The sequence below is a fragment of the Thermobia domestica genome, chromosome 15 (assembly GCF_964235325.1).
Source record: "Thermobia domestica chromosome 15, izTheDome1.hap1.1, whole genome shotgun sequence".
Taxonomy (NCBI): Eukaryota; Metazoa; Arthropoda; class Insecta; order Zygentoma; family Lepismatidae; genus Thermobia; species Thermobia domestica.
In genome coordinates this window covers 115,179,882-115,251,970 of record NC_137468.1, presented here as the reverse complement: position 1 = coordinate 115,251,970, position 72,089 = coordinate 115,179,882, and positions in this window count along the sequence as shown.

Sequence of the window (72,089 nt, the reverse complement as noted above, 5' to 3'; positions counted from 1 at the left end):
TATCAATCACTTAATTGAATGTAAAAATTACGAAGAGAATCAATCCTAAAGGAAGCAATTATCCCCCCCCCCAAAAAAAAGGAGTAAAGTGAGCTGGAGAAAGAATGGGGAAGAAATGCATGCTTCTTGATGTTAGAAACGTCATCACTAAGCGTGGGGGAAAATCATGAAGTGCAGATTGCTTCCCCTTGGCTGGAAAGGAGCAAACACACACACAAAAAAAATCGAAAACGACCGATTTTACAGTAGTAGCAAAGAAATAATTTAGGGGTTCCTGAGATGAAGAGTAACACTCCAGACGCCGATTAAATTAAGGCCTTATCTTCATGGGGGGTGATGGCAGGAAGAGATGACATTACTGACTTTTATCGTTACACTTTCATTGAATTACATATAATAAGAAGGAAGAAGTTCAAATAAATCCTTAATAAATCTAGTTATTTCCATAAATCTATTCGCTCCATACGAAGAATGGGACTTTCAATTAGTTAAATCTATTTATAGAATTGTTTCCTTCTCCCCCACTAATTCTAATACTTTTCCATTCGTTCTCCGTTGGCCATAGCTAATTCTTTCCATTCTTCTCTAGACTCACATTTCGAAAGCCTCCAGTTTTTTCGTCGCTTTTATAGGTTGCACATTTTTCTTTCCCCCATCTGGCGTGCGATTTCTCCTGACTTTACCTTACAGACAACTGCTTCAAGATTCACAATTATTAATATTAATTTTGTTGCAGTAATGAGTCTCCAAAAAACTCAATACATCAAGCTGTAAGTACGAAGGAAAGAATATCTACATAATCGGTATTGTAAAAGTATGCTCCACATATATATATATATATATATATATATATATATATATATATATATATATATATATATATATATATATATTCCACATCGAAACTTTTACAACACCGATTATGTAAATATTCCTTTCATAACAATTTAGGAAATATTCTTTCCTTCGCAATCGTAGACCATCGTAATTTTTAAACTAATAACAAAAACGAAGCTTTGAAGGTAAATAAGATCAATAATCAAATAATAATATGTATTTAAGGTATGTCTTTCAACAAATTCAACACAAAGAAAGTTAGTTCACTTACCTTTTCGTAAAATATTTTAAAAACAACAAAAACATTTCTACTGCCAAAAAATATTAAATTCAAGAGAAACCAAAAGACATTCTTCCTAGTGTTAGACTTACCTTTTAGACCACCATCCCAAATAGTATCGATATATAAAAAGTACTGGTACTCACCTAAAACAAAACAAAAAATATTTTATCAGTTTACAAACATTTGCATCATTAGTTCACGATAATGTTTAAAAACTATATTAAAAATAAATAATAAAACATAAGATTTCCTTTAGATCACAATCTATCTTACAAATCAGGTTTAATATAATGAAGAAACTTTTCTTGGCGTTTTGCTAAAAGTTTTGATACTGTAAGATTTAGAAGTAGAATTAAAACAATATAAACCTTTCACACGATAGAAAATTAGGGACAAAGAGACTCCAAGAACAAACAGACAACTCCATATAAACATGGGATTAAAGCACTAACAAAGAAGAAGACTACAGTATAAAGCTAATATTCAATTTAATACTGGGGCCGCGGTGGCTCAGTGGTGGAGCGTTCACCTCTGGTGCTTGGGGTCCCGGGTTCGATCCCAGCCCCCGCCAAGTGAACTTTGTGGTGGACAAACACCGTGTGCGTGGGTTTTCTCGGGGTTCTCCCGTTTCCTCCCACTTTCTTCATTCCACCATTTCATTCATTTCTCATTATCACCATCTCCTTTAGCCTAACCGGCATAACCGTGGGACGTAAAACTCAAAGATTTTATTTCATTTTTTTTTTCAATTTAATACTTTTAAGTTCTTGAGAGGATAAAAGGCTAATAATTAGTTTGAAACTTACAAGTAGAAATTATTGAAGTTATTGATTTCATACTGTAAATTACTCTTTGAAAACTGAAGGATTAGTGCCAAGTGGTATAACTTCTCCGACACAAATAATAAGGCTTTTACACCAACTGTTACTTTGAAGTGTTCGTATATTTCTATGAAGTGATTGAATTAATATTCACATCGTAATCCACCTGTTTATAATCTTTTCGAACCTTCGACATCATGGTACAAATTTAAAATGGCGTGGAGCACAGGAATACATTTCTTAGTATGTGCATTTCGTTAAGATTCAAAAAGAAATATATGTTCCTTTTAATATATTTCGTAAATTATTCCGACCATTTAAGAAACCACTTTCAGAAACAAAAAGAAAATAAATTAGGCCCTATTACTAATAAAGCAGTTACTATGCACTCAATTTTGAACACGCCAAACGATTTTTGCATTAATCATTTGCAATATACATCACATTCAGCTAATATCGTGTTTTTTCGCAACTTACCAGTGTACCACTGTACATCTGTGAAAACTTATGCTCTACGTTTTATTACATATCCCTATTCTCAAATGAATTTTCGTTTTGTGCCAGCGATTTTTTTTAAATATGTAACTCTCAAGCACCATCATTATGTAGTAAAATTTAATATAGTCTCGTGGAAAGTGAGGTGTAAAAATATTTAAAGCAGAAATAAGTGCATAGATAAGTAATTCCATTTATTGTGAAAAAAACGTGTTTTCTTATTTTAGACTTCTAAACTATGCTATACATGTGTTGGAAGTCTTCTAGAACAGTTTTGTCAGTCCGTCCGTTCGTCTGTCGACAGAGATCAGGCGAAAAACGGAAAGAGATATCTAGATATGGTTTTTGCAATCTATTCAGCATCCAAAAGATAGATTCCATCTGCTCCGTTAACCCTCTATTCAAACCGAAATTGGTTTAAAATAGCCGTTTCCGGTTCAACGTTTATCGCCAGAAATCGGAAACGGTAACAGATAACAAGAAGGATTTTTCAGTCGATTCATTGTCTCAAGACAATATATCATGACTATCTATAACCCCATACCAAAACCGTTATGGTTCAAATTTACTACTATCTCTAGTTTCCATACTGATTTCCGTAGAACAAAACGGTAAATCGTATAAAGATACGGTTTCTTGCAATCAATTTAGCCTCCCAAGAATAGGTTTCGTCTTCTCTTTTGACGAGGATGTCATCAAAGGTCGGACGAGGATATCATCGCCCAAGCAGATATCTATTTTGATGACCTTTTGAAATCCTACTTTTTTGGACGGCTTTAAAAACTTGGAGAAACGCTGGGTAAAATGTGTCAAGCTAAGAAGAGATTATGCTGAATTTTTTTTAAAAAATCTACCCACAATGAATTAATTTTAATACTTTTAATTTTTAATTCTTTTAATTTGTTTAAAAGGACTTATTGAACGACACTCGTAGGACCCTATATTTTGTAAAAATAAACGAGATGAAATCAGATTACGACTAACGGTATCGGTGTTACTTTATCACTTCAGTCTCGTCCATGTCTGTAGCTAGGAGACTGCAAGGAGGGATAGCTCCTGCGACCAACTTTAGCCCCCTGCACTTCTCAGTTTTTTATTCAGATAAATCAGTATACTATATGTTCAGAGACAAGTGAAGAAATGTGGCTTATTTCGTACCAAGGAATCCTTATTATAAACTAAACATATATCAATCTGTTTGCAACGTTGATATGAAAACTTTAAAACATTTGAGAGTAACGGGTTGCATAAAGATCTAGGCGAAAATATTCAGGTAGTCTTAATCCTTATTAAAATGTATAACGTCTCAACCTGTCTCCTACGTTAATTTCAAACTGCTCACAATCAGGGTAATAGTTGTTGTTAGCTGCGCTGCCTCCTATCTGACGCCAAGATATGTCGCTAATGTGCAATTAGTTTGTAGAGAAGCATAAGGCTTGTAATAATAATAATTCAGTATACTAGTTCCGATTTTGTTGTGAGGAAGAATGGAAAAATATTAAAATATTTGTATTTTCAGTCCATTGTTTCTTCGAAAAAATGTGACAGTATTTTTTTGTAACTTTTCTTTTCTTTTTAACTGACAGCTTTATTGTTGTGTAGGTTTGTGTCCTTATTGACTTGACTACGATTTCTTGAACCCTTGAATGAGGAATAGACTTACAAGGAGGGTGTCCGAAGTGTAAATCTCAGATTTCAAAAATGTTTGTGCAGATCGTTAGGGGGGCTCATGGAATAAAGATCGGCACAACAAATTTTGGCGGAACCCCATATTTGGGTGGGACAGTGCCCCATTTGCGATTTTCGTCTTTCGTAGTAAAAATCGGCCTTTTGATTTGAAAATTGACTTATTGTTGTCGACAATCGTTGTCATTCGCCTTCTTTTATGTAAAGATACTTCAATTGTGGATCGGGGATCCCTGTGTGTGGGGGGTCCCCCTCACAAGTGTGATACGTGTTCCCCCTTCATTTTGACGAGCTGAATTCAAATGTCATTAAAAGTGCTTTGTAGAGGAGGCTCAGGTGTGTGTGCTCAGGTGTCTACCTAGTTTCTGGGACGCTGAATCACAAGTTGAAAGAGAACTGAGAGGCTTGAAATAGGAGTTTGGCCGTATCAGTGCTTACTGTATGGATTGTGTTTTACAGGAATGAAAGGCTCATCCGGAATTAGTAGCAACAACGATACTACAATGTAGGTGATGTCATATTCATTTTTAATTATGTAATTAACGATATTGTGTAATTAACGATTTGCAAGTATGTACCTGCAGAACCTTTTGACACGTCTACTAAAAAGCCCGTTAGTTACTTCGTGGCTAATATAAATAGTATAGGGAACATAACGAAGAAAGAAAATACGAAAGAAAACTGCAGAGACATCAGCTAATCCAATGATTTTGAATTACCCAGGGTGCAGGAGTGAGGACTTCTCTCCACTTCCTTACCCAACTACTGCTTCAACAAAGCCTCTCTGACTATAAGCAATGCATAAACTAATGTAGACGCGGAAAAACTTTCTGCATGCATTTATTTGGTAGTTGTGAGTATTTTAAAATTATAAAACTAGTATTCAGAAATAGAGAACAATCAATTCTATATTGTTGTGCAAACAAAATTAAAAAGTACCCCAGGCGGGCGCATGGTTTAAACAGCCGTTAAAACAACGAAAAGGTTGCGAGCACAACGTTAAATACACTCACAGTTCATTTGACGCTGTTTGACGCTGTTTAAACCATGCGCAAGAAACCTATTTACTCAATTCGCGAAGTGCACGCGTCCTTGTACAGACGTTGTTTCGGGTTATTGTATTATATAGAGATTGCATATTTGTCATTAGGAAGACAGTGTCTTATAGCGCGTTATGAATTGCGTTTTTGCTGGTGTTAGGTTCAATGTGTTTGCATAGTGTTAGTAAATTGGATATGTTTTTGAACACATGAAGCCTCATAATGAATCCTGTGAATATCATTTCACTTTTACAAACTGTATTTCCTGCTCAAAAATATGTAACAACAATTATTACAGATAAGGAAAATAATTGGCATCATTTTTCATTGATATTTTAGAATGTGGTATGAAAGACCCTATTTTTGTTGTCGAAAAGACGGCAGAACTCGACATCGATAAATGCTTAACAGTGTCCATAGCCGTAGACGATTCGGAATGCGAAATTGTAGAAGATGACATCCCTAAAGGCGATGCAGTACCAATAGAGTACAAGAAAAAAGTCGTCGATTTTTGGAAATCTAAATCAAGTCCTGGAGGTAAAAGAAAATTTTCTAGTTTCAAAATTTTCAAATTTTCAAGACGAATGACAACGATTGTCAACAACAATAAGTCAATTTTCAAATCAAAAGGCCGATCTTTACTACGAAAGCCGAAAATCGCAAATGGGGCACTGTCCCACCCAAACATGGGGTTCCGCCGAAATTTGTTGTGCCGATCTTTATTCCATGAGCCCCCCTAACGATCTGCACAAACATTTTTGAAATCTGAGATTTACACTTCGGACACCCTCTTTATTAGCCATGTCTTATTTTAAGAAAGGAAAGGGTTTTGTGGAAAGAATTTTCAGAAGCAATTAAAATCACTTTAACTGTACTTCAATGCATTTCAAAAGCTTTTCTTCCTACTTGAGACATTAAGAAAAATTGTACCTAATATAAAAGCATATATTATTTATAATAAAATATGAATGTAAGGTCAACTCCCAAAAAATATTCTCCCCTGTCTTACTGCTCTCGCTACTTCCGTGGCCTCGTTTTTTCGATTTCTGTGATACTTATTATAATGATAAAGGGATTTGAATTATAAATAAATGGAGTTGCCTTATATTTATGTAATATCGTTTTCATATATCTATTAACCCTCCTCCATGTTAATTAGTTTGAAACAGAGTGACAGTTTCTGATAACGTACCATGCTATTATAATCTTTGTATGCCAGTAGAAACGTTGGATTACATTGGATTACTGACTTGTATATTTCAATTTTATGATAACAGCGAAATCATACACAACATTAAATCCGGGTTAAATTCTCCTTTCGCACTTTTGAATATTACAATAATATAAATTATCGATATATAAAATATGATAAATTCACTCTAACTTAAAATTGAAATGATTGATTTCCACATCTTTTCTACGAAATTTCTACATACGGTGAGCAAAAAGAATGTCTGCAAAGCATACTTCTCCCTTATTGATTTACCAAACGATAATCAATAAATAATATATAATCTATATTTTACTCTTCAATTGTCACCACATATTAATAATTGCAATTGTCGAACTGCGTGAAAGGTACCCCCTTCTATATGTATTTACCTGCAATTTCCGTTACGAAATACTGGTTAATTCATTCTAAATTACAAATAATCATTTTAAAATATACATAGCAATTGCATTTTAGTGTTTCAAGATGCAGCAAAAGAAATCAGGATGCCTCAAATGCAACAAGTATAAATATACAGGGATGTGTGTGCAAAAGCAAGCATATAGTTATAAGTTATTTTCTTTACTAATAGTTATGTATTATATAATGAGTTCTTGATTATGAAAAAGCAATAACTTTATAGTATCGTAATCAAGATATTATAGGAATTACAATTAGTTACAAATTCTGAGGTTCTCAAAGAGCCGGCCTTCAGCATTTACACATGCCTGCAGTCTAGTTTCTATATTCAAGCACACTTTGGCACAGAACTTTTTATTTTATTAATTTCTTGGCTCACTTCTCTTATGAAATTAGTCATGTCTTCACTAGTGTGTGGTTTCCTCGAAAATATTTTATTTTTGACAACACCCAAAAGGAAAAGCCCATTAAGGTGAGGTCTGTTGATCGAATGACTTATCACTTTCTCCTTATGTGTTCAACATCACCTCGCAGAATTGCAATTGGCGATCTCGATCAATCTCTAATAACCAATGAAGTAATCATGGCCGATACAATTTCAAACCTAAACGTTGCATCAGACGACCCAAAGATCTCTTTGATTTTTTTCCCCTTTGAATAAATCCCTACGCAACTAACATTTCCTTGTTCCGGGTAGTAACACTGATCAGTCGAGCATTCTTTGGCGCATTACAGATGGAACCAGTTTCACCAAATTTATTGCGTAATCTGTAAACTGTTAGTCTACTTGGTGGAAGTATATCAAATTCTGAAGCCCATTTCCGTCAAACCTTTTCAGCATTCTCTGTCTTCCAGCATTGTTTGATTATCCACTTTCGTTGGTCGGTGGTTAAATTACCACCTATGAAAATCTAAAAAAAAAATAAAAAATGAACATAATAAATATTATAAGAAATATAATTACCAGCCATGACTATCTGAAAATAATAAAAAAAGAATAATATACTGTGTACCTACTTTTGCACTCCCCTGTATTTTATCAGAATTCAGGGCAAAATAATTTTCCTTTTTAGAGAATGACTTAAGCGACTTAAGAAAAACAATTTTGTTCTACTTAAATATCAATATTTTTTCATGTAAGAATTTCAAGTATTTAGATCCCAAGTAGACCTTTGATTTCTGAATAAAACCTCTACAGCACATCATATCGAGATTCTGAATGTCATGCAATTCTGAGATTAACAAACCATAAGGCAATAAAACCAAATACTTCTGTAATACGCATACTAATTCACCATGTAAAACTACAGCTTTTCTTTTTCAAGAAAAAGAAAATTTATTTCAATATGATTACCAGTGACTGCTATCAATCAGCAGTATTTTTCGCCTCTTCCCATTTTTTTTAAAGAGCTTTTTTGTTTGAATTCTATATATATGTTACGAGATCAACTAATTCTACTTTATTTTTTCGTGAATTCTTGCGCTTGAAAAAGAAAGCATAATTTCTGGGGAAGGCGGCAATAACGTTTTCCTTTAATTTGATATTTCATTAAATATCTGAATATTATTTATTTCTTAGTCCAGCTACGATAATCACGGAGTCTTAAAATGTGTAATAGAAAACAGCTTGGTTGGTTGGAGATTGGAATTTAGCGTCCCTTTGCAGCAACGATGCTACGTACAGGATTTGTCCGGAAAGAAATAAGGCTGTTTATCGCATGACGCAATAGTTGTCAACAGTGCATCCGACACGAGCGGAATTAGTGAAGGTAGGTCTTAACTAACCGACGCTACCCGCACCAGTCACTTCTGAGCTTTGGTAAAGTAAAGGTTGCTTATCGTGGGAATCGTGTTTGGAAACGACGTCGAAAAACGGTATTTAGAAAGTCAAAATGCTGCATACTCTTGGGCAACGATGCACCAATAAATTTTGCTTCAAACTTGGAAAAATCGCTTCAGAGACGTTTAGCATGATTAAGAAGGCTTACAAATGTCAAGTCTTGTCAAGAGCCCAGGGTTTCCGTTGGCATGGAGATTTCAAGACCAGATAGGAAACGTCGAGGGCGAACACTCTGCGCGCCCTTCGACGGGTCGTATGGACGAAAATTTCGTTAAGGTGAAGGAAGTCTTGGAGCAAAACCATCGTTTGACTATGAAAATGACAGCTGAAGAACTTAATCTACCCAAAACAGTGGTGCACGAAATCGTTAGTGAAAAGTTAAACATGGGCAAGATTTGTTTGAAGTTGGTATCAAAATTGCTGGATGACTGATAAATGAAAAACAACTTTACATTTCTCGTCAAATGTTGCAGTAATTGTAGACTGAACCGAACTTTTTAGACAACATAGTAACAGATGACGAATCATGGGTGTTCCAATACAAGCCTGAAAACAAGCACAAAAGTTCGAAGTGGTACATCAAGGAGTCCACGCGCCCCAAAAAGGCAAGGATGTCCTAATCCAGGATCACGGATGATATACAAGAATTTCTGCCTCCGAACACGGCTTACTATGTGGTAGTTCACAATCGCGCAAAAGTCAATCGGGTCCGACCGGAGATTGCTAAATGCTGGAATCTCCAACATGATAACGCGCCGAGTCACACCACGTTCATTGTGACGTCATTACTGGACAGAATCAGTGTTGCCGCAGACACCATACAGTCTCCACATAAACCCAGTGATCTTTCCTTCATTCGCCGAGCACGATGTTTTGGCCATCCAAGCAGCTACGACGGGTATTCTGAGTTGTTAGAAGCTCACTTCCAAGCGACTTAAGAGGACAATGAACATTGTCTTGAACCTGGACTTGGATATCCTTTTTTCGTATGCGTGTAAATCGCGCTGGCAGCGGTGTGTTGGTAACCAAGGCGAGTACTTCGAAAAATTTTAACAAGTTGCACCATTCGAATTTATAAATTTTAATTCTTGGAGCCAGCCTTATTACTTTCCGATCAAATCCTGTATATGAAACGTGGACCTAGAATTTGAGGTAGAATCCGAACCGCCATAATTCATTCAAATTTCAAGGCTTACACACTGGGATCGAATCTAGGTTCCCGTCCACCAAAGACCCGCGCGCTAGCAACTATACCAACAGGAAAGGCATTCGAAAATAGCATAAGAAACATGTATCAATAGTTAATAGGGGAATATTTTAAAAGCTTGATTTATGCAGGTGAAAATTAGCTGACAAAGCAACGCTGAAGGTATGGTAAAATAAAGATTTTAGTGAATTTACTTAAATAAATCGTTTTCAAGTTTTGTAGGTCGTAGGACTCATTTTTTCTTACTGACGGTATGTTTTTTTTTTTTTTTTTTTTTTTCAGAAAACACACTGAAAAGCTCCGATACTCTATCAATGACATTGTTTCTTCACTCGCCTAGTACAACAAAGATAAACTCTGAACAAATAAACTAATTTAGTTGACTGGTACATAAAATTTGATTAGTGAATCTCAAATCCTCACATGGATACACTATTCTCTGCTTGTTAATACTTAGTGATAACTAGCTTGTAACAGTAATGAAAATGGTTAACGCTAAGTTATTCAAGTTTTCAGTATCTAATTAATTATTTTAATTCATGATTTCTTGTCATAGATCTTGATCATATGTATAGGCTTATAAGTGTATATTATTTCTTCACCTATTCTTAAACGTCTTATACACTTCATCGTTACCAAAGTGTTCTAATTACATCTAGTAAGTATGGACCCCATTTCCTTTAATTACGGATTAACGATGGAAGAATGAAGTAAATTACAACTTTTACGATTCACCCTGGACAAAGTAACGTAACAGGAGATGATGAAGAACGAGAGGAACATGGGAGTAGAACAGGGAATGGAATACATTTGATAGCTTGGAAGAATTCTTTCAGGAAATCCCAACGGCTCCTCAACTTCCAGCCTAACTCATTAATGAATCCCGAATGAAGGTTGCGTCGAGGATTTACACTTTTGCGCTCTTTCAGTGTCCCTAGACGACACAGAATAAAGGGACTTAGAATTCTTTCCTTCATAGTATATAGTCGACTTTTGATTAGTGTGGCTATGAATAGTACCTCTCTTCGCTATCTTTCATCAAATTACTGTGAAATGCAACACACTCACGTGTACAGTTAAGAAAGATATAGAGGAAGACGACTTTCAATGTATTTTATTACATATTCGCCAAAGTATTCAGAAGCTTGATACCTGGATAGTATACGTTCATACAAATTCATATACATATACACAGATGAAACTACAATTACTATTAAATTCTGTATTACCGGTAATGAGAGAGATTCTAAAGTAATCCCTCTTCCCCTTCTTTCTGTCATCGTCATATGAGTCAACTTCAGTCTATCTAAGTTCTCTTCGAATTTCCTCTACCCCCTCCAACCTCCTTATATATCTTGCTTGGACTAGCACCTACTTATTCCCACCCCATTCCCCTTTACACTGGAACTCCAAAGCTCTCGTCTCTATACCTACCTTCCTTTAGATTTGAGATGTGAGGAAAACCGAAGTTCTCTAGAAACCTTATCGACATTTTGTTCAATCCTCGAAACTGTCAGCTACAAACATTTTTCTCCTTTATTTTTTTTGTCCTTGTATTTTCTTTTCCATTTCAGTTTCCACTTACATCATTATGTCAACTCCTTCGCGGATGATGGTATGTAAAATTTAAGAAGTAACAAAGAAACTTTTTTCCGTCACCATTTCTGCTCTTCATCAAGTTAGAGTGCTTTCTGCTTGGTTTGCTGTCGAACAGAACAAACTCTCTTCGAAATGAACCACGCTTATCTGTATGACCATCGTAACAAACTAGAAGCAGAAACGATTTGTTTGAATCCTTTGTGGACTTTGATTATTACAAACAAAAGGAAGTTAATGCAAGGCTTCTCCATACACACTATCTTTGCCTCTCTCTCTCTCTCTTTCTCTTTCTCTCTATGTTCGAAAAGGCAGATACTCTGTTGCAAATATCTAGCTTTCTCTTATTCCTAGTCGTCTGTGTAGAAGAAAAAAGTGTCCAAACAATATAAACTGATGATGTGACTATATCAATTCTTCACTTCTGTTGATTAAACTCACTTTCTAAGTTAAGCAGAACGCAAATTAAGACAAAAATGTTTTCTACACACTAATCAAAAGTTTTAAGTGACATATGCATGTATACCAATTTCATACTATAGTTTCATATACTATGATAATGACAGTGCATAGAATCAACATAATAACAAAAGTAACAGTTAATAATAATAATAGTAATAATAACTTGCATTTCTAGATACACAGAAAAACTATGTGTAGTCTAAAGTACTATAAGAATATATTAATTGGGTATGTGGTCTGTGGTTGTATGGTAAGAAAGGTAAGGAACGAAAAATAAAATAAAATAAACTTTTAGCATTAGCTTATAAAGTTTAGTAAAGACTCATACTTACTGATTCATCGAAGAAGTTTCTACTTAAATTATAGTTTCAAGATTCATGGGCAACAATAACTTTTTTTCTTTTTTTAAGCAGTGAGTTATTTTAGAACACAAAGATTGAAAATCTACAGTGACTATTCGAGGTAGTCACAAAATACAATTAGTTGCAAAATTACATTTCCATGACAACAAAACAATCTACGAAGAGATATCATATATTCTATAGATAAAATAATATATATAAACAATTAGTAAGAAAAGAAATTGTGATCAATTTTTCTTTTATTGTTGACAGTAGAATTGACAATATCCATTAAAACATTGAATCGGATCGTACACACACACACACACACACACACACATATATATATATATATATATATATATATATATATATATATATATATATATATATATAATTCATTTTAAAATAATATCTATTCATATATTTCAGATTAGTTATATATATGGTTAAATGTTTTAAAAAGCAGCAACTAGACTTAGGAGAAGGATAAAACAGCAGATCAGATGTGAGCTAAAACTTGATAAGTCACATCAGTTGTTTTCTATATGTCAACTCAAGAAATGCAGTCAGTCTTTAAATATTAAATTACAACTTCAACCAGAAAAAAAAGTTCTTCCTGTTAGTATGCCTGTTTAAGATCTTGAAATTCGACAGCTAAAGAATGCCTTCGAATTTCAGAAGTTGAAAAGAAAGGGGAATTGAATCATTGTATTTTTAAATTAGATCAAATAACCACTTCACCTAATTAATATATTTGATGAATTTACATTAACTTCTGCGCTCCGCCACCTAATGCATTACACTACAAGGAACTACATTCATTTAATATTGCCAGAATGCTGTCAACTCAGAACATCTATTTACGTGCTTTCCATAGGTGCAAAACCTACTCTATATGCAACCTGAACGAATATAAGGAAAAGTGGGTTGCATACGCAGTAGGATAAAATGGCCTGTCTTTCTTTTTAAATGTATTCAGTCGAAGAAGCGTATCTTATCCCATTTATTTTAAAGAGTGTAAGATGGCGAAAGTTTCCAGTAATAATCAGCAATAATCAAGAGCAATGTTGTAATAAAAATAGAAATTATTAATATTTTTCTTGCGTGGTCATTAATCTACTAAAATTTCTTCAAAAGTAAATGAAACCACCTTTATTATTTTACGTGTATTTATTTGTGTATAAGCCCTTAAAGGACTCCGCAAAGTCTTACATGCGTTTGTTTGCCTTCTTACGTTCCCATATTTCTTTCATTTTTTCCTGTTGGGTTCTTTCCTTTCTTCAGACAAAGATTTTTGGGTTTTTTTTTCTTTCGTTTTGCCTCTTGATCCACCTACCATCCTGTTTCTGATGTATTCTTGTGAGATTTCTGCTAATCTTAGATCATTTCTGGTTTCTTCAATCCATTTCATGGTGTCTATTTGTGCCTTTTTCCTATTTTCGTAGAATTCAACTATTCGTTTTGTGAGCCGATTCAGATCCATTCTTTTGGAGTACGTAGGACTAATCTACTTCTCCTAATGCCACCACGGATGCCTGTGTAGTATTTGTTCAAGTTGGAATTTTGAGCCTAATATTTTTCTTGTGATTTTGCATTCCTTTTTCTCAATGTTCTTACGTTTGCTTTTATATTTAATATTAATTCTTCTGAACTATAGAGATTCTAGTTAAATGACTGTTTTGTAATATTTTACTTTACGTGTTTCAAGATGCACTTCTTATTGTATAAATTTTGGGTGAGTCGGTATGGAGTTTCCATTTTTCTTTTCATTCCTTTTTTTTCTTTTCTTACTTTATTTTTTCTTTCTTTCTTTTTTCATTTTTCTTTGTTTTTGCATTTGATTTGATTAGTTTCGATTCCATTTTGCTGGATTGTGCCACTGAAATATTTGAGTTGTAGTAATTACTGATTTTATCGTATTTTTCTCATGTATTTTGTCGTTGTTTATATTAAATCACGTGTTGTTTTCTCGAAATATATTTGGAGGTAGTCTTCCTTTCTTGATTCTTTCACAATCTCGATCTGTTTCCTGGCTCTTGAAATATCGCAAGTTTTAAGATCGCTAGTTCATCTGCATGCTAGTGAATAATAATAATAATAATAATAATAATAATAATAATAATAATAATAATAATAATAATAATAATAATAATAATAATAATAATAATAATAATAATAATATACAATGATTCAAAACCAACTAATCAAACAGCACACTACTGATTATATAGCACAAATCCTCTTTTACGGTTGTTTCGAGAACTTTCCAACTTACATGTCGTCTCATGAGAAGCAAAGGAACGTAACTCCATTTTCATCAGTTTACAGACGAGAGGACAAAAATATTATTTTCCTAGAAAGATGTATTTTTATAAGATGGTAATTGAGCTACATTTGAACAGATCGACAAGGAGAACAGATGGCGTTACGTTCCATTTACACCAAGTGGAGCTTTCAAAATTATGTCTAACCATGAAGAACACGAAAACCGCATTTTTGGAGTTAATTTCCTCTGGTTCTCATGCGACGATATGGCCCAAGATAAAGGTTTGTGTGCTTCTTGCTTACGTTTCTCTTCGATTACAGAAAAAAGGTGTTCAAAATAAAGATACAGCCGAGATAAAGGGATGTTCAACTTCAGACGTTAGCATACACGTGTATAGTGTTCTGTTGGTGTACTTAATTTTCAATGGTACATCGTTTATAATTTATATCGCATTATGCTAGTTTAACGTTTTGAGGATTATCAAAGTGTTCCTTCCGATGACAATTACCTACGCTAAGAAAATTATTCCAAGTTACAGATAAAGCACAAATACAAATCTTAACTATGAGTAGCCCTAATCTACGTATTTATTGTAGACCAATAAAATGACAGAAGCACATTGTATTCTATAGAAATCACGAATAATTGTTGTTTTCTGGTAATCGTTATACTATTCCCTCTTTCGTGTTTGAACGAAGTATCGGTACAGTGTTTAGAAATACATTCAAATATTTAAATTTTGTGGAATAGAATCCACTACGATTGAGTGCTATCATTCGCAACGGACTAAATACAATTGCAATTTGTTTAATTCTGCGATCTGTGGTTATTCCATAGACCTTCATCTTAATAGCTACAACCACTCTCTAAATGCATGAAGTGACTGTAGCGTTGAAGTTACAACCCGAATAATCCGGTAATTGCATTTAAAGTATGCAAATACTCTCTCGTATGTACACGATGATCTCCCTGTTCTTTCCCGCTCTCTACCTTTCTCATTCTCACGCTCTTCTATTTCAGCGTTCCTTCTTTCTCTCCCTCTTATCCCTTTATCTTTATCCCCATTTCTTGGTAGTTTCCCTATACGTGCGTTTCTATTTCTACATTACATGTATAAAGTGGTTTTCTGTTAAAGCAGTAAATATATACTAAACCTTCCAGGTTCATGAAATACATAACACAAATTTTCAATTTTTAGGAAGTAAATATATATTCGATGGAACATCAAAAACTGTCTCAAAGAATTGATAGAATTTTTTGCATCACTTTTACTGTTCTCGATATATTGGCCAAAACAGTTCCGATTTCGGGAGATTTAAAGAGCAATCGCACACAATCGTACGCAATCCTACACAATCTCGCGAACTGTAAGTCATAGGGAGATGATACTGGTGTTGATCAATACCAATATTGATTCAATAATTATTGCTTCATTAGTTATTGTTTCAATAAGTATTGTGTCATTAGTTAATCAAATAAATTTAATATACAATTTCATATAAATTTCCAAAAAAGTTAATTATTTTTAAGTTCATTCTGGTAATGCTCTTGGAACATTTTCAACTGGTTTTCATTGTAAACTATCTTGTCTGGAAATTTCAATAACAAATTGAAAGGATCATATTGTGGGAATATTAGTAATATATTGATTTCATTTATAAAGTATGCTGACAAATATCGATATTGGAGAAAATAAGATTACTTTCTAAACTTTGCTTCCGATACATTAAGCGGTTCATCAGTCACATTCTTCTTGCAAACAGCTGAAAGAAAAAGGAATGCGAGAATGTCGAGAAGCTGTACCAAGAACTCAGAAAGAGGAGTAAAATAATTCTATTGGAATAGGTAAACAAAATCTTCTTCACTGGTGTACTTCTACTTCTTCAGTGTTTAGTGGAAGTGTATTTAATAAGAATCGCATTTATGTCTATACATATGTAAGTTTTCTTTCTTACTACCGCAAAGGAAGTATTAGGTCATGATGAAGAAAAAGCAAGTAAAGAATTCATCACCAACGAAATTCTAGATTTAATGTATGATAAAAGGAAGTTGAAACATGTCAACAGCAATCAAGCTAAGACACAATATGAAAATATAAGAAACCAGATCACTTTAAATGCAGACTTGCCAAGCAGGAATAGACAAGACAACAATGTGAACAAATAAAAAGGAAATGAACAGAGGAAGAATAGATTTGACGTATAAGAAGGTTAATAGGAACTTCAAACCACAAAGACCAAAAACCAGTATATTAAAATATAAAGAAGGAAGACATATTACTGAAACTAAAGATAGCGTGAAAACATGGAAGAAATTTTTAGGAAACCTCTACGGAAGCGAAAGCAATAAAAAGAACAAGAAAACATGGAGGAAGCAGAGGAAACAAGAAGAGACTTGATACTGAGATCCGAGTATAACAAAACATAACAAGATCTAAAACATAGAAAAGCTTCAGGTATAGATGAGATACGAGCCAAAGTCATGCAAAGTGCGGAACTGGATGTTCAGGACAGCTCATATAAATTAATTAAAAACATTTAAGAAGAATGGCAGGTGCCTCCACACTTCCAGGCGTGGAAGTAAGTGGTAATACCAAACGTAGTAGGTGCTGAAAAATGTGAGAGTCGCCTGCTTACTTATGTTTACGATACGCATGCTTACTTATGCTTCAAAAATCTTTAAAAATAATATAGATTGGAATGCTAGAAAGGAGAAGTACTAGCAGATGATTAGTTTGGTTGCAGAAAGAAAACCGGCAATAGGGAAGCAATATTTGCATTAAAAAGATTGCTAGAAAAAAAGAATTCCAGTGGAAAGAGCAATTTACGTAGCATTAGTGTACCTGGAACCTAGCATTAGTGTACCCAACTACTCCAGATAGCTTACTGGCAACGCATTTGTTACTCAGTTAACATTCATCTAAACGATGAAGATCTTTGTCTTCCAAACATCAATATTTAAATCTTCAACATGTTAACACAAAATTGTCCTCAGTTCCCTTGAGGGTATATAGTCAGCGTACGTGTCTTCGACGCAGGAATCACAAGTCCGATTCTCGGTAGGAGTTCATGTGATTCGGATCACATGTTACGTTGTACGTTGACGTCTCATATGCCTTCGGTGCTGAAAGGGATGCTAAACTCCAAATTAACCAACAAAATTGTGTCATTTGATCTTCTTTTTCTTACTTGTACATTTTTATTTTTTTTAACATTTTGACAAACATCTACACATTACATACTGTTTCTTAACTCTTTAGCATAATAGCACATATATACAATTCGCATACACAAATCCAACATGGCAGAATAGTATTTTTAAGCAGCTGAAAGAACAGATAAAGAACTTGATATATCACAGAATACGAACATGTTTAGCATGAACTTTGAAAATTTGATCCTAAAGTGGTTGGAGAGAGGGAGAAAATTAACTATTATTACAATTTTCTTCTGAACTTTTGAGAAAAAAGGTATGAAATTTGAACGGTGAATTTCGATAAACAGAATACGAACATATTCAGTTGCACGAGTTTTAGAAAATTTCAACACGAAATTTTAGGGAAAATGAAGTATATTCAATATGGCCGATACAGGAGGGGAACGAATGTTTTAGGGCAGCAGATGTATAATATGGCAACTTATTCAGTACACAAAATACGAATACATAATATGTATGCACAAATTGAACGCAGTAGATGTAAGAAAGAGAGAAGAGCGATGTGTTATTAACTGCTTGATGAAGGTTTTCGTATGATCTGCGGTAAAGTTCAGGAATTCCAGTGAATATAAACACGTCAATGAACATCCAGATTGGGAAAACAAAGCTTGGGTCATGTTTTCAATACTTTCAATTACTCTCCAATCTTAACGGGGAAAGAAACCCACTCCTCCATAAGAGAGTTCATTTGTTAACTTTAAAAGATCATATTTCACATGAATAAGGAATTAGCACATGAAACACTAGAGAAAAATAAAACAAATTGGAAGTTTATCATACCACATCTGTAAACCAATATGTCACTGCCCCAAAAATAGAACCGTTGGTTAATAATTTTATTTATGCTTATCCTATATACCAGGGAAGCAAGAAAGTTCGTGCGCTTTTGAACCACTCCCGCTTCCATTTGGCTGCTGCGGCGACATCTGTCCCCGTAGCATGAAAGTTTTGACTGTTTGGGAAAGCTTATTCATTGGCGCATCAGCCACGGTGAATATAACAACGCATTTGTCAGTGTATGGTTTAAAAATCGCTCGTGATCATGTCAGTGTCAAATGAAGTTTTTAGAGCTTGTTTGCTTTACGAGTTTAAATTGGGGACAAATGGTGCAGAAGCAGCTAGAAAAATATGTGTTGCGCTCGGAGAGGGTGTAATAAGTAAATGTACAGCACAAAAATGGTTCCAGACCTTTTCAACTGGTGACGAGACCTTTCAAGATAAGCCTCGCTCTGGAAGGCCTAAATCAGTGGATATGGACCACCTGAAGGCCTCTATTGAAGATTATTCCAGTCAAACATGTGAGGAACTTGCTCACCGATTCGAGGTAAGCAGGAAAATTATTCGGGTAAGTCTGCATCAGTTGGGGAAGGCCTGAAAACTGGGTCAGTGGGTCTCTCACGAGCTGACCGCTATGAGCCAAGTTCTAAGACTGAATATCTGTTCATTTTTGTTGACGAGACATAAAATCTGTCCAATTTTGGACCGTATAATAACTTGTGACGAGAAGTGGGTCATGTATGACAATAAAAAATGGTCATACCATTGGCTATTACCGAATGATCCGAAGCCTTTGACTGCAAAACCGAACATCCATCAACACAAGGTTTTGCTCTGTGTTTGGTGGACTACAAACGGTATCGTGCACTACAAATTCTTGGAACGTGGTAAGACAATTACCAAAGATGTGTACTCATCACAACTGAGAGCGGTAGCCACCAAACTGACCCAGAAACAGCCAGCACTAGTGAACAAAAGAGGTGTGCTCTATAACCAGGACAACGCGCGCCCTCACATCGCAAAACAGGCGCTGGAAGTAATCTCAGAACTTGATTGGGAGTTTGTATCTCATCCTCCCTACTCCCCAGATGTCGCCCCTTCGGATTGCCATTTATTCTTGGCCATAGACAAATTTATGCGTGGCAGGCAGTTCAAGACTGAACAAGACGTCAAAAATGCAGTTGCTGAGTTTTCCGAGTCCCGGGAACAAATATTCTACAAAACTGGCATTTACAAGCTTGTTGAGCGCTGGGAGAAGGTTGTAGAAGCAAATGGAGGCTATTTTGCCGAACAAACAAACCGTTAAAACCCTGTAATTGACAGTTTTCTTCCATAGTATAAAAGCGCACGAACTTTCTTGCTTCCCTGGTATATATATTACCGGTTCAAATAAATCGTTTGTCCCTTATGCATGCGTTTCGTAGGTGAACAATTGTTACTTACTAAATGAAAATGCAGAGTTATATGTGTACTATATTTTCTGTGCAAAACTACTGAAAAACCCATAGATACAAAATGCATCAAACCATACTCACACATACCAACCTATATCATATGATGCATTTTGCAGTTAAAAATACACAGATTTAGTCCCATAACTTTAAGTCAAGTGGTATGGTTGAACTTGACAAAACGAGGACACGGTACTAGTCCTAAGCGGCATAAGTCCTAAAATGCATTGAATTTCACATGCAGTAGTTCAAAACGGCAGAAGTTCTAAAAATCAACTAGTTACACATGTCCTAAACGGTCAAATCCTCTTTTGCAGCACTACCATCCCGTCCATGCCAAGAATGCTGTAGAAGCAGTACTAATAAAGAACAAATACCGCCACATTTTATCGAATATTTAAGTTTCTAGTTTGTATCAGGAGGGTTATAACCCACAGTGTCATTGACCCACAGTCACAGTCAGGGAATCTTTGAGAACCAACGTAATTGAAATTTATGAGAAACTTAAAAGTATATTTTAAATGCGTATAATTAATACATATCTCATCCACGGTTGAGGGGAGGGGTATATTGAAGTATGAGCCATTGGATCATTTTAGAAGCAATAGCTGAGTTTCTTTTTTTATATATATATAGTTTCTGTGTTTTTCATCCTTATGCAATGTCGTGATTACCAAGAACGAGATCTACTATTAATGTGGGCTTAAATCTGTTAGAGGTGGGGGAGTACTGACTATCTGCAAGTTCGACCCTCATAGTATAGACCGTACAAAACTATGTTATCTCAACTTCAAGAGAGTTGGATTATAGAACCATGCCACCGATCCCAGCAGCAATAGTTACTGTTTTCGTGAAACATGAGAGGTAAATTTACGGGGGTTCGACATGTGCAAAATCGAAGAAATGAAATTAATTCTTTGAGTTTAACGTCCAATGATTATGCCGACTAGGCTAAAGAAGACGATGAGATGATGAAAAATGAATGAAAAAGTGGGAAGAAAGGGGAGAATCCCGAGGAAACCCACGCACACAGTGTTTATCCACCACAAAGTTCACTTGACGCGAGCTGCGATCGAACCAGGGGCTCCATGCACCAGAGGTGAACGCTCTACCACTGAGCCAGCGCGGCCCCGTGTAAGTACACATTCAAATAGATACTCCTGGTTTCTAGTGTAGTAAAGTGAACCTAAATCGAATTTTAGGGGGGGGAGAAGCATACATATTTTTAAGTTTCGAAAGACGTTTTACCAACTTCAATCACAATTGGTAGGAGTATCCTTAAACTTCTACGGAAATATATGCCTTGTTTCAAGACATATTTGAACCACTCGGTTGACAAGTCGTGTAACTCAAAAATGAAAATTTTCCAAGAGAGAAATTTGAAAGTTTTATATCTCATGATATATTCATATTAATTTTGTGGTTGCAAACAAAAACATAATTACGAAGTTCATTTTCTAACGTTGATAGTGAATAACTTTCTCTTCATACAATTTAAATGAGATTCTGAAGTTCAAAGTCCTCTGCTGGAAAACTTCAATTTTGGAGCTACGCACTCGGAATTCAAGAAGTCTACTTATTTATCATTATTATTACTACTAACGAAAGCCACCGTAAAATATGATCTTAAAACGAGGTGAAATTGTCTGTTGCCTTTAAGTGATTTTGATCAATAGGAATAGGCCTTGTTGGAAAACTTGAAAGAAAACATACGCAATACTTAAGGAAAAAAGGGGTAAATTTTTTAGAAAAGTCGTTATTAGTCTGCTTCATGAGATGTGAATCAATCCTCTTCCCCCTGACTAAATTCAACCATAAGCAACAGCAAAACTTCTCTAATCTCAAAGAAAACATCGTCTATGTTTCACAAAATCGCAGGAATTTTGCGAAATTTTCACGAAGCCTTTTTTTTTTTTTTTTTAACATCGATACAGGTAGGGTTAAATCCACTTTCTCATTACTGATCAATTTCAACTTGTCTGGTAAATATATTATACTGTAGCAAAATTCACTACTTATTAACGAAACTTATCGACGATTATATCGAAGAGAGGTGGTTAAATCACTTCTCATAGTTACCTACTTTCAATCTCATGTCAGGGGATTGTGAGGAAGCCTGAAACACCATACAATATTTTGAACAAAATTGAATATTTTTTATGGAAATCATAGCTAAACAATTTTATAAATTGTGGAAAAATTACTAAAAATCTCACTGGGGTCAATTCAACCATCATTCTTGATTTTAATCCTAAGCAATGGGAATTGTGGGAAAGCCTCAAAGAAAATGCACATCATATAGTCTGATTCAAATAACTTTTAATAAAATAATCATGAAACATTCTTCTCAAATCGTGGAAGAAGAAAGTGAGGTAAATTAATATTTTCATTCTAGGCAAATTTCAATTTCAAGCAATAGGAATGACTGGAAAGTCTTAAAAGAAACTGTATACTACGTTGAGTAAAAGTTGAATAATTTTGAAGTCTGTTTAATGGATTATCGTTTAATTGATTTGAGTTGATTTTGAGTTTAACGTCCCTTTCAGCAGCAAGGCTATTGAAACGGGACCTACTGATCACCATGGAATCCGAACCGCATGAGCTGATCGCAGGGAATCGAACCCGGGTCTCCCACGCCAAAGACGCGTACGCTAACCAGGATTATCGTTTAGTTATCACATTAAGTATATATGGCGTTGATTTTATCCACTTCTTTTTCTGGTAAATAAATGTAGATTTCTGATGGCACAGTCAATTGACAAATAAATCAGACTTACAAAAATCTTTCTTCCCTTGGTGAAGCTTTGACTATTTCTTTATGAGGTCAATTTTAATTTCACTGACTGAATTTATATTTGAAAAGAACATATGTGCAGGAAAAGTCTCCATTCATTGATACAAGGAAGTAAGTTATTGTGTATGATTCATGTGTACCTGCAGAATAGATTAATAATAATAATAATAAATAATAATAATAATAATAATAATAATAATAATAATAATAATAATAATAATAATAATAATAATAATAATAATAATAAAATTTGTTACCGAACTATTCGCTATGAGATAGCGAACTTCAGAAATAATGCAAGTGAATGGAAAACTCCGAACCACAGAAATTTAGGACTTGTGTCCTATTTTTAGTACTTCTGTTGTTTAAAACTTACGAACGTTTCCCAATAAAACTAAAAAAATACTTCAATAAATCATGTAAGTTTCAGTGAAAAAAATTTAACAAATTACCATACATGATGTACGAAACAGTTTACTGCGGAGTTGGTTTCGCCCGAAGTCAAATAGTTGATATGCACTGTAAATGCTTCTCATTCTCGTTGTCATAGATTCAATTAATAAAAAGGCATAGAAATATCGGTATTACTCCAGTATTGTGACAGGGAATTTGGAATCTACCATAATTAAGATGTGATAAAATAACGCCCAATGTGTGCATTACCAAAATGCAACGCAGAATCATTAAAGATATGTTCAATTGTCACGAATATTTTAATACATTTCGAATGTGCAGCTCAAAGCGTCGTCACTACATACATACGTCTTTTTCACATATTTTCAGTATTTCATAAAATTTTGAAGACAAACATACATTTTATCTTTCAAACACGCTTTGGTATTATTTCTCCGAATTATAAAAGGATTTTGTTTGTTTTGAATCAACGTCACTTTCCAGCACAGAGGCTACATGAGACGTGGGCCTGCAGCTTAATGTAGGATCTGAACTAAATGAGCTCCTAAAGAACTATAGCTGAGATCTTAATTATTATCAAATCTATCAGAAATCAAATTTTTAATTAGCTACTCAACGTAGTTGCTGAAGCTGGTAACCTTCTTAGTTTAAATTTTCTTGCAGGTTACAATAAAAGAAGAACAATAAAAAACTTAAGTTCCCTTCTAACCTTCAGACTAAACTTTGTTTTTAAGATTGGTGTTCCTATGGAAACAAATGATCAGTTAGTAGTTTTGATACGCTTAGCCATGGATTCGATTACCGGGCATAAATACTTTGTTATCAATACAGCATTTGTGAGGGAATTAGGGAAATAAAATTAAATGAAGTCTCAGTTTAACGTCCCATGATTTTCCCTGTTAAGCTAAGGAAGACGGATGATTAAGGCAAGTGAATTATGATGAAAGAATTGGTGGAATGACAATGTGTGAGGAAATGAGAGTACCCGAGAAAACCTACGGACGTGATATTGTCCACACAAAGTTGCTTGGCTGGGAATCGAACCTGAGACCCCACGCACCATATGTAAGAACTCTACCACTGAGCCACCGTGCCCTCCCTCAAGGAAATTTAGTATCTACTACAGTTAAGAAGTAGTACATTCTAGCCTAAATTATGAGAACTACAAACAATGTCAATCAAAGCGAAAGCCGTTTAGCATGACATAAGCCATATTAATTTCTAACGCCAAGGAACTTATTGTTAAGAATAAATCACTTTGTAATAGGTGGTAAGCACTTTGAAAAGAAAGAAAATGAAGGAACACTGTTTAATTATATCTGCAAGATTGTTATTATGGGCTAGTAAATGAGATGATGTTATACGACTCGCTCTGATCTCGTTTATTTCACCGTGGGAGGTAAAACTCAAAGATTTCAAAGATGTTCGTTTATTTAATTTGTTTTCTTATAAAGAAGTAAATTTGAAAATCTGTCCGTATTGATGAGGCGTGATAGCGACCTAAAAGTGGTTGATTCTATATGTGACTGAATTAAGTTAAGGAAAATAACTGAATTATTTTCACCTCACATATCTTCATGCAATTCAATGTACTTGTTTTTATTTATATTTGTTAATGTACTATCTCCGGATTGACATTTTGAAATAATCCGATTCAGAAATAATGGGGAATATAACTTAATTGTGACGAAATTACTTGCCGGTATCTTTTGGAAAGGTAATTTTTAGTACTCTTCCCCAATGTTTCCATGACTCTATGAACTTAAATTCTACATATTGATATTGATACAAATATCTCACAAAAGGATCTCCTTAGGTGTAATTGGAATTTATTTGGTTTCTGACAATTTTGTTTAAGAACTTATTAACAGAATTACAGATTGTAGCATACGTAATAGCAGCATCACTTGAAAACAATGAAAATTGAATTGTTCTTTTAATGTCAAAAGTTAATTTTAAAACGTTAAGCTATTATCCAAACTTAATTTTTATCCGTCTGCGATGAAGTTGAAAGGAGAATAAGGTAATGTTTTTCTCGTGAATACTCTTAAGTATGTTTGTATATGCATTTTTCCACCTAGAATCTTTATGATTTGAAAGAATATAATGAGTGAGTGGTCGTAATTTTGTCATAATGTCGAAGTGGTGAAGAATAGATTAAATCACTTAACACTAAACGCCTAAACGATACATTGTTAAAACATACATTAAACTAAATATTAGTGAAACATTTTGAGCGAAGACTCAAATTTAACTGAGTGAGAGTAGACTAGTGGTCAGCATTCTTGCTTCGCGATCGAGAGGTTTCGGGACCGAATCTTGTGGCTAGCCACCCTATGAAGATTTTTCAAGAGCGTTTCTTCAGTTCCATCAAGTCAATGTCAGGATGGTATTTTTAAATATCAGTTCATTTGACTTTCTTTTGAATTGTTAGTTGTTGATTATTTACAAATTTCAGGGCAAACTGGCCTCGTAGGCAGTAATTGAAAGTTTGTTAAATAAATAAAATAAATGGGCTTGGCAAGTATTTCCAAAAATGCATATGAATTTATAAACATTTTTATAAATAACAGAATAATAAAACAAGTAATCATCCCGTTAGAAAATAATACGATTTTTGGGTAAATATTACGATTTTTACAAATTCGATTTATTGACACAATTTCATGGTTTATGACAAATATATTGAATATATGTTAGCTAAATAAAAGATGTTTCGGTAGAAGTATCGAAATATTAAAAATGTCAGCAAAATCAAATTTCAATATTGCTAACACTACAAGTAACGGAGTTTTACACAAATGATTATAACAGAAACGTTACGTAATATTTATAGAAAAACGAATACTTTTCATACATTTGTGTATGAATGTATATATTAATAAGAAATATGTACCGTCGGAAAATGTGCAATATACATCTTCCATTTTTCTGTTTATTCAGAATCTGATTATTAGAAGCACCTAAACACAGTTGTTACAGACAGGTGAGCTCACAAAAGGAACAAGGAGAATACACTTGCTTCGAGAATAAGCATATACTTGTATGTAACGAAACTGCGTCACAACATTAAAGTTTATCTTTCAGCAAAGTGTATATTGCCGTAAATGAGTTAGCTGAGGAGAGGTTTTCAGAGGATACAAACGATGAGGAAAGAAACGTTGTATCATAACTAAAGGGAAGTAGAAAGTATTTTAACATTTGCTTTATATTAGCATGTCGTTATTTCGTTATACTATGCTTAAAACTGTTTCCTCAACAAACTTAGTTATTTAATGCAAAATAAAAGCTCAATTTTTCTTGAGAAGTATTTCACACACTATTAAAAGAAATTTTGATCATGATTTTTAAATTAATAAAGTGAGTTTCAGAAACAATATTTAGATGTTTTATATTTAATTTTTGTTTGAAGTTCTTTGTTTTCTTTTGTTTTCTCTCTTTTTGATAATGAATATTCATGTTCTTACATTGGAACATTTGTAAACATATATTGTTACTTTTCTCACTTATTGACGAAAGCTATTCATGAAAATATTTTAAGGGAGATTTTCAAAGAATAACTGTTTTTTTTATGTAACTTCAGCAAATATGAATATACAACAATGGTTTCCTGTAATATTTAGATTGATACTTCTTAAGTTTAAAATCATAATTTACAGAACACATTTCTGCTTCGTTATTTTGCGTCTTCAAAGTCAGAACTAAGTTACTTTTATCTTGAAAATATCTTTTTCCTGTTGCTGAAAAGCGTTTTTACCATTTTCTACATGTTTTATTTATATACACACTTTGGTATATATAGATGCATCAGATATACGCAATAACCAACCGGAAAACAGACATGTAAGTGATAACTAAAACAGTGATTTTCCAGTTATCAAATCAAGTTCTTGTACCTCACTGTATTCAGGTGAAAGGCCGCGTCACTACAGATTGAAGCGTAGCCATGTCAAGGTATTTTTAAACCTCCGAAGATGGATGGTTCTCCTTATCGTTAGAGCAAAGTAGTTTCATACTGCTAGAGCATGTATAGGTTTATCAGAAGTAAACACCTGTGTACATGATGGATGAGAGCGTGTCATTTAAATTTGCACCAAAACACGCCGTAAAACCATAATTGTATCCTCAAAGTTACATTTTCTTAGTAACGCTTTGTTAACACATTGAAAAGCCATTCAACAAAGAGGAGGAGGGAGAGAACCCCTTATCTTATTACAAACCTTCAGAAAACATTTTCTTATTGGTTGAAAGTTTATAACATAGCTTTCATACTTCAGCCATAACCAATTACAGCAAATTTTAAGCTCAGTAAGAAGTAAGAGCTTTTCGTATAGATAATATTGTGAAACTATATTGATAAGAAGAAAAACTGGACGACTATGTGAAAATAAGATTAGAAATTTAAACGGGTAATAAGTAGTTGTTTAACAGATACCTCCAGAGAATGCTCATCTTATTCATCATTGGTTACACTTTCTGAAATCAGGGAGGATCTACGTAAGGATCTTTTGTTTGATTGGTAGTAAAGATTTAACAGAGTTGCCACCCTAAACGTACGAAGAATGTTCTCTCATCACGGATGAGTTCCCCTTGTTTTTGTATTGAAGAGAAGTCCTTGAATGTGAATATATACGTTATGAAACTGTCTCTCGCACCAAACACTTCTACATGCGTCTCTCCTATATACGCAGAGACTTTAATTACAAATTGAAGTGAACTTCTACAAAGCACTCGAAGAATATATTAGGAAACTTTCAGTAAAGTTATCAACCACTTTGTAATTTGCTGTTTCCCAAAGTAACATTCATACAATTCATTCATTTTTCTACAAAAATTCGACTTGAATTCACAAAATAAAGACTTTATCAGACAACGGAAATGAATTTTCGAACATATTAAATTTTAAAAGACTAGTATTTATTAGGATTTTCTTATTAACTATTATACTACTATTGATGACACTATTTGTGTATAAATTACTTTGATGAAAAAATTACTGAAATAAATTCAAGCGTGCTATTACGTACATTTCTTAACATTTGAAAGCATTTATTTCGTCTAGTCATTAACAGATACACTTTGAAAATATCTCACAGGAATCAGCAATAGCTTATTACCAAAACATATAAGTTTAAATTTATAACTTCATTTATATTTACATAAATCCAATAATTCTAGCAGTTTATAGGCGACTGAAAGTGAATAAATTAGCCATAAAATCTTTAGTAACAGTAAGTCCCAGCAGATTAATCGATAAAGTGGATTCTAAACTAACAACTAACTAAATTGTCATACAAAATGTATTCAACGATTATAATAACCATATAAATCATTATATGAATATCATATTAGTTGCATGCTGAGCATGGGCACTCGAAGAAATTTTTTAGGGGGGCATCTCCTTGGTTGCTATATTACGTTTGGTATTTTTATTTGTATTAAGAAAAATCTTAAGAAATTTAAGTTGTTTTCCTGAGCCAGGGGGGCAGGCTCTCCTTCGGGCGCCCATGACAAATAATTTAAACTCAATGTATTAAAATATAATAATGATTAAATAAATCATCTTATAAAATACTGTAAAATAAAAATAATCTAATAAAATATTTTACAAGGTGCATTCAAAGATAACAACACAACAATACTAGAAAAAATCCTGTACAAGTTTATTCTCAAGTAATAATAATAATTAAGTAATATTTTAAAAGTATAGCACCTCTATACTGTACTCTAAAATAATCTAACTGCTATTAGATTTGTAAATTATAATCCAATAAACTGTAAAGAAAATGTATTCTGAAGTAATAATTATCTGATAAATTATTGTACAAAATTCTTTAAAATAAAATCCAACTTTTCGGACGGCTACAACAAATAATAACAAAGGGCGTAAAACTCGAAATGAAAATAAACACTCATCTAGTCACCTTAAAAGGCATGAACTCCGACACTTCCCTTCAATTTTTTCTAACTTTTCCAATACATAGATTAGAGACATTTTGAAATTCAAGTTGATAGCATTTTTAGTTCACGTAACTTCCTTTAAGCACAGAATTAATTGTTACATTTCTAGGAAAGAATATGAAACTATTAATTATTTAGAGAACTTCAAAACTTTAAGTAAGACCGTAAGCGAACTTCAATATATTTATCGGCTTTGATTTGGATTGTTTGGCAGTTAATTAACAATATAGCAGATATTGGATACTTGCATGGATTATGTTCATAATTACAATATAATTGGTTATTTCTAGCAAACGCTTTATCAAATGTATTGTTGGTGTAATGTTAAATGCAAAAAACATAGAGCTTTTAATTCGGCATGATTTTAACCTGAAGTGTACGATAGGTCGTGGACTCTGAGCAACAACAGATTATGGGTAGTTTCTGACGTTATCAGTACAATTTCTTTTACACAAAAATATCTCTTCACAATTCATATCAAATTCGTTACCGTCATATGCTAAATTATAATTTCAAAAGATATCCTTAGCATCTTCTTTTAGCTCCCTGCGAAATATCTTTTAATGTAAATTAATTTCTTTAGCATGTTTTCTGATTCAGTTTCCTTAGCTACATACGCGTGTACATACTCAAAAATAAAACCAAAACCTGTGAGAACCATTTAATACTTAAGACAATTTGTGCAATCAGGAAACATGCTAAAGAAGTTTCATGATGAAATTTCCCGGGAATAAATTAGTTTTCAATTACAAACAGAAGGAAGGTATTAAGAATGTCTTTTCGAGGGTCCGCCTATCACCTGAAAACTAAAATTAACATTGCAGCTCATCTTTGCCTTCCTCATTCTACTTCCTACACACTCGCACCACGACGCCCGCCCCTGTCATATACAGACTATGTCATGGGCATACCGCCTCATCCAACTTCTGGTTAATACGGACAACAAAACAGCTCTTTTCAACAACAACTAAAGGCACAACAATAGGCAACTAAGTACCAGAATTCCTCTGGTTATGCACGGTCGCATGACTTTCTCGTAAGCAGGGAGAATATTCTCAGAGAGCTTCCGTAAGTGTATATCATAGTGATCGCTTGGGTGGTTTCTGATTCACTATGGTCAGTCACTTCATTGCTGAAAGCCGGTGGCGGCTATATAGTGGCAGCGGGTGAGAGGCGTAAGATACGAGACATACAGGGGATGAGGTAGCTCAAGGAAGGTAACGAGAGAAACTGCAGGGTAGCAGCAGACACGTCCACGCATACGAAATGTAATTATTTCTTGTTGTGGCATTATTGAAGTGCTTGACAGAAACTGGAAAGCGAGAGAAACTCGGATTATGTGCGACTTAATAGAAAGCCATTTTCCAAGAGGTTGAAAAATTTCCCCGTCCACTTAGCTACCGTCTCTTTCTCTCTTCGTCACTAGCAGCTCTTTAGTCTTTTCCAGAAAACGACGTTAAATTCTTCTTCATTAACATTTCTACAACAAACTTGAAATGCAATTAATCACGATTCACGTGTGTGTGATCAACAGCCTTCATATTATACAGTATTATAACTACTAACAACACAAAACTTTCTTAGCAAGTACATATTTAGTATGTTGCAAATCAGAAACGTAAAAACTGTCAAAGCGAAAATTGATTTCAACATTTCTAAAACTTGTTCTAAAGAGGAAGGAAAAATACTTAACAACAAACTTTCTCTCTCTGTTTCTGTCTTTCTGTGTCTCTCAGTCTCTCTCTTTCTCTTTTTTCTCTTTCTCCTCTCTCTCTCTCTCTCTCTCTCAAACTAAAACCACTACGTACCGTCTTTACCTCGTATATATATTTTTTACCCAAAAAACCTACGAAAAACTATGTATGTATTAGTTAATATAATATATTTCGTGCGAACTTCTATAACATTAACTTTTATGTAGACATTTTAAGTCAATTAAGCGAGATGCATTTGAAAGCCCACTAAAGCATTACTTCTATAGGCTGTGAAATGTCGGACGACTATAAAATAGTCTCTGTCTTCGTTCTACGGCCAATCTCCAGTAACATGGTGTCTAGTCCATAGTGGATTACTTAGTACCGTATGTATTACTGGGAATTAAAGAGAGATTGAAAAGGAAACACCGCGTTATCGAAGAGAAATTTATCTGAACAATATTAGGTTAAAACAAAAGCCTTCTATCATGAGGAAAAAAGAATATTTTATGCTGTTTTCTTATAAAAATTATTTTGGTAATAAATTAAGACCATACAGGGTGTCCAATATACAATGCAATCCGGAGTTAGGGATAATAAAACTTTTGAACCTGAAGTGATACACAAATAATGGTTATACCAAAATGAAGCCTTTTTCATGCATATATTTTTAAACTAAGAAGCAACGATTGAAGAACACTAGGAACCACACAGTGTTGCCAGATTTAACCGAAGATGTAAATCTTTTTTTTTTTTTTTTTTTTTTTTTGCAAAACGTAAACTGACTCATATCTCATACGTATGGATGTTCTGTCGTTAATTTTCAGTTTGTTGGAGTAGCTTGGAAATTATGGAGCAGAAAAAAATTTCATTTGCACCGATAACTAATTGGATGGGGCCTCTGTAAAGGAGAACTAGGGAAATCGTAGTTTTCATAAATTAACACTCTGAATTGGCAACCCTGCTGATGTTTCAGTGCATCAAAGGCGTGTTAAGGATCTGTCTACATTATGCAATTCCTGAAAACAATGAAAAATAAACCTTCAAATTATCATGATAAAAGTTTTACCTACATGCACCCAGCAACACTGTTATTCATTTCTATGGGACTACTTAAAGCAAAAGGTATACAAGAACAATTCTCGATCTATTCAAAACCTGGAAATTAGATTAGAAGTGTTAATGTTCGATTCGCATTGCCATTGAGAACATTAACACTTCTAATTTTCGTAAAGTTGCTGTCAACCTGGTGAAACGTGTGCACCAGTGCTCGAATCAAAACAGGGCACACTCCCAGCATCCGCTGTAGAGCTGGTAACTCATATCTGATAGTAGCAGTATTGCTGGGTGCATATAAGTAAATTTTTATCATGATAATTTCAAAGTTTGTTTTTCATTGTTTTCAGGAATTGCATAATGTAGACAGATCCTTAACACATCTTTTTAGGCACTGAAACACCAGTAAAGTTGCCAATTCAGAGTGTTAATTTATGAAAACTACGATTTCCCTAGTTACCCCTTACAGAGACCTCATCCGATTAGCTATCGGTGGAAATGAAAAATTCTTTTTTCATCTACATAGTTTCGAAGCTACTCCAACTAAACAAACTGAAAATTAACGACAGAACATCCATACGTATGAGTTATGAGTCAATTTACGTGTTTTGCAAAAACAAAAAAATTTACACCTTCGGTTACATCTGACAACACTGTATGGTTCCTAGCGTACTTCAATCGTTGCTTCCTAGTTTAAAAATATATGCATGAACAAGGCTTCATTTTGTCATAACCATTATTCGTATATCACTTCAGGTTCAAAAGTTCTACTATCCCAAACTCCGTGTTGCATTGTAAATTGGACACCCTGTATATGCATCGTAATTTGCGATGTAATTTTTCGCTTGCATGTAGCAAACTGCGTTGCAACATCGCTATCAAAAAACCCCGGTATACAGGTATATATATATATATATATATATATATATATATATATATATATATATATATATATATATATATATATATATATATATATATATATATATATACCGGGATTTTTTGTTGAGCGGCTTGTGCAGACGTAATGGTGTATATTAGACTTTCGAGAAAACTGGTAAAAAGGTTCAACATTCCCATGCAATTCAATTCAATGCAATGATACATACCAAATCAACTTCCACTGCCATCTGCAGATACATTTTCAAAATTAAACTACCTACATACTGATATATGGTTCAATCTTAATCTATTCTACCCAATAACTCAATTTCACTCGAAGCGGCGTTATTATTATGTTCGTCCGAACCGCTCATATATAAAGTTCATGAAAAGCTAGATTGACAGAGCTGAAGTTAAGATAACATCGTAACTATGCACATACGAGAAAAATTACACATAGACCTAAATTTTAAAAAAAAAAACTTGTATAGAAAGTCCATTTTTTTTTTACTATTCTCTTCGGATTAAACATTATTTCGTTCAAAAAATAAAAGGCTAAATGGCGCTAATTTCGTAGCACACACCTGCTAAATACGCATCTGGTATGTGGTCACGCATTTATTGTAGAAGATACGTCCAGCATAGCCATTAATACTTCAACACTCTACACATATACATATCTAAAAGACTCTATCTTGAATTTTAGTATATATTGTATGTGTATGTCCTATAAGATGACAGCTGTTATAAGGAAACGTGATCAACTCCGCCCTCGAAAGACCATCCCATGTTCGTGTTTAGGACAAGGTATCAAAAGCTTCTATCAAAGAAAATAGCATCTTTGCCCCTTTCTTTCTCTCTCTTTGGAAACACCTGCACCGAACGAAGCATAATATATATTAAGTGTTCAGTAATACCGTGCGAAACAAGAGGAAACCATTCTCTTTCCAATTGGCTATTATCAAAAAAAAAAAAGGTATCAATTGCATTTGTAGCTATCTGAATATAATGGTACACTTCTCTTAATATAAAAAAAATCTTTCGACCTATTTTTAAAATCAATTTTTAACTGACATTTAAAGTAAAAGAACTTTAAAAGGTCCATTATACGTATGCCTAACCAAAAGCATACGCAAATTCCATGAAAATCAAAGAAATTTATTTTAGTCTAAAAAAAAGTTACATGTACGAAGAAAAAAATTAACAGGTGACCTGCTCACAAATATGTATATAAATTGACATTTGTATGCGCCACATGCTTTACTTTCAGCTGTGGCATAGTTCTAGATACTGCTGTAACACTATTTTACACTGCAAGATAATTACTTATAGTCAAACCTAAGAAGGCACTTTAGAATGAAGTCGCCGAAGGTCATATTTTATAATAGTACCTCAGCATTTGTCTGGTAGAACTGACGAAAGAACTTCGTAAAATCTCAGTTATGATACCGATCATGGGATCCGAAATCCAGAGTTTCCCAATTAAAATCAAGAAACAGTTTGCTCACGTTCAATTGATATAAATGAGCTCTACGCTCCGTCGCTTTCCACAATAGATTCCCATAATGCCAACAGAAATATGCATAACTTAACAGCTATCAATAATTACCACCTCCACCATGGTCAAATATGAGAACATAAGACTATAGATTAGAAACCAACAAATGAATTACGTACATGCTACTACAGTTTATAGTAAAGTGCTTCATTCGGCAGACGGTTTGATAATTTGGGATGTGAAGTGGTAGTGACTGTTTCTGACTTTCGAGACAGAAGTAAAAAAAAAAAAATTGTCTCAGTATCGGACAGTGCCGTAAAACCTTGCACTCAACCAAGATTCGAACAAAAGACAATGCACTAAAGAGGAGTGTATCAGTCATTCAGTTCAATGATTAATACATTGCATATTAAAGATATTATTATTATTATTGGTTAATTAGTTGGTCAGATTTAGGTTTAGCTTCCCTTTCAGCACCGAGGCTACATGAAACATTAATTATTAGTATTTTCATTAGTAGTAGTATCTTATGAAATGTTGTATTGCCAAGTGCATTTTGAGCAGAATGATATATTTTGAGGATATCCTCAATCAAAAGAAAAATATTCTGTCATTTCCAGTAGAAGAAAGCAAATTACCAGCATCGAAACCAGCAACATAAAAATATATTATTATAAAATTTTTTTCTTTCGTTTTGTTATATTTTGGAATAGAGTAGTAGGGTGCTCTCCTCTGGCGCTTAGGGTTAATAGTTTGATTTCAGCTCCCGCCAATTGGGCTTTGTATGCACGAAGAAAGACCTATGCCTGCGTTTTCCCTGAGTTCTCCCGTTTTCTCACACACTCTTCATTCCGCCATTTCCTTCTTTACCATCAGTGCGTCCCTTAGCATAGGAGCATATTTGTGGACTGTTAAACTAAAACAAGAAAGAAAAACTCATCGCAATAACTTATATACAAAATATTTTTGTTTTGGGCAGGAACGCAGCACGCCACATGCGGTGTCTTGAATCTGTCACTCAAGAACTTTCGAACTTCTGTTTCTCTTATTTTTATCATTCCGAGCCTCCGTTTCAAACAAATGAGAGGAGGGGGAAAAAGACAATTTTGTTGGAAAGAAAAGAGGAGTCGTGTATATTTGATCATATAAAGAGATTCTGTCACTTTCATTTTTAATTTTTGAAATCGCCTCTTCGTAACGAAGAGTTCCGTTTCGCAATAACTTGGCTATTTACCAACAGTGCGTGTGCCACTTTAGGTGTCTTCTTGCCAGTAATGGTACATGTACCTTGGGATAGCCACCCTTGATTTAAAACATAGTTGAAGAAAAATAGAATCATTAACACCAAATAAATCGGAGTATCGCTAATCACAAATAATTTACTCACAAAACTTAAGACTTTTAATTTTTGAATATTTATGCAAAAGGGCTCCTTCAAGTTACAGGATTAAATTTTAACATATTTTCAACTTCAAAAGAATAGTTGTCAATATTATCGCATTTAAATAATGTGTTTCAATACTTAGTAACGTCATTAATATCACTTAATTTATTTTGTCTATTCTTTATTTTGATATTAGTGTTAAACAATCTTTATCGTATTACCGATTTCGACTAGCTTATCGAATCTTAAGAAAAGGGCGTGTCTAAAATTACGACTCTTGTCAAATTAAAGCCGTTTGCTGGGATGGGTGGACTCTAATCTGTCAGTGGAACCTAAAATGTGTCCAATCCGCAAAACCTTGAAACACCCTAAACATACAAATCCCCTCCTTATTTTCCCACCCTATTAACCAACCCCAGAAAAGCAACGTTTTCCTTATAATTCGGGGACACGACAGTACTGGAACCTCTCATCAACCCCTCCTTCCCTTATCCCCACCCCCTTCTTTATCCTATGCCTTCTCCCTTATATCTTCATCTCAGCGGTTGGTTCCACATTGGTGGATTTTAGCAACATGTTTCAATGCTTTTAAATACTCAAGAAACTTGTCTCTTTCAGCAATCTATTACGCTCTTGTACATCATAAAAGACAAACTGGCAGTTGAAGTGTAACGCCGAAATGAAGACTTAATTGGCAATGTCTGTTTATTGATGCTAATTCTCCAGAAAGTTAAGGAATTTTCCTCTTCTCGAAAAGCAAAATGGCTGAAATAAGGAGGAGGAAAATGGTGGTGACTGCTTTATATTCGTGTTCACATACCTCTTTCTCTATTACTGTTCAGTTTTCTTGATTCTTAAACTCTTCAGTGTTACCAAAAGCTAGAATCAAGACTAACTTTTGCAGAGAAATAGGAATACGATATCATACATGTTACTACTCTTCTGTACCTTTGATGTTGATTTGGATTGGTATAGACTGAAGCACCCTACTGGGTAACTTGATGAAATTTTCGTGTCTTCCATTTTTCTTTTTTATTTCGTTCTCCTCTTATTTCCATGCTACTGTTCTCTAAAAGTTAATGGAGAGCGCTAGCTGTATCTGTGCCACAAAAGGATAAACCCTTGGTCTTCAAGATCCAACACGAGTTCAAACAGTCCTCTCTGTGGGTAGACTTGATTTGAAGATGAGATCGCAGGTTCACTAGTTATGCCAGCTAATTCCACCACTAATTTCTTTTCTGTTAAAGCTTGTACCGGTGTTTGTATACAACTTCAGAGAGGTGTGTGGTAAGTGACGAACCAGTATTTGCAGACTACAGATAAACTCATCCCGCATCCCCTTCCACAAAGTGGTTTCACTACACCTCTATAAAAGCTAAACAGCTTGACGAAACTTCGAGGAATTTAGATATTTTATATTTTTTCCCTATAACTCTGGTCAAATTATATCAACTTTGTGGCACGATTAACAAGACTGATCAATTTTTCCAGTATTATTATTTTCAAAGTACGTAATTTTTAATAATTATTTTCAAATATACTGATGCAAGTACAAACTTTTACATTAAATATTATTAGACAATACTGGTGCACAACTTTCATTAAAAGCATAATTAACTTCTACCACAAACTACTTTTAATCTTTCAAATACAAATTTAGAGTTGTATAGAAAATAATGACGACTCCTCTCAAAGACCTTTTCCTTCCCCTAATTTTATTTGAACTATTATTACCAGTTTAATTAATATTTTACAGTAAATGTTTACTCTACTAATCATAGAAAAAACTCCATGCACTAACAAGGGATATTTTTGATTTTACACATAAGCACCTTAAGTTTCTCTGTAAGTTCCATATAAATATTAAACCACAAACTCAATTTGTTTCTAGGATGTTTTGTTGTTACGCAACTATCATCACTGGAATCAGAAAATAAAACTGGAATCAGAAAAATATGATGAATAGGATGTAAACAATTGATATATTCGTAAATAAGCAATATTTAGTTCAAATCATAGGTTTCCACTCTAAGAGGTTCTGGGTTTTTCTAAGTCTGAAAACGTGTTATACATTGGTTATTATTGTTGTTTATCGAGGTTTAGTGTCCTTTTTCAGCATCAAGGCTAAAATGAGACGTGAAGTTACACCCTAAAGTGGAAACCCAACCAAAGATAACGCGTTCCAATTTCGATATTCTCCTGCCAGGAATCGAACTCGGGAGTATGTGCATCAAAAGCTCGCACGATACCCACTAGACCACCGGAAACGGTTACTATATATTGGTGTTGCACTTTAGGAAGATTTTCTTCCAAAGATTTCTTTCTTATTTCAGATTCTCCGCGCAATCCTCGTCCATAAAATAATTTTAAAAATTGTAATTTCTAAGGAGACTTGGAAACTTCCCTTCGATAACAACAATGTTTTAGTTTCTGTATTGAATATTACTCCAACATCTATCTTGCGCTACCTACATTACTTTAATATATGATATTGTGTTTATTATTTGAATTCTGACTTTATAATAATCATAATATGAAACTAATTTGAGAAATAATTAACGTAACAATTAAGCTGTGAATGAATATAAGTATAAGCTGCTGTCTACATTATTTAAAAAGCCCTAAATATCAATATATACCTTAAAACGTAAAATTTGGGCAACATACTTGCAAATACTTTGGAAATGAAGTGACTAAGTTGTCTCTGAGTAATTTGTCAGTTAGAAACTACGATTTATTATAAATGTGAAATTACTCTGACATTCAATTCCTGCAAAATGTTGATTGTTTGTATGCATAATGTTTTACAAGTAAATGCTGTGTATTACCATTTGAAACCAGCCAATAACACAACAAATAGAAGAGAAGATGTATTATAGAAGCACCTCCTAAAATATAATTTATATTTAAAAGCTTTGAAACGTATCTTAATTTGATTTCAAAGATAGAAGACCAAATGTGTATATATATATATATATATATATATATATATATATATATATATATATATATATATATATATATATGTCCGTATGTGTTTGAAATTTGAGGTCCCTTTTTAGAACCGAGATTATATACACGTATACCTATAGTTTAATGTCGGATTCGCAGATACGTAAGATCCTTCTAATGAAAACTAGGTATCAAACAAAAGAAGGAAACGCATCATTAATATATATATAAATTTTCAACATAGATGAAGCTCGAGCCTGGGATGTTTTTTGTCATTTCACTTTGAAGGTGCAACTTAGGGGAGGGAGAGAGAGAAATATTTAAAAATGACAGAAAATGACCGACATTAGTGTCGAATCCATAGTTTTCGGGGTCGCAGTGACACTTCCGATGCCGCTGAAATCCAAATTCTGACCTGAACTTGGGGAAGGAGGCGAGGGAGATATACAGAAATGATCGAAAATGACAAATATTCGTGTCGAATTCACAGTTTTCGGGGTCGCTGAGATGAACAGTAACATTTCTGATGCTGTTTAATTCTAAATTCAGCCGTTACTGTCCAAAATGAAACGTATTCTTCCGTGCAAAGAACTGTATTCTGCTAGTATATACAAAAATTATGAAAACACTATGTTCACATTTAGAAAATATTTGTTACAGTACATTTTTCTTACTCAAGGCTTTCTTCTGATTACACTAAGCATTAAAAGACAACGAGGAAAACTAGTATTAAACTCCCCAACGATTCGTTTCTCGAAAACCGGTGTTCGCTACTTCTTATTTAAAATAACTCCCTAAAACCAGTGTTAACCACAAAGCGAGACGAGATGAGAAATGAGATTTTGTATAAGTCTTGTGTCGTTTAGATTCTCGAAGAATTGTTCCTCTCATTCCAATGCTCGAAAACCTCTTTACTTATCGTCTCATTTTTCAAATTTATGTACAAAATATATACTCTGTTCTTTTTTCCTTTTCTTCCTATTCTTTTCATCTAGAAACTATTCAAAATCCTTCCTGGTCACGAGAGAAAAACGAAGAGTGTGATATAACAACACTTAAACAATGTTTAATTTTGGGGTATATTGTGTAAGGACTTGCATTTCTTTAACTCTTGCTACATGCTCTTCATTATGTTTGTACGGTCACTTCGTCAATTTATGGTTTTTATATTCTGGAACTTGGGGGAAGTAGTGTCCCCCATGAGATTCGAGAAATTTCTAGTTTCGTCTCGAATTTAAATTATACTTTTCGTTTCGACTTTTGTCTCGTTCTAAAGATGAGAATTAAGCCGAGATGGGAAATTCCTCTCGTCTCTTGGGCCATACTGCTATAACTTTCCCGATGGTGCTGAGTTAACACCGAAAATTCTGTGCCAATACCCAGATCAAACTTGGAAAAGCACACACCCAAAAACAAATAGGCTAACCATTCGGCTACACAAAACATCATTATATTAAGTATATGCTGTGATGGTCTAGTAATTTAAATAGAAGACATCAAAGCTTCTCTCGTATTCCTTACTTCCGTACATTAAATGAAATAACGATTGAAAAAGATAAACATGAATGAAAGAAATGTCTAAAACAAAGAAAAAGTAGGGAACTTCAGTAAAAGGCAGAAGGATTAAATATGTTTTACTTTCGATATAATATGATTCTTGTTAGGAAATTAGAAAAGGAAAATAATATGATGTTAGCGAAAAATGTATGGCATTTAAATAACCAAGAGAAGTATGCTCAACAGTGATGGAATGGGTCACGGGTTACCGAGACATTTAGATCATGACTTTTCTTCTGGTCTCCTGGGTCTGAGTCTCCTCTCTCAAACCTGTCTAACTCTGTAACCCGGACAGACCTGGTAACCGAGATAGACCTGGTGACCCAGTCACACCCGATATTCTGAAGTACCAAAATATCGACTCTGCAGCATTATAGCAGAATTTTAGAGGCTTGTTAAAAAAGTATCCGACTAAGGTTCTGGTAAAGCATTACCTATCGTTTTCTGTGTCCCATTCCCCTTCAAACTAATTCCTTCCTGCTTCCACGCACCGAGCTTGGTAGCCTTTCTACTGCTGGAAACAGGCCTGGAACTCCTCATCGTGAAGTGCTATCAACGTAGCCGTCGCGTTGCACTACATCTTCTCTCGGGTGCGAAAGCGAGTTTATGTCTGGTACCTTTTGAGTTTTAGGAAGAGCCAAAAGTCTCACGAGGCTATACCCGGAGATTACGGAGCTTCACGAAACATCGAAATCTTGTGCTGTGGTGAAAAGCACAACCACACGAGCATCATGAATGGAATCATTACCCTGGTGCAGTCTTCGGGGCTTTGAAGTCTACAGATCTGGTCTTTTGGACAAAGATAGTCACGTAGACGACAGGAAATGTCTGAAGAGAAATCTTTGTATCTGTACGTACTCATGTTGCACATTACTTCAGGAATCAATCCACATTGATTTCATTTTGCTATGCATCCCGCGATCTTCTCTGGGTCTTCGCGAGCATTGTCAGGCCTTAGCGAGGTCGGATATATCCACGGAATTGATTGTAACTTTATTCTCGCATCCTATCTGTAACCCATGTTTTTACCATTTTAGCCACGTCGAGACCACAGAAGAGACCCAACATAACTACTCCTCCATGACAGAAGATGTAAATAAAAGTAACGTCATCTGCACGCTAAAAACATCATAGACCTCTCTTTCATGACGCCAAATTTGACCAACCTACGCAATATAGTTTACCCAAAAATAAAGAAGATTGAATACCTTATCGACAGGTCTCGTATAGTTGAGTAATGATGTTCACTGCTTGAGACCAAAACATTCATCTGTTAGATTCTCGGTGTGACATTTCTTAATCAAGATCAAGAGTATGTCTTGAATATTTCAAACGTAATTTCACGTTTATTCGTCTTACCATACGTGATTTTTCAACATAACCTATTTAAAAAGAAATAACAAAACATTGTTAGGACTTAACGGGAAAGTGGGTTGTGTTAAGGTTACGTCGAGGGCAACATCGTAAAACAGTATTAGGTAGAAATCAGTAGTGTTGTTGAAGCAGACACTCTAACATTAGAACTACCAAGTGAAGAAAGAGGATGGACGCTGAACTAACTAAAATACACCCAAGTTCCTTTCTTTGTTTAAAGGTAAGTAAATCCTACTTTATTTTTGTAGTTTCTCTAACTTTCGAGTTTGTCAAGCTATAGCAAGACAAGGTATCAATGTATATCAGACATCCGGTTTGTAGTAACTTTACAACTGAATCACTTTTTTTAACAGAAAATAAAATGTATTCACTATGGGGTGAAGTGGTTCACGTAATGTGGGATGAAGTTGGTATAGTTCTATTTTATTCACGGTAGTGGCAATTTATAATGTGTATGTAAATAATAAGCTGTTTACTTAAGTTCATTGTCTCCCCAAGTTGTTTGGAGACTGAAATTCATAGTAAATGAAAATTATTTAAGATTTAGAAAAACTTAGAGGGCAATATATTGCATTAATTTATGTTTTTACTGTAATGAGTGATGACCGGTTTCTTAGTTCAGATAGCTTACAATAGTTCCAAAATTTTAGCACAACACAGCTCGTTATCGCTCTCGTATTACGTCAAAATGTCTTTCTTCACTAAAGAAGCAGGGTTATGTTAGTCAGTACTCGAAACCGAAGTTCAGATTTTCACTCTGATGACCAAATCTTGTTTTAAGTTGAACCCCTTACAATAATTACGCATTAGATATCTAATTAAATTATCTTCACTCTTATCTTCACCCTTATCTTCAGATGCTATGGACGAATAAACGGAACTATGATGTAAAACCCAAAAAATATGCTGGCAACAGTTGAAGCTGTACAACCTGGAATAGCAGTCAATAGAGTCAGTACAATGTTTAATGGTCCATACGAAACATTACGCAGGCATGTAATAACAAGAAAAATAGTAAAGATGGACATTGGTAGCCAACCTGCATTTAGTGATGAATACAAAAATGCTATTAAGTATTGTCTTTACCAAAAAATGTCCTTCTGAAACACCAGAAGATACTGTATTTGAGTTGTGCAGAATGGCTGGGAGTGGAGCATCCATTTAACAGAAAGAGACTTGTGAAGCAGGATATGATCGGTTTCAAGATTTCCGCATCACTATCTGAAACTTTAATTTTCATATATACTCTTTCGCGGGCTATATTATCTGATTTGACTCGAGAGATTATGCAAGGAGATGGTTCGGAAGATGTTCTTACCAAGTATGCATTGAGGCAACACGAATTGGTGCTACAATTATGTACAACTATTGTAATATTTTTCATTCACCATGTGCACAATGGTCATACTGTGTATTACTTGTGAACCGTGTGAAGTATGTGAGAAAGAGAGTTGTTTCTCGACCAACTGTATCTACCTACTTCTCCCATGTACCGACTTACTTCACCCCGACACTTGAGGTAAAGCAGATCATTCACGATGTTTCAATTTTATTATTTTATTATTTAGTGTATTACATACGCATGAGAATATATAAAATTACTTTGTACTCGAAACTTCATAGTTCACGAAGTTGCAATAAAGTTTCAAATACATGCATAAATCGGAACTCTATACTGCAAATTCCTTGAAACCGACCCACTTCTTCTCACTCCTCCCGACTCTATTTTATATTCTAAACTACAAGCTTTACAAGTCGATTAAACTTTGACGATCCCTAATAACAGAAACATGTCGCTTATTTTTTCTGTGATTCTCACATGTTAGTACCTTGATAAACCTTGTAGTTATCTTTCAGTACAATGCTTAACCCACATAAATGCAAAAAACACAAGCGAGAAAGAAAATTACATTTACTGAAAAGACAATGAGAGAGGAATAACGTTTGTTAGAATTGCTTCAGTAGCCTCACGCATACTCCCCATGTAAATGATGAAGTTTCATCTCTGAATCCTACCGGGTCACTGCGGATCATGGATCTGTCCGGGTCATACCGATTCACTTAGAGCATGGATCTACCTGGGTTACATCGGGCCCATCAAGGTAACTGAGTCAGATCAGATAACTCCAGGTCATGGATCTATCCGGGTCACCGGGTCTTCTAGGTCATGGGACGTTCGTGACCCATTCCATCACTAGATGGATAGTAATAAATTGTTCATGTCCGAAAAAAGGTGGACGAATGTTAGTTATTGTTTAAGTAGAAAATGGCAGTCTAGAAGTTGCCAATTATGTCAGCCCATTGCGAAGGGACATATTGGTGTGTGAAGATAAATTGTTTTCTGTCGGTGTTTTGTTTAAAACCTTGTCTCCTGTGTTGGCTTTACGGATAAGTGTGTTAATATTCTGTTGCATCTAATACATCTCTTACTGTGTGTGAGAACAATATTAAATTACAGAAATTAATATTGTTGGGATGGAGGGCAATTTTTATGTGAAATTATTTGTTACCAGTACTGGACAATATAGATGCACCCAGTACCGGACAAGAAGGAAATATGTTTTTCTACGGAAATTGTATTTTCTGTTTATTTACAGGTATTACAAAGATGGAAAGCAAGAAAAATAGAAATTGGTTCTAAGAGGAAACGAGGAACGCAGCTCAAGTAGTCACGGAAGTTGAAATGAGTGTTCGAGAGGCAGTACGTTACTTTGTGGTAGATACAACTCATCAAAAAGGTTGTTAATGAAAGCAAACATTTTAGAAACATAACGAAGGATTGGATGACTTCCAGGCCCGTATCCACGGGGGCTAGGGTGGGCCGGACTTCCCTAAATTTTTACTAGACACCCTAAAATTTTCACGGAAGGCTTGTTATATATGTGGGTATAATATGGGTACAAAGTATAATATGGTTGGGTCGGCCCCCCTTAACTTCTACCGCCCCTCCCTATATTTTTGGGCTGGCTACCGGAATGATGACTTCTCAAATTAATCAGTCAGCTGAATGCATCACTTGTCCCTAGTCAGTAGAGGAAGTGTGGCTGTAGTGTATTGTGTATCTGCTATGGGCTCATGCTGCGTGTACAGCTGAAAAGAATTTTTTCTTTCACACATGGAATCCGTGCAAGTAGATTTTGTGCTTCGCTGTGTGAAGTAGAAATAGTGTCAATTCATAATTTCATTTTCATGCTTTCATTTTATTTTTGTCTGAAATGAAATGAAATCTTCAGTTTTACGTCCAACGTTTATGCCCTTAGGCTAAAGGAGACGGTGATTATGAGAAATGAGTGAAATGGTGGAATGAAGAAAATGGGAGAAAACGGGAAAACCCGGGGAAACCCACGCACACGATGTTTGTCCACCACAAAGTTCGCTTAGCGCGAGCGGGATTGAACCAGAGACCCAAAGCACCACAGGTGAACGCTCTATCCTGAGACACAGCGGCCTCCTTTATTTTTGTCTGTTTATATTATGGTTGCATCTCAAAACATAATATAAGATTTACGTTCCTTACTTAAATATATTAAGTAGAGTTTGAAATCGTTTTCTAAGTTAAAATTTTTTATAGTCATTGAACATTAAGTAAATCAACGTTATTATTATTATTATTATTATTATTATTATTATTATTATTATTATTATTATTATTATTCTGTAGTACGGTAATTTAAACTCACTTTCCTTTTTCATTTTAAAATGGATATTCCTGGTGTTGTACTATTTTTATGTGCAGTTGCAGTAGTGTCTAACATAATAAAGCTTTTACTTATCTACTGACTTGGAAAAGGTCTTAAGTATCATGTACTGGGCGCACTTCCCCTACTGAAAAGAATAAAGCAATGGAGATCAGAATGAAGGGAGTTGAAAGAATCACAGAAGATGGAGGAGAAAAAGGAAAACAGGTTAACATACTTTTGGTATCTAGTACTATTCGTAAAGGTCTAAAATGTGACCGGAAATAAAATGAAGGGTACGAATTGTGAAAGGTGTCGTTAGGGAGAAGAAAGGCGCATTTTTGGCTCGTTGAACAAATGTTTCTACGGTGTATTGTACTGTACGAAATAGAAAGTAGAACATGTGGTAACGATATTATTAGAGGCTTTCTAAATGTAGGAAGCCTCTAATAATATCGAAGAAAAAGAATGAAGAAAAATGGACAAAGCAATTAAGACGTAGTAAAAGAAAGAAGTACAATGTTACAGATAAATAAAAACCCTGTTTGAGGGGGAAAAAAATGCACTCGAAAGGACTAGTATTGACCTCGAAACGAGATGAAGCAAAACTATCTTCGTAAAATTTTGTAAAATTTTCGTAAAATTCTCGTCATTCTTTTCGTCTTTTTTCGAAAAATTTTCCCAAATTCTAGTCTTGATTTTTGATGAATTCTTTCTCGTGTCGATTCTCGGAAAGCTTTTCTCGTCTTGTTTTGAAAATTTATGTACAAAATTTTTGCCTGATTTTTTTTTCCTTATTTCGTCTAAAAATTACCAGAATCTTTCCGTGTCACGAGAGGTCTAGAAAGAGTGGTATTTAAACCATATTTATTATTGAAGTATTATATAATGACTTGTGTATATTTAAGCATAAATAAATGCCCTTTACTGAGTGTGTGCACACTGTATCAATTTATAGTTTTTTTAACTATGAATCACTGTTTTACTGTTTTTTTTACAGTAAAACAGTGTTTAAAATATCATACTTTAGTGAACTGAAGTTGCCCACGAGACTCGAGAAATGTATCCTCCCGTCTCGAATTTGAAATTTCTCGTCTCACGTGCAACATTAGAAGGGACGTGATAAAAGATATGGTCGAAAGAAGATGAAGGAGGGGGACGAAGGTGAGAACAATTTAAGGAAATATTAAGGCTTGTTCACTACTTATTTCAGTACCAAGAATTAAGCTGAGAATTTAGATACATGGAAGCTCCTCAATTTGCGGTAAAGAGTCTTCCAGTGTTGGGAACATGCTAAATCTGGAAAATTAATTCAAAAGTTACATTGAAAACACTCTAGAAAGTATTTGCTATGATTATGTAAATAAAATTTGATATCTACTGAAGAAAGTAAACAAATGCCTTTTGAAATTTACTTCGAATTATTCAGCCTCTGCGTAAATTAAGTATGGATTGTAATTCTAGGTGGAAAAATATGAACAGAAAACACAAAGTGCAAGCATTTAACTTATTAATTCAGGTTTATTGGGAGCGCTAGCACTAGGGCTAATAGGTACCGTTACGCAAATTGATAGTGTCTACACGGACAGCAACACTTTAGAGCTGTAAAGTAGAACAACGAAATAAAAACGGTAAATTAAATAATAGAAGGTGAAACAGAAACTAGAAACATGATTTTCTTGCAAAACATGACTAAAATATATGGAAAATTCTAAAAATTTTCCGATACTCGAATGTGGCAAATATCTAAGATTGATGCATCCCATATGAAAGTATCAACCTATCCCGGTTCCACCTTTGGATGGTAACCATAGATCCATGGGATGTCTCCTATACATCCCATGTCGGTATAGGCGGGTATAAAAAAAATGTTGCCCTTCTTAATCGGTGTTCACTACTTCTTTCTTTCAAGTAACCCCAAACGTCTTCACGATGCAGGATGGACGCCGCAATGCCAACACTATCTGGCGAGTACGAACGGTCACTGATCTTACTTTGGACCATACCCGACACTGCTTAATCTCATAAGAAGCGGTATTCAAGTGCAACTAGTGCGTGGGGTCCCTGGTACGATTTTAACATGTGCCAAGTAGGCTTTGAGGTGGAGAAACACCGCATGAGTGTTTTTTCGGGGTTCTTCCGTTTCCTCACACTTTCTTCATTCCACCATTTCATCCATTTCTCATCATCATCGTCTCCCTTAACCTCGGTACATAAACGCATGACGTTAAACTAAACATTTCATTTCATTTTTCAACTGTAACTAGGATACAGGCACAGACGAAGTCATTATACAGGAGGAAGAACCATGTCATGGGAGTCACACCATATTATACAAAGGGTAAGCGGTACTTGTTTTCTCTGCAGGTTTGTAGAGTTTTCTTTTAAATGATGTCTTTTTGATATTCTAAATAATAGATCGATAAAAAATAATCAAGAAAATGTATAAAGTAATTTTAATAGTTAATTTGAATCATAATCGTCCTTATTACCCGTATGCTGTCATCACTGAAGGTCGCTTGCTACAACTTAAAACTTGCTATGAAAAAACAGTATAACTGATATGAAAAAATCTGGAAGAAATCTGAAACTGCAAACCTTTGATTAATGTCAGTACGCATGTCCTATATTTACATAAAAACCTCCTTCATGTAAACTTGAACTCTTTCGTTCGTAATTCGACATTAGGAGCTGTTTTGGCAACATCACATCAGAGAACCATTCATTTGCTAGAAATCAATGTTAATTTTTTCGGTCACTTATTTAATTTGAAACATAATATTAGATAAAATATTTCTAGTCGAGAGTCAAAATAGGTTCCTGGCGATATCATTTACTCCAAATGAATGTATACACACATCTGGGGACGTTATAGATAAACAGCGACAACATTAAGAATGCTTATTCCGAATCTAAAATCCATTTTCCGATATTATTTTCAGTCTTTGAGATGCTATCGAATACTTTCAAAATAGATTTCTGATGGTGCAACTAACAAACAGATCATGGTATTGAAGATGTTTAAGTATATCGTGAATACTAATTCTGAATCCGAAGACCGTCTGTCGATACTAATTCATTCTCTTAATGTATTCTCATTACGATGCGTGTATGATTCATCGAAGTAAAGTGAATATATGGATCGATTATTTCCCGGCGGGAGCTCATGTGGTTCGGATTCCACGTTAATCAGTAGGTCCACGTCTCATATAGCCTCGCTGCTGAACGGAACGTAAAACTCAAAAATCAATCAATCAATGGATCGATTATTATTACTTAATTTTCGACTGAAGTACCTTCAAATGGAGAAATAATTTGTCCCTTGAATGTAGGATTGCATAAAGTAATTAAATACATTTATTGTAATATCTGGAATATAATTGATTTTTCATTAATTTCAAACTTGGTTTTATATTTAATATTAGTGTATATATTATAAATGTTTATATTGTATACTACGAGAAGTGTCCATTTTTAAGTGAATTGAACTGCATACAACCTGCAATACAATAGAGTAGTTTGGGTTGTCTAACTTGAGGAGCTTCTGGAATACTCCATACTTTTTGAATCTAAAAAACGTGTGACTTATTCAATGCCCCATCGAATAGAATATCGAAAATGACGGTTTGTAACGCTAACAAAATTTGGTAGCGCTAGATGACTCCTTTTTGTGTGAAAATCTAATGACTAACAAATACACACACACACACACATGTTATTTTTTATATTAGTATAGATTAGAGAGCTATGCTCCTTGGTACATACAGCGCCTTAACTCCCAAATTGTTGTCTAGTATTAAATAACCAAAAAACATTAGTAATACTAAGAAGTTTTATATATGGTTCGTTTCTATGAAAGAAACGTTCGATCAAAAATATTTTGTACATCTACGACTTCAGTGTTAATTATAGTTTAAAATTTTAAAAATATATAAGAATTTGAAACAGTTCTACACTATCCTATTAAAGTTTGATAAATTTAGACAATAATTATTTATATTAAACACATACTTAAACAAATCCGATTCCAAACATAGCATTAAACGTGACAAAGATGCATCAGATACCGACTTATCTTTTTATATAAAGAGAGAGTGAAAGTTAGTATATTAATTTTTTATACAGAATTTAATTAGAATTTAAATCAAGATACAATTAATAAAGAGCTTAGAAATATAATAATGTTCTCTTTTTTTTAAAAAAAAATGGACACTATAGATTTGAGAAAAGAAACAAGTCTTCACTACAAAGAAGTCTATTCGATTTTCACTGAAATTTGAACAAATAGAGAATAAATCGCTTGGAAACCTGAAATTCATTCTCCTTTATAATCTAACTCATTCAATTCTGATTGTGATCATTTCAACATTTCAGATTCAATTATTGCGCATGAACGACAGTATAACGAATTTACTGCTACACCGATTCTGATGGAAACATGAAATAATATTCTTATGAGTGAGAAGAGAGAGTGATTTCATTTCAATGGACAAGAACCAATTTCTGTCTATTTCCCTTCAAAGAATAAATTCATTTACTTCCAGATGAATTAATAATATACATCAAAATTAGCTCCAGAACAAGGAAACCAATATCTTGTCAACCACTATGTTAACTTCTAGAATTTCAATCAATTTACCATTATAATATATTTCCTACAGAAAACAAACATTTAATAGAACTTTATAAGATTTTAAAAACTCATTAAGTTTCCCATTACTCTTTTCAAAATACGTATTAAAATTTATTATGCATTTATACATTATTTTCTATTTGTCATTTTACTTTCCTAGATAGTCCTGCATGAATACATTTATTGTGTTTAGAAAACATGGCAATACAAGAAATACAAATTAGGAATTAATCTGCTACAAAGAAGACACGTATGTTTGATAATCAAAAAAAGAAAGAAAATAATTAGTCAAATGTTTGGTGTGGACTATTTTTTTGTATAAAAAAGAAACAGACATTATGCAGGTAATACTAAAAATCTGGAAAATCCTCAGTCAGGATAGCTATCCGAAGAATTCAAAATTGAGGCCTTCGGTTTCTGAAACAAAAACGTTAATTTTTCATATGTACTCGCTTGAACACATTAAATGTGCTCAAGAAATAACTGATCTATTTCTTTTGGGGGGGATGAGTGTAGCAACCTCGCCTTTAGCTAAAATCTACAAAGGAAATGTTTGCTAAAATATATTCAAAATTGCCAGAACTAAACATTATTAAAAATCTGTTGACCTCTAACACTGAGAAAGAAATGTTAATAAATATGATATGTTATCGTGGACAAGATTAAATTACATATTTTTTTTCTGGAAAATAACTATGCTATGTTATCGTGGACAAGATTAAATCACATAATTTTTTCTGGAACTGATATTGCACGCACCGCTGGCATACTAGCTAGCGCGTGCGCCTTTGGTGTGCTAGATCCTGGGCTTCATTTCCGGTTAGAGAACCTTCAAATTTGAATCCATTACAATGGTTCAGATTCCACCTTAAACTGTAGGTCCAAGTCTCGTATAGGCTCGGTGATCAAAAGAGACGGTAAACACCATAAAAGAAAAGCACAATAGAGCTAACTTCCTACTTAAAGTTCAGAAAGTGAGTGAACAAATTTGCTATAAAAATAAGTTTTATATAACATTTTCACGTAACGAATGAAGTAAAAATGTTTTTGTGGAATAAGTTATTCATGCTACGAGAAGTTTCCGCTATCTTTTAACAGACGTATCGAAAATTAATAAAACTATTGGTATATGATTAGTCGTGTTAGAAAGTATCATGTATCATGTTTGGAAGTCGTGTTGATTTTAATTTTAAAAATATCGAGATAGGAAAAATTCACATTTTTAAAAAAATTGTATTCCAACTTTTAAACGTTATTTTGAATACAATAGATAAAAGCAAATAACAAAATATAAGAAAAGAAAAAATATGATTTGCTTGTTTACTTAAACATGTACTAGAAATCATGTATTCTTAAATGAAAATATAATTTACAAACGAAGTTTATAAACATTTACAGAAACGTACATACTTAGAAAAAATGACACTTAATTGAAAGAATTTAAATTCCTTGTAATTACAGTCAATAAAGAATTGTGAATGGTCAGAGGGTTTTAAGTGTGGTCGGTACAGCCTTTATTACTGGTCTTCTAAACCAGAGTTCGACACTTCTTAGTTCAAGTAGCTCTTCGAACGCGTGACGATATTATGCTTCCATCGGGAATCATTGAGTTGATTTTGAGTTTAACGACCCTTTCAGCAACGAGGCTATATGACATGGGACCTACTGAGTAACTTGGAATTCGAACCACATGAGCTTCCACCGGGAATCGAACCTGGGTTTCCCGAACCAAAGGCGCGTACGCTAACCGTTTAGCCACGAAGTAGCTCCCATCTGGAATCGTATCCGGAATGTTTCGTTCCTTATATATATTAGCTAACCATTCAGCTATAACTTAGCTTAAAAAGAATATTCGTAATTCATAAATAACATATTCCTCAAATGCTAAATAATCATTGGATGGCTTTTCAGAGTTCATTTTAATTTATATCATTCAACATAATCTATCTTTCCCTGCCCTTAGAGTATCTAAAAGAACGTGTATGTGTTTGTATATCTTTGTCTGTATGTCTGTCTATCATAGGATTTTCACATAAAAAGGAGTCACTTAAAGCCATGAAATTGTGTACACAAATGCACTTTCACCTGAACAAATCACGTACTAAGCCCTTTTCTGTTTCGATCTTCGTCTCGAGGAAGGATTGGGTAAGTCACATGTTCTGGAAGCTCAAAATTATAGAATACGCCAAAGTCTTCAGATTAGTTAATCCACACTACTCTACTGTTTTGCATATAGTATATCATTCAGTCCGTGCGAAGAACGGACGTGTCTGCTATTTTGGAATAAATTACAATGTTTCGAAATGAATTGCACTTTTGCTTAATTTATCATACATGTCAACATCTAAGGAATCATCATGTCGTCTTGCGTTTGATGAATAATATTCTTGGAAAACATGTATTTTGAAAAAAGGATTGAAGAGATTGGAAACAAATGTGATCTTTACAGAACCTCTCATCACAGTACTTGTCCTGTAATGTTCGAGAAAAGAAAGACATATTTAAAAAAATATTTGTTCAAGCATTAGTGCGCGAATTTGTAGAATTGAGACACTAATTAAATCTCATCTCCAGTAAATGCTGTACACACTATATAAATGTTCTCCGACTAAGTTCGTCAAGTTACCCTTTGCTTGCAGAATACGTACACTCATGTCCAAAATTATTGTCGCATGTCTATAAATAGGTTTTGTAGGAATATAATTTGATAACGAATTCGCCCGGTATTTCTTATAATGTTAGTATGTGTATAATTGGCAAAGACATGTATGTGGCGAATGTCATATCAAAAGAGCAGTAAATAAGAACAATAAAACGAAAATAAAACTTCCTTTTCCATTTAGCAACATTTTGTTTTACTCAGTCTAATTTTCGTATTTATAATTCTCTTATGAAATTTATCACAGATATACATTTCCAGATTATATACATAGTATCAGTATTAAAAGTACCCTGCAAAATAATTATCAAATGATATTATTACAAGAAGACAGTTATAGATATGCGTCAATCATTTTAGACATGAGTGTACATTAAAATCCTGAATGTAAATTTAACACTTATGAAAAACTAAAAATATTTTAAAAGAAGATGTATGTTTGACATAAAAAATTTATGGTTTACGTTCATAGAAAAACTCTAGATAATTCGAATTCCACTAAGATTTTATCAAAATCGACACAATTATTCCAGAGGTAATTTCGAATAGCGCCAAGTATCGGTTGTCTATAAAGTATTGAGACTTGAATTGTCAAAATGAAATGAAATCTTTCAGTTTAACATGCCGCGATTATGCTTGTTAGGGTAAGGAAGACGGATGATTAAGGCAAGTGAATGATGATAGAAAAGTTGGTGGAATGAGAATATGGAAGGAAACGGGAGTGGCCTCAGAAAACTCATACGATGTTGTCCACCACAAGCTTACTTCTTCGGGGATCGAACTCGGGAAATGCGCACCAAAGGCAAGCGCTCTACCTCTGAGTCACCGTGCCCGAAAAATCTGACGTAGAATATTTGTTTCATGTTTGCTAATTTTCATTTTAGTAAATCTTCGCAACAGAAAAGAGTAGGAAAAGTATCTTCTGACACTTAAGATTCAAATATTACGACACTTCAACAGGATATTGAGAAACTACGATGACACACGTACAAAATAAGACTATATAGTTTTAGTCGAGTACAAACTAGAATTATTTATCATATATTTCAAATGGAACAAACTTAATCTATGAATTCAGTCTCATCTTAAAAGCATTTCCGAACTAGAAAATTATGCAATCATGTACAAAGTGCCATATTGTAACTTTCTATCGTAACCATGTTTAATGTTAGCCTTGTTTAATGCTCAAACTCAGCATTCTATTTTCTCGAAAATATAGACTTAGATCCTGTATTTTTAGGAGGCCAAAAGCTATTGGATTTTTCTTTTATGTCTACAATAAGTTATGTGTTCACGTTACGTTTTAAAATTATTTTCGTTTAAAGGTGATGAGGTTATTTATGGTCATTATTCAACCCATTACCAAAGCTAATGTATGCTTCAACTACGAAAAACAGCACATTCTTTCTTTCACACTATAAATTTAAGATTTAATCGAAAAAAAATCTTTCTCCAGCTCCTAGCATTAAGAGAAGTTTTATCCCCTTTACAATATCCCTTAGGACACAAACTACTTTGTAAGTCAAGACACCCTCATCAATTACGTGTATTCTTTTTTGAGTGCAAACAGTGTGGCCCGTCTCGTTTATACCCCCGCTTACTTCATTCCTTCCTTTCTTCCACCCGCAAAGCACACTGCTACTAGTCAAGCTGAAGTAACAATGTATTTTATTCTCTCTTCCCCTACTCCTCTACTTGCTAGCCCACCCCGTCCCCCGTTTGCCCTCTTGTCCTTCCGCCCTCCACCTACTTGAGCTACCCTCAATTTTCCTTAAACATTATCGTAATTACAAATTGATCTCAGGTTTGAGACAGGCGTCTTTATCCGTCGCTGGGTTATTGATGACCCTGTGTCAAAGTTTGGGCATCCTTCTCGAAAAACGGAGCTCGAGAGGAAAACAAGTGCTTTTACAATCCCCTTACTAAGGCAAGCTATATATATATATATATATATATATATATATATATATATATATATATATATATATATATAAACAACATACAGGGATGTCTAAGAAGCTTTAAGCTTTTCTTATTTCTTTATTTAATATTCAGATTTCATTACTTCTGCAAAATAAACGTAAACTATAATGTTCGTAACTTTCTATATGCAGGTAAACGAACAAAATTACATAGAAGAAAGAATGAATATATATATATATATATATATATATATATATATATATATATCTTTGTTTAACATTAAGCTAACATTAACCTTTAATGCATTGCAATAGTAGATTTAGGGTCAACGTATATCAAAGTTTTAGGCTGATCTTAATTGCTGACTTGAATCTTTATTTAAGTTGGATTAGTTTATACATTATCTTTAGCTTGTATTAAGTCAAGTAATAAACAATATTACGTGAATTTAAGTTTGTTTAATACATTTGTTTCACTATTTCGCACCATACTATGCACTTGTAGATTAATTTTACAGTAAGGAAACATTAGTTTTACTGAAAATATTAATCACAGTTACAAAACATTTCCAAAACTAAAGATTATAACTTTTCTTCGATTCAAGTCTAAAGCTAGTGAAATTTGATCCAATTTAATTCTATGTAATCAAAAAGATGAGCCTTCGATTTTACTTTTGAGGAACTGAAAGTGCTTTACTTTTAGTAAAGCACTGGCTCAAAAAAAAGCTAGAGGCCGAAAATAGAAAATAAAGATGCTATTTCGACGTTAATTATTATGTTGAAAGAAATAGTTAAATGAATACGTTTGATATGTTTTGATATTATTATTTAAAATGATACATTTACTGTCATGAGCGAAATTTAAGTTTTTAATGTAATGAATTATGATTGATGTATGTGAAGTTTAGATGATTATATACACCTAGTTAAGCTCTAATAGTTTTCAAATTATTTTCCAATAACTTGAATTGTTTGAGTCTCTGCCTTAAGCCAACTTGATTATATTAGTTGTTATATATTCCTAGTTGAGGAAAACTTACTTTGATAAGTGTGCACGAACTATCATTATCACCACCAAAAATACTCTTCCATCTCTAGTAGGTCACTTGACGTAAGCTTCGAATATCATTTGCGAACTGCAATATTCTTCTTATTTTCCGTCTTTTATTATTTTCGGTCACACCTTCTATCACAATCCTAGTATGATAAATACATCTCAAAAGATATCCTAACTAGTTATCCTTATTTAACTATCCCAAGAATTGCTCTTCTCTTCCCAACTTTCATTAATACAGTGAAACCTCTAAATAACGAACAATAATGGGATATGATTATTTGTTCATAAATGAGAGGTATCACTTACAAGGAGGTTACATGGATTTAGTTTATTAACATCTCATACGGTAATTATACACAGAAAGTAAGAATTTCAAGTTCACTTTGCAACTGTTGTGTGTGGTGATTCGTCAGAACATTGAGTTACGAAAACACATTTTATGGGGAAGAGATTTTCTGTCAATTGTATTGTATTGGAGATTTATTTTCAAACTCTAGAAAGTACTAGTGTACCAAATACGGATCAACTGAGAACAGTTCCTGCCCGTTACGAAGAGATTACTGAAACATTGGGGGAGAGGGAAATAAGAGTATGCGTATCCGTAAAAGCAGGACTCTATCCAGTAATAATAAATGTGTTTTGCTGGAACAAGAAAAAAATGTTTGCATTATAAATGTGTCCACTATTGTGAAGTGTCAATTGAGGGAAGTTTCAATGTACTTTCTAATTGTATGATATTTCATTACAAATCAATTTCTCCATTTTTCTCTGTATTTCCATTGCACAGGCTTCTATTATAGATTCTTTCCATCGCAACTTCATACCGCAGTTTTCTGCTAAAGATACATGGAAATAAAAAATGAAGTAAAATCTTTTAACTTTACGTCCAGCGATTACGCCTTCTAGGTTAAAAGATAGATTGATTGAGTAAGGTTTACTGGGGACGTCAGCACCGAGGCTATTTGTCCCTCTAGGATAAAAAGGACGGATGAAAAACGAAACTGAATGATTGTGAAAGAAGTGGTGGATTGAAAATGTGGGTGGAAACAGGAAAATTTCGAGAAAACCCACGAACACAATGTTGTCCACCACAAACTCAAGGTAACTGTTATATGGAACTTAACTGCGAAACTTTGGTCTCATAATTCAAAATATTTATAAATAAATGCACTACTAAGTCTCTTCTCATAAAGCGCTTTCAACATTCAAAGAATGTCTTATATTTCTTATTTGGAAGAAGAATTAATTATAAGCAATGTTCATATAGTATATAATAATTGCCTGTCGCATCGAACATATCTCAAAATTATAATAAAAGAAGAGAGAAAGAGAATCAGCAATGTAAGTAGATGGAGATATTCCGAGAGATCCGGATTGGATTTCCTGTGGAAAGTATGTGATTTCTTCCTATGTTAAACTATAAATCTACGTTTCATATTATTTAGGTACTGAAGAGGGACATTAAGATCCAAGCAAAGAAAGGAAAAATGATCTCAGTATTATTTGATAATTCTCCTTTCACATGAAACTCACATTAACAAATGTTGTATAACAAAATTATATTCGTCTTACAATGCCTTGCTAACAATGTTGAAATTAATTTATAAAAGCAATGAATTAGTCTACCTGAGGTTCTGGTTGTATAACATGCATCCAATTACGAGTGTCTTGACACGTTATTTTTATAACATTTCTCGAAAGCAAATATATGATGAATAGCTCAGTGGAAGAGCGCTCACCCCTGGTGTGTAAGGTTACTGCTTCGATCCCAGTTCGTGGTAAGTGGGCTTTGTGGTAGACTTACGCTAAACTCAAAAACATATACGCTTTCTTTCGGGATAAACCATCTGCAACTTTTTTCAACTTTTCCCGAAATGTATTTACCTACTCTACTAAACTAAATCATTATACAGATGATTAAGCGACCTCTCTACTGTCTGATTGAAACAATGTTTTACGTTTGAGTAACATCTAAATTTAATTCTTACAACACATTTTGCATACAAAAGATTTCATTCACGATACTTTTATGTAATATTACTTTCTCTGGTCAATGTCTGCAGTCAGGAATTAGAGGAAACTGACCCCAAACTGAGAATTACGATAGTTAACCATGGAGACAAAATTAAGTTAATTTGGTAGATAGAATGTAGTGCACACTCTACTTTTAATTATCACTAATTAGCTATCATATTCAATCAAATATAAAACCATTAAATTAACGTCAATCATGTGAAATCAATAACATCTTACAACGTATAATCTACAAAAAGCAAATTAGTTATGTGAAATCATTTTAAAAAGAATATCTCCTTGCACACGTTAACTAATATTCCTTCGATATCAGGATCTCTGACTTATCATAAAGTCAAGGAGCTAAACATAAGTCCACTAGAGATCGCCGAATTCTCGCATGCTAACCACTTAGTCACAAGGGAACTATTAGGTATATATCAATATCTTTATGAGAAATTAAATAACAGTTATTAAGCTGACGTCGTTTCAACATTATTAAATAACAAAAACACAAATTAAAAAATGAAATGAAATGAAATCTTGCAGTTTAACGCCCTTCTATTATGTCCTTTAGGCTAAGGGAGATGATGATTAAAGCAAGAGAATAATGATGGGAGAATTGGTAGAATGAGAAAGTGGAAGTAAACGGGAGTATCCCCGAGAAACCCCACGGACACGATGTAAACCATTACAAACTTACTTGACCGGGGATCGAATCAGGGATACCACGCACTAAAGGTAGGCGTTCTACCATTGAACCACTGTGCTCCCCTCAAAACACAAATTAGAACTGCAGTCCGAATCTTATTTAAATATTTAACAAGTAGTTGACTGTAAGTATTTGCAACTAATTACATATTGAATCAAACTTCATGCTGATATTGGAATTTAGCGCACAGAAAATGAAAAATAAATAGTAATTAAAAATGCTATGACATAAAATAGGAATTGCTTAAGAGGGTTTTTCACTGAGAAGCATATCTGTAAGTTAATTGTGTCGTTACACGATTTCGCGACATATAATACTGTTTAATAACGAAAATCTCATGAGCATAGTATACCTGTATTTTAAATAATACTATATTTTAAATTTATAGTATTAGTATTATTATTTAATTTTAATAGTATATTTTAAATAATATTCAAGGGAGGATGACTCTCTTGAGCAGTTAGTAGAGATTAATTATAGAATATGGCAATTTTATTTTACTTACCTGAAGGACATACAGTATTTAACTTTTTGCAGTCAGAAGTTTTCAAAAGCAATCTTACTAAATGTAATAATACTAACTTATAATTATATTAATACATTTGCTTTAAAGTTATAAAATATAATTTTTGTCGCTTAAATATATTATGTGAAAAACAAATTTCCTATATTTATTCTAAATAAATAACTCACTTCGTGTGGTACTGAAGTATAATGAAGAAAATATTTCTTTGAACTAACAAAAAGAAAAACTAAAATAATTATAAAGACAATACTTTGTTCATTTGAAAGTCTTAGCAATAGCAGTGTGCGTCTCAAACAATTATTTTCAGGTAGTTCGTGATTCCTTTTCAAAACACGGATTTACGAATTCACGTCTAAGAAATATTTATTGTAGATACTAGAATTAGAATTGGTTTGTTTCTTATGCTTGTTATTAAAATGTTGGCTTTGAGAAAATTTTAAATTGGAACCTGCGTAGCCGATTAGAGTTTCACTTGAACTGTAGTGTAGAGCTTGATGGTTTTAAAAGAAACATTTTTTCTCTAATGGACGAAAGCTAGATCTTAAGGATCAGAGTAACCTTGTTTGTAATATTTGTATTCTTTCCAAGAAGAATGATTTAGTAAACTATGCCTATTATCTTTAAATTGAATATTAATCCTGTTACAGTTTAGAAATCTATAAAGGTAATTAAATAATATAATTTACTTTGATAATTTATATTGCAATATTATATAAAATATGTATTTATAGAACAAAATCCTTTTTTGAAATATACTGTCTTACTCCTAAAAAATACCTAGGTAGAGAATGAATACGTATGACAAACTATATATATATATATATATATATATATATATATATATATATATATATATATACAACACTTCTACAATAAAATACGAATGGAATTGTCAATGTGGTTTAGAAATTAGAAGAAATGTGGCAGCAATAGTGTGATAATTAATGTAATATTAACATCACCTGAACGTTTACTTGACATTGCAATTGGAAAAGATGTAACGTTCAACAATTAAACAAATTTAAAAAAAAAACATGTGTGAAGTGATTTGGAAGAAAAGCACTCTGAGAGACAATTTTTTGAAGTTGTGAAATTATGACTTTTTTTGTACAGAAATGATAGTAAAGAATTTTTATGCAAAACAAGCTCTAATTTAAAGGCCATTTAATTAAGAAAGAGTGATTACTAAACGTTACTGATGACTTTAAAATATTAAAAATTTAAATTTAAAGAAAAATTCTCATAAGGAAATTTTTTTACAGTGCACACAATGAAAACTATTTAAATGAAATATTCAAAAGAGAATTATTTCACACCTAATGAGTTAAGAGCAACAATTTCTACTACATGAGCCTGCATGACAAGAATTTGAGAGTATCTGTAAATAATGAACATATTAGAAACCATAAATGACAATGGATTTTTGAATTATCCATAAGATTGTTGAGGGCATTTAAAGACTTGCGAGCTTCACATCACCAAGATCAGAGACTATGTCTCAATAAACTATGACATAGGAATTTGCTTCTATAAACCATACAAATATGCAAGTTATGCTTATGAACTGTGAAATGTTCAACAGAAATTAAACATTAGCAAAGCCCTTAGAAATATGACTGAATTGTGTGCTATGCGCCGCTTGGAATTAAAGTTTTGACTTTTCTGGCTAATACTTTGTCCAAACTGGATACATATTTTGAGATGCACAAAAAAATCTTTGCGGTCTTTGCTTTACTAATATTGGAACTCGAATTTATACACGTATTTTTGATAATTTGTAAAACAAGATTACTTTTCCCAAACCTGCGAATTTTTAAAATATTCCTTCGTTAAATTAGAGTTGACGTGCTACACCAAACTTATATTATACATAAATATTATGTATAAATAGATATCGGAAGGTAATTACACAGGTAACTATAGCTACATAAACCTATTAAAGGATACAACAATACAAGAGCTGTGTTCTCGAGTAAGCACTGAAGAATACTGAATATGTTTGCACGACACTGATTAAATCAATCACTCTTCTCGGTAGAAAGACGCCGATCTATATAATGAACAAAACATGTCACCTGCATATGTGCATTTCATTAAGTGTTCTTTCGTTTGCGAATGAAACAGATCTATAAGCAACAAGTACATACATGTTTTCTTTTTCATCAATGAAAAAAACCCTAACATACTATTTCATGTGAGTGGTCAGTTACCTCTCTCGCTTGACCACAAGAACTGACCTTTGACAACCCTCATCTCTTTTCATTCCATTCCCATGCATGAGTTGTGTACTTCCCGTTTCCCCCCTAAATGATTCAACAATGGATCGTTTCTGGCTGGCAGAACGTAAATGTAAATTTAAAAGCACCGCATCGAGGGAAGAAAAAGTTAAATACAAAGTTGACTACAGCATTTTCTGCAGTGGGAGAATGAAGCTTAAAAAATCAGCAACCAACATGATGCATAGTCAATACACGACAAACCAGTAACATACTTCGTACAAATATGCATCTCAAAGTCTGTCTTTCCCTTGGATGTTGATTGTGCATTGCTCAACGCATGAATAGTTTTATATTGATGAATTGCAAGTGAGCAGAAGGTGAAAGTGGTTTTCGTGTTGTTGCAATGCAAGTTCTTAACAATTATTTCATAAGAAATCATCTTAGATTCGACCCTAATTGAAAAGGTTTCCTTTAATAAGAACCAGTTATTGATAACTATATGCATGCATTATTCCCCTTGACTAAGTCTAGTCTTGATATGTTCCCTTTTCTCACACTCACTATTGCACATAACATGCACAAGTACAATTCGGAATTAAATGCAGTCGGCAATCTCTGTACAACTGTGTGAGCTTTTTTTTTTTTTTTTTTTTTAATACTCTTCTTGTCAGACAGGAAAGATGCAACTACTTCAACTCCTCGGACATTATTATGAATCCACCTGGCTAATGAAGCAGGACAAAATAGAAAGAAGGGGAAAATTAAATGATATGCACGTTGACTGCTGCAACATGTTTTTCCATATTGTCCCTTATCATTTCTCATTCATATCAAAATTATAAGAATACTAAGAGAAACCAATGCAGGAAAACCAGCGTTTCCCTGTTAAATATATTAAAAGAAAACATAAAAACATCCCTCAATCCTCACTTCAACAGCTGACAACTTGTACTCAGTCATATAAAATGTGTTTAAATCGGTCAATGTTGACAAAACGCAGATAAAAGAAAAAAGTTATCGTTGCTTCCCGTTGGAATAGTTCTATGAGACTCAGTTGAGATAGTTCAATCAATCTATACTATAAGGCTATTTCTTTTCCAACCTAAAAGGGTTGAACCATTGAAACAGTCGGTCAGCTAAATTGGTTTATATTCACAGCTTAAAATTTGTTTTTAATTTGAGTTGAGCTTAGTGTCCCTTTGAGCAGTGAGCTATATGAGATGTGGACCTCAGATTAATGTTGGATCGGAACTATATGATCTCTTACGGGAATCGAACCCGGGTCTTCCACGAACAATGTTCGTACACTAACCATCTATTTATAGCAATGAGAGAGCTCTTATATAGCTCAGAATAGCTTAATGTATTGTTAACATATAGATGCATGACAAATAACTTTTTCTCAAACATTTATTATTAGCATATTATCAAATAGTAAATTTAACAACAATTGATTTTTTTAATGTTTCAAAGGATTTTCTATATTACTTGGATTTAGTTTATAAAAATCCGTTTCGTTTTGAACTTGTTTAATATGCAGATTTTTGTGTTTGACAAATTTAATTTACAACCCTTTGTAAATAGATCTTTAAAATGCTGTTTTGTACAGCCTGGACGTTAACTGAAACCAATTAATCACGTTGTGAACGATATTTCTGTATACGCATGTATACCATATTTTGTCACAGACAAAATGAGACGTTCAGGCATATAGCCCCCTGAGCAAATCTAGATCCACGTCTATATTTTAAAACGTCGTATATATATATATATATAAAGCTTCATAAATTAAAGAGCAATCGATTTACTGATTGGATTTTACGTCCCTTTTCAGTTATTAAACATAAACACAATTACGGAAAATATAATCCCGAACCATACGCACAGACAGCAAGTCCGTTAGCCGCTTGGCTACGCAGGAGCACACGTAACTTGAAGGAAAAATTAGCAGATTTAAGACAAAGCTCTTTACATATTGTATATTCATAAAATTAGAACTTAATATTATATTTTTTTTATTTAAACATAGTAATTTTGCTTTAAGAATCACTATGGCAATAAAATTATTTTAAACTGACTTATTTTAAGAGTTACGAAAATATACAAATGGTGTGGCATTTACGTATACAATAGAAAGGAACTTCTAATTAACGCCAAGACTTATATACCAAAAAGGATTAGTGTGGCTGCTTCAACTATACTCAAAACAAATTCCAACCTTGACAGAAAAATGATCTCTCAAAGGATTAGACAAAGAGGCCGTATAAGAGAAGGATTAGAGGTTGAAGTACAAACTATGGTGGTCAGTGGTTCTTGTATAATTCAGATCCATCCGACTTATAGCCCACAAACACTAGAGACTTGGATAATCCATACAAGTGAATGCATAAAAGTCGTTACCTAAACTTCTCAACAAGAACTGGTGCCTTTTTAAGGAGTGACGCAATGTGATGGAAGTAGAAGCTAAACGATATGCATTAGTTCTTCCTCTTATAGTGTTAAATCTGATTTAGTACTTCCTAAAGCTTCGTCTTTGCTTCGTTTCCATTTTTCTTTCAACACTAACACCAATAAACAAAGACTGAACTCGTACTGATTATCCTATTATGCTTTATTCTCTATCCTTCCACGTTATTGTCTTTACTGTTCTCACACAAAAATTGAAGTAATGCATTTTCATTTGTGACATCGTTAAATTTGTGTCATATCACAAACATTTTACAATAAATTATTACAAATTGTAGAAACAACTCGTGACTTGATAGTGCGGAGTAAGTAATACGATGTAAGTTTGAATAACACGCGAGGAAGGTAATATGGGACAACTTCCCTTAGCATTCCAAAACATTTTACAAAAATAAAATAAAAATAAACATATGTTTAAAACAAGTCTTAAAAAATACACGTGTTTAAAACAAAATGTTCAAAATGTATATAAAATTTGTCTTAAACAAAATCAATTGTTTAAAACAAGTTTTAATCATTTGTTTTAAACATTTTGTTTTAAACAAAACAACCTGACTACTACTAGTAGTAGTAGTATATTATAGAATATGAAAAAGTCTGCATTATTTTGAGTAGGCTCTATCCCAGGGAAGAGAAAGCAACACGGAACTTCTGAATCCAATTTTACTGTATATCTTTACATTTTCAACGAACTTTAAAAAATTGTTACTGAATTTTCTATGTTTGTGTGTGTGTGTGTGTGTCCGTCTATTATTTGCGACTTTTGAGCCCTCCAATCGATGGAGCATCAGAAACTGAAAGAAGTGATGGAATTTTTCGCGTCACTCTTACTGTTCCCGAGATATTGGTCAAAATTATTCCGATTTCAGGAGATTTCAGAAGTCATATCTCGGAAACCGTAAGTCATAGCGAGATGATATTGGTGTTGATGATTCAATTTTGAGCCCTCCATTCAATAGAGCATCAAAAACTCTCTGAAAGAAGTTAAGGAATTTTTTGTGTCACTCTTCCCGAGATATTAGCCAAACTTTTGATTTCGGGAGATTTAAAGAGTTGGGAACCGTATGTCATAGAGATGTGATAGTGGTGTTGTTATTGCCAATATTGATTCAATACCAATATTAGTTATTGATTCAATAATTATACAACAAGTAATTCCATACAAATTTCGAAAAATATTTTTTTAAGTTCGTTCTGGCAAAGTTATTAGAGCGTTTGTTTATGTATTGAGTTCAAGTCTGTTAAATAGTTACGTAGGCTGCACAATTTACAATTCATATGCTTTATAACATGTGATCATCTGCACAATTCACCCACCGCGGAGGACACTAACCCTGCTTATGATAAACAAATAGAAACCATTAATAGACAGTTGTTGGAGAAAATATCAAGATACAAAACCCATCGATCGAGAAAAATGCTTCATTCCTAGCTGAACGGAATGGTAGAGTAACCAGACGTTCGACTAGAGCACGAAGACCTCCTGTTAGGTGGAAACAGGTTACTTTTAAAAAATCTTTTCAGAAGGGGGGAGGGAATGTTGGGCAGTAATCGCTTATGGGGCGTTTACACTTGGTCGATTTAGTCGCACGGCTAAATCGACTCGCTGCATTTGCGACTAAATCGAAGCAACTAGGCCGAATCAGATCGATGGATGTGTTCAATTGTTTCAACCGAAATTGAATGCTGCTTGTCGACTCGCTCTCCTCTGGTCGATTCGAAATCGACTGGCAATTTTAAAGATGTCCAAGCAAAAAGTAATTGCTACAATTTACGGTATTATAGCAGAAGAAAATAGAATCGACCACAGAAAATAGAACGTCTTTCAATTCAGTTGCTAGTCGATTAGTCGCTTTCGATCAACAAGCGATTAAGTTGAAGTCCAGTTTACACGGTCGATTAAGTTGAGAGTGACGTCAATTCAACTGAATCGAACGCAAATCGACTAAGTGTAAACGCCCCATTACTTTTTAGTACCATGAATAGATATAAAACAATGAAGAAAAAGTGATACACAATTGATTATTATGCTGCAAGAGTATAGAAGGAATTCTGGGAAGATAGACGGCCATCAAGTAACAGAGTTTCTTTGCTCAATTCTCTGAAAGAAGTGATGGAATTTTTCGCGTCACTTTTACCGTTCCCGAGATATTAGCTAAAAACTTCCGATTTCGGGAGATTTAAGGAGCTATATTTCGGTAACCGTAAGTCATAGAGACATGAGATTGGTGTTGATATTGCCAATATTGATTCAATACCAATACTACATTAGTATGAACTTTCCGTAACATTTGACTCTGTTCCTTCCTCTTAGATTCACTACTGTTAAGGTGTTACCTCAACCCAGTTTTGTACATTTACTTGAGATCTTATGCGTCTTGATACAAATTTTGATACTATGTCTTTTTTAAGTAAAACAATTCGGTGTCAATCTTAAGTTTCATTTCGTAACAATTCAAGTGTTTAAACATACCAATTTGATACGACAATGTAAAACTTACGTTCGTGTCATCTGGTTCCAGTTTGTACTGTAGCTATTGAAACATTTGCTAAAATTGGACACAACTGACTTCCATACATTCGACATGGACTTACATCCGTGACATAAATATATTTTCTATAGTTGTTTACAGAATAGAAGAGCCTAGAAAATGTCAATACGATATTAATCGATTGTAGATGTTCAAAACATAGATTTTAAGAATAATACCGATGACCAATTATTCTCAGAGGATCTTATAAACTTGGGCGCCTTATGGGGGGATGTACCCGAGAAAGAGGAAGGCAAGGAAAATTTACATTTCGCAGCTGTTATTACATCTATATATTCGATACTTTTTCTGTAGCTATAGGTGGTTTCATAACCTGTTGCTGTGGAGTGGTTTTGCTTCACTGCATGCAACCCGCATTGCACTTCATTGAAGAAAATTATGACTCTAAAAACAATTTTGTACTTCTTTTTTTTGGGGGGGGGGGAACAGATGAATGGATTTGCATTAAGTTTGCAGATTTGTTTAGGACAGCATTGTGTTTCTTGTGAACTAAAATTAATTCAAATGCTTCAGTGTGTGCTGAGAAATAATGCGCTGTATTTTATGTAGTACTAAAATACATATAAGGAATACAATTAACCACCACCATCACATGATCAAAATTAAACTTTCAAAATAGTTCTAGTTTACAAACATTGTTATCACTAGGACTAACAACACAAAAAATTTCAGAACGATAGACCTTATGGTATCCGAGAAAAAAAGAAATATATATATATATATATATATATATATATATATATATATATATATATATATATATATATATATATATGTGTGTGTGTGTGTGTGTGTGTGTGTGTGTGTGTGTAAAAAATGTTCTTCTGACTGTGAGAAAAATGCATATAAAGATTAGCAGAGTTTTCACAAATTACTGGTTACTTCAAGCACTTAGAATGGTTCATATCCATATTCTTCGTTGTCTTCTAAGCCTTCCTCATCTTTCTTCTCTGTTCTTTCCCTTTTCCTTGAGTCTTTTGCATATCGTTCTATTGATAGGACTGCTTTTGCAACACATTTCAGATCAATGTCCTTGAGAATCGCTTCTGTGTATTCAACTGGTGTTATTCCTAACTTCTTTAAAATCTCACATCTGATCGAAGAACCACTATTGAAACACAACAAAGCATAATAGGTAGCTATATGTACCACTCTTGCACAGCAAATGACGTATTTGGACAGCATTGCCCAATCATGCTATTGAAACTTTCGTTCGTGTTCTGAACCTTGCCGTGAAGAAATTTCTTGAGGAGCTGTGGGTCAGCAAGTGCTCGAAAAGTTAGCTTAATATGACTCATTACTGCTTCTGGTAAAGAATATTTGTGTTCGTAATGCTCCCCTGTAACTTGGCTACACCACAAATTTTCTCTCTTTGGACACACCATACGGTTTGGTTTGCTGTGGGTTGATGATATATGAAAATAGATTGTCCAATCTAATTGATAGAATCTAATATTAGACTCAAAGTCTGATGTTGTCTTGTTCGAAGTGTAGAAATAAATCTTGGCTCCACAAGCTGGGCATTGCACTTGTAAGAGAGATGTGATTCCACAATACTTATCTTTGTGCTAAACTATAGACATCTGATCTGAGGTACTAAAGAAACACAGGAGCATGTATTTCCAATTACTGCAGATAACAATCTCAGGTCAATGAACCGAAAACTACTTTCATTATTAGGACAATCAGAAATGCCAGAAGAACTATCCACAGACACTGCAACTTTACTTCTGGAAGCACTTGTACGTCCGAAATCAAACTTCATTTTCAGAGCTCCTCTGGGCACTGTTTTATCTATCAAACACAATGTAAATCTGTTCCCACAATATTTACGTTAGTTATACACTCTTCCACTTCTTTCCATGGTCTAAAGAGCTAAACTGGCGCCACAGCAAAGTAAACAACAGCCAAATAGGAAAAAAAATAATACATAATAAAGGAAAAGAACGTTCACTGCAAAAAAAAAAAAAAAAAGAAAAGAAAAAAAGAAAGAAAGAAAGAAATACTATTATTTAGCGCGCACGCACTTACTAGAGGCAGAAATGGTGTTGCGAGTTAATGCTGTCAACAACCCCTATACAGATGAGAAAAATACATTTTTGGTAGAAAAAATAATATAAGGAAAGAACCATGCAAGACCTGAACATCCCCCCTTATGCAAATATTTGGAAGTTAACAGTTCTGCAACAATAGGAATGTTATCTTGGTGTGGTCTAGAATCACTTCTAGTTACTCATTTGGAAATCTCAGCAGACCAGTATCTTATGTTCCTGATTACATTGCTGACGAAATGTTTGTGTCCCAAGTAGCGTTGTAAAATTTCCGGAAATTTTGAACCTGTCGATAAAAACCGGTTTTTCTCAGTTTCTATCCGGAAAATTTGGAAAAATTGGGAAAAATAAAAATCTTTGTACTGTATTAGGTTAATTTTACTAGTAATGGAACCTTTTTTTAACGCGTGAAAAATGTAAGTTTAGAAATTTCAATATTGCGAATAATTAGAAACAAAAGCACTCGAAAATAGAACTGTTGCAATTATTCTTGAAAATTAATAGTTTGTACTTATTTCCGTTATGTGTCTTTTATTCGTTTATTCGTGGATGTGTATTAATTAGAGAACTTTTACAGTTACATAAAAGCCTTGTATTAATTAGAAAACTTTTACAGTTACATAAAAGCCTACCATGAAGCGTTTCTGTTGCAACAAATAGGGCTCTTGAATGAAACTGAGTTCTTAATATGCTCTTTGATCTGGTGCAGTTTTGTTAATTTTAACCAAATTACTTCTTGAAAGAAAGAGGAGACAAATTTCGCTAATAGTCATGCACTTAAACATATAGGGCCTTATGCAGAGTTGTTTTGACGTCTGATTAACACCATACTACGGGTTTGACTAAGGGATGGTTATCAAAATTGTATTCAGAGACTCTGATTAGGACGTAGTATTGGACGACGTTAATTACATGTGACTAATTAATCTACAGCAGAGACTAATCTTTTACCCACGGTTTAGCGTGCGACACAACATTTCGTATTTCGTAATTCATTTATTTTCATTTTTACAGACTACGCATGCGCTCATCCACTTTTCCGTAGTTGCCACATTTATTTTACTCACCGATGCATTGAGGTTCTATAAGTTAATCACACCCAAATCATCATTTTAGTTGTACTCAAAGTAGACTCTGAATACCAAAAAGTGCACCTTCCTTAGTTACGAGTTAGTATGGTTACTAACTAATCTGCGACTAACCTTCGATTAACGAATTCTCTCTGAATACCGCCCATAATTACTATTGTTTAATATTCTAATATAGACTTTTATATAAACTTTGTGTACAAAACCCTGTATGCAAACAAATACTAGTTTCCTAGTGCGACAAATTATGTATATGTATCAAAATGAAAGTGATTATGTTTGTAACTTAATAACTCCTGAATCACCACCGATCTGGATAAAATTTTCAATATACTCAGGATGTTTCTTATCATTTCACTTTGAAGGTGCAACTTGAGAGAAAGGGAGGGGAAAATATATCGAAAATGACTGATAGTGTTGAATCCATAGCTTTCGGGGTCGCTGAGATGAACAGCAGATGCCGTTTAAATCCAAATTCAGCCTCATTAGTACTCCTAAGGGAGGGATGGTGACATGTAAAGATAATTGAAAATTACCGATATTAGTATCGAATTCATCGTTTAGGGGTCCATGAGTTGATTGGTGACAGTTTTGGTGTCTTTTATCCAAAATGAAAGTATTCTTCGCGTGCGAAGAACGGGCGTTCTGATAATTTGTAATAATAACTAACGGAAATTTCACATATTCAATCCTTTAATATATTTCTCGCTGCTCAAATTTACTCACTTGTGCGGTGTATGCGTGTATGTGAAAAAATAAGATCATATCTCTTTTTTGAGTTATTCAAAAATATGCAAATACTAAAGAGGGATCTTACCAGAAATCAGAAAATTAAAAGGAAGATTAAAACCTGTTACTTTAAGTATTTTACCTGTTAGCGAAATACATTGTATAAATGCTGCAGACATGTTACAGCAAGTAAGATTAGAGCTTTTCTATATCAAGTGTGCCCTTCAAGAAAAATAAATGAAACATTCTTCGGCCTCATCCCCCCTGACCCCTGAAGGGAGGGAACTTCCCTTTGGTTTGGAAAAAGAACCCTGTCCGCATCAAACTTTGAAGGATCTCGCTCATAGCAACTTGTCCCCACCTCTTTCGAGGGAGGGAGGCGAAAACACACATAGACAACAGCGCTAGCAGGAACACACTTGAAATAGGAAGGCTTTAGCATGAGGCGAAGAAATAGTTTTTAATTTATATTTTCCGGTTTTTGCCAATATTTCCAAGCAAGGCATCACTTCTTGGCTTGCATCTTAACTTTTCTAAATGCGAGGTGGATTGTCTTGGAACAGATGAAACCACATTCGACGAAATCTTGGAAGAAGAATGAGGCTGCACCAGGCATACCTCCTCTAACAATTCAGAATGCTTGTCTTCTAGGTGCTGCTGTCATATCAGAAGCACTTACGAACGCGTTATTGAATAAAATATCTAATTTAGAATTATTCTTGTCTCGACTTTCCTTAATTTCAGCCCATTCAGCCTCTTTTCTTTTACGGGCATCTTTATCAATCCTTCGCTTAACTTTTTTTTTTTTTTTTTACGATTCTTTCCATCTTGGGATGAGAGTTCTTTGCTGGAAAAATACGATACTGTCCTGAAAACTGGCCTTGAATCAAATCTGAATTGTTCCCTAAATGACGACTCTTGGATGCAAGTATGTTTACCTGTTGGCTTGGGCGGTCTTGGTATTCGACGAGCTGTGGATATGACGATTCCTACATTCTTAGCGTCATACTATGGATCTCTGCGTTTAATCGAAGCTCTCCTTCCACAGGGTTATTGTTTGGACCCAGATGGTTCAGTTCAGGAAGGCTCCAATAAGTGGGCAAGCTTTGCGGGTACAAAGCTCCCAGAATTTAGCAAAAAGTGTTATCAGTCATCTTGGTGTACACCAATTGCATCTCAATTACATAATCATCTGTTCCCGAAGCGAGTGCATGGTTGATGGTGATATCTTCTCCACCTTTAGGCCTTCATTTGTCAAATGAAAGCTTTCAAATTGCTGTTGCCTTACGTTTAGGTTCAGCTGTTTGTGAGCCTCATCGCTGTCCAGCTTGTGGAGATGAGGTTAACCAACGTGGCCTGCATGGCCTTTCAAGCAAGAAGAGCGCTGGTAGATTCGCCCGACACTCCTTCGTTAATGGTGTAATACTACGAGCCCTTAACACGGCTGGAATTCCTTCAATACGGGAACTTTCTGATGCTGTCGTTATGATGGAAAGCGACCGGATGAGATGACACTGGTTCCATGGATGAGAGGTAAATGTTTATTGTGGGACTTCACATGCGCAAATACATACGCTCATTTAAGTCTCCATCTGTCAGTAATGAACGCTGGAGCTGTTGCTAATCGCAGAGAAGCTGAAAAGCAAAGAAAATACAACCACCTTCTCGAAAGTTTTGATTTTACTCCAATCGCTATTGAAACCAGTGGTGCTTGGGGTGGAAGAAGTTTTGAATTCATTAGGGAGGTTGGAAGACGCATTTCTTGTGTTTCCAGCGAAGTTCGCTCCACATCTTATCTAATACAACGCATATCTGTTTCTATCCAACGTGGTAACGTCTCGTCGGTCCTTGGCACTTTACCTTCTGGAAAGGAACTGGATGAGGTGTTTATACTCTGATAAGAACAGTTGTATATTTATTAGTCCCTGGACAATAGTTTTTCTTTGACCTTATAATTATATATTTAAATTGTAATTTATATGAATGCAAACTCAGTGTAATTATGTCATTTCGGTTTTGCTTAATAATTCATTGTTACAATTGTGTATGGAATTAGTGCAATTGTTGTGACATTTTTATGAAAATCAAGTAATCTTTAAAATATTTTAGTCAGAAAATGTTTTTTCTAATGTGTTCAAAATTCCCGGCCCCGTATTTTGACACTTCCCTGCCACCAAGCAGGAACTTCATAAGATACTTTTAATGCGTCTATATTAATTAAGCTAACTAAGATTATATTTTAGTTTCTTTTGTAGCCATAAGTCGGTT